Below are 69,887 nucleotides of genomic sequence, written 5' to 3'. Positions count from 1 at the left end.
CCTGCCACTCCCATTGTCCCCTGACACACAGGGGCCAGTTGCCATCTGAGCTGGTGTGACAGCGCTGCCAAGGCTCCCTGGTGGGGACCCAGCTCTCGAGTCAGCCTCTGCTCTGAAAGGCTCTGTGAAATCACTCCGACGTTAGGCACTTCCTAATAAAGCTGTCACAGACACCCCCATTATCTCCCGGCTCAGCCCCCTGCCCTCTGTTTAACCAGATAATCTGCTTTTTAAAAATACCTTTTCCTCTGGCTCAGTGGAAGCTCAGGTCTGTCCCAGTTCCTTGTCACCGAGGCGCATTGAGGAATTATCAACACGCAGAGCTTTTTTTTTTTTTTTTTTTTTTTTTTTTTTCCCCTTTGTCATTGTGTGATACTGAAAAGTCTATTTTGTGGCTAATTATGCTGGCATCTGCGTGCCTCCCTCGGCGTGCATCTGAGCCTGTCCCTGCTGCAGAGGAACAGCCTGTGCGGGGAGGCTTCTCTTCCATTAGACATGCAGAGATCAGACCTGAAATTTGTCCCAGCCCTGTGCACAATGCTGATGCTCCGGTACTTACGCATCCTTTTGTTCTCGACCCTGGGAAATTCCCACTTCTCTCCCACAGCCCGGGGGATGAGCGGGTTTTCTTTCCAGCAGCAAGGTCTGCCACCAGACGGTGGCTGTGGGATGTGTCAGGGTTTGAGAACGTCCTGGGATCGGGTGCAAATGTCACTGTGGGGTCATGGTCATCCTGTCCTTCCTGCCCAGGTGGCCTTGGGACTCTGGGCAGAGCCAGTGTGGCCCCACTCCGGTCACCCAGGGCTCAAGTGGGGCAGTGCCACTGCGGATGTCCCTGCAGATGTCACTCACCGCAAGGACCATGGGGTGAATCCCCTTCCTCGCGGTGCCCAGCCCATGGTGATTGTAGCCCCAGGCACTGGGGACAAGCAGCACAAAGGTTGTTCCCACCTTGTGGAGCAGCACTAGGCTCTCTGCCCGGCTGTGAAGTGCCAGGATGCTCCTCACTGTAAGGTGTGCCCTTCATCCCCTGCCCAGCCAGCACAGGGGAGGGCAGCATCTCCCTGGGCTGTCCTCAAGGCTGGCACTTCTCTGTGCTGGTCCTTGGGGTGGCCTTTCCTTGCCTGGCCTGGCTCTACACGAAATGGGCAGGGTGGGAAGGGTTCACCTGTGCTTTCAGTCTTGAATTTTGCTGAGAGTAGGGGAGTGGCAGGAGAAGCCACCCTGAGCCACTCCATTCCAGGCTGTGCTGGTGGTGCTGGTCAGGCTTGGTGTGACACCTGGTCATCATCTGGAAACCACCCAAAACCCACTTGGCCATGAATGGGCAGGCTGCAGAGCCCAGCTGCCACTGCTGATGCTTTGGGGAACTGGTGTAAAGCATTGCACCGTGCTCTGGGGGTCAGCAAAATGACACACCAGCCTGGAGAGGAGGCTGATTTATATTCCAGGCTACCATATCCCGGGAGGATGATGTCTCTAATCCTGCTCACTTTGCTGAGACAGAGCACCTGTAACACCCACAGCCCTGGCAGAGCTGGAGGCAGCTCCAGCTGTAATTACCCGAGTCCTCACCAATGTGTCTGGGGTTAAATTGCTGCTTTGGAGAGCTACAGGAGCAACACTGCGGATTTGTGTCAGATAAGAAGTGTGACATTGTTTTGCAGAATAAAAAAAGAGGCTTATCAGGGATGTACCAGCCCAAGTGTTTGTTCAGCTCTCTGAGCAGCTGACTCTGGGAGTGGCCAGGCTGGGAGGGCTGGATGCTGGATGCCTGCACTGGTCCCAGCACTGCTCTGTTGGGTGTATTCCTGGTTTGCAGGACAGGTATCTGCCAATAAAGGCAGGAGCTTCTCTTTGAAATGGAGAATGTAAACCCCCTCCCCCCAAATTATTATAGTTTTGAAATTAAGGGGCTCTCAGGCAAAGATATGGGAATTAGGAATAACAGTTCTTTACTAGGAAAATTAAAATAGAAATGCAGTATTACACAGAACAATCCCAACCCTGCCAGAGTCAGAATCCAAGCTGACACCCGTCAGTCAGTCAGGGTGTTGGCACAGTCCCATTCAATGGTGGCTGCATCCTCCTGCAGGGGCAGATGTGGTTCAGCTGGAGCAGTGCTCCTGGAGAAGGTGCAGTTTCCTCTGAAGCTGCAGGGATGATGTGGAAAGGTCTGGTTTTCCTCTGGAATCCAGTGGAAAGAAGGTTCCTTGGTGTCCAAAATGTCAGTTTTTATCTGGGTAGGAAAGGCTTGGCTCCTCCCCTGGCTGGAGCATCTCCCAGTGGGATGATGGAATTTTATCAGTCATGCCCTGGGACTCAATAGCTATTAACAGGAGATATCTCCTGGAGGGAGGATGGGCTGTGGGAAGATAAAGATGATTGCCCAGCTGGTTTAAAGATGGCCCATGAGCAGATAATGTGTGCCAGGAGATCAGGGGCACTGCCCCACCCGGCTGCAGCAGGTGGGGACAGAATTCACATTTCTGGTCACATCCTGCATTGCAACCCAAGACAGTGGAACAGAGAGGCTGGGCCAAGCAGTGTGAGCTGGCCTGACCAGCTGCTCTTTGCACAGTGCTGGCAGCTCTCTGGTGGCTGGGACAGGACCACAGCACCCATGGCCCACAGCTGGAAATGCCTCCAAGGCACTGCCCCCCTCTCAAGGGGTGGCCATGGGGCCATGCCCCTGAAATCCAGGAGCAAACTGGTGAGGAATCATGGAGAGGCACATGGTGGATCCTCCTAGAGCAGCATTAGAGGGTGGAAAGAAGGAAATTAAAGACAGCAGTGCAGAGAGGAAGATCATCTGAAGCTGGGAACCCTCAGATGTGCTTCCAATGCCCCTGCACGGGGACAGGGCCTGGGAACAGAGAACAATGAGCTCTCACCAGGGGATGGTATTGCTGCTAAAAGGGAGGAAATGAGTTTTTCCACTTGCATTAAGGCAAGACAGGCTGGTGTGAAGGCAGATGTTCCATGCACACAGAAATGCACCGAGCGCTGCTGCGTCCTCATGTCTCATCACAGTGGATACAGCAGAAAGGGAAATCATGAAAATGATAATGGGTGGAGAGCAATTTCCACATGAGAAGAGAGGAGAAAGGAGCTATTTAGTTTGAGGAGGGATGAATGAAGGGGTGAGATGGATGGAATAATGAGTGGGACAGGGGAGATGCATCCACCAGCCATCCTCAACACAGCAAGAGGCACCTGGGGAGCTGAAAGGGCCCTTCTTGAAAATGGAGGCAGGAAAGAGGTTTCTTGGGGTTCAAGTGATCTGTCTGTGGAATCTGGGGCAGAAGGGTTCAGGTGGGATCCAAGGCAGCAGGAAAGAGGACAGAGTTTCATCTCCTTTCTGCCTGCAGGGTCTCCACATCTCTCCACCTTCCCACCAGCACTGAGCAAGGCAGGATCTGCTCTGCTCTTCCCCAAAGGAGAGATGCCCAGTGTGGTGTTTCCCCCTGGTGTCACACCAAGCAGATAGTGGCTGTGGCCACTCACAGGCACAAAGACTTTGGTGGTGGCCACAGGGCCCTGGCACACTGCAGACAAGTCAGGCAGGTGTGGAATGCAGCAGCTCCCAGCCAGTGCTGAGCACCAAATGCTCCTGAAATGGCACTCAGGCACAGTGGGCACATCCATGGGGGTTGGATGCCCATGTCCCAGCTGTGCTGCACCCCAGGGCAGTGAATGCAAGGTGGGGTGAGCTCAAAGACAGCTCCCTGCTGAGCCCTGGCCCCTCAGTGTGACTCAGGTATGACTGGGGAAGGGGCTCTGGAGATTGGGAAACCCTGCCTGAGATGTAGTTGGGCACTTCAAGTAAAGGGGGTGGGTGAGGGGGAGCCAGCTGTGGGGGAGCAGCATTGCACTGAGGCTCAGAGGTGCATGTGATGTGGAAATTGATATTCAGAGTGTCCCTGTGGGATTTAGGAACAGTCAGAAGGGAGTTACCCATCCAGAGTGAAAGGGGAAGCAAAGCAGCATTAACACTTTTGTCTTTGTTGTTGCTTTTCCCTTTCTGCAGGGTCAGACAGCAACGATGGATGAGGAGCTGCTCTGCCCTGTCCTGTGAGAGGGGAGCTGCCAGCTCCCTGTGCCTCTGCCTGGGCACTGCTCTGCCAGGCTGTGCTGGGAGCTGCTGGAGCCAGGGCAAGCCCTGTCCCCCTGGCCCTGTGCACAGTGACAGGGTGCTTGCTCCCACTGAGCTGCATTAGGATCATTTTGGGCATTTTTCCAAAGGGCTCTGCTTCCCAAAGTGTTTCCATCCCAGTCAGTGTCCCCTGCTGGGGATCACCTGTGTCCCACCTCACCCTGTCTGGGCCAGATGGAGCAGGTGGGGAAGGAAAAGAGCTCAGGGCTCCTCACTGCACCTGCATGGCATCCCTGGAGGTTTTCTGAGCCACAGCACTGCCTTGTCTCACCTCAGTGCAGAGGATCTGCCCTGCCCCTGCAATGGTGCTGGCACAGAATCTGGAGTGAGCTGTGGAGAAGCCTGAGTGCTGCTGCCTTCAGAGCTGTGTCCTCCCAGCATGAGGTGGGTGGGTCAGAGTTCAGCTTTGCTGCCAGGTCTGGAAATAGCACCTTTAAATCAACACCTGGGACCAGTCCAGAATGGTACTGGCTTATTTTCCCCTTTCCTTTTTTTTTTTTTTTTCTCTTTCTCTCCTTCAGCATTCCCCACAAATCAAGAAGTCATAAAAAGTCTCTGGAAGGGTTAAAAAATGTGTAGATGTGGTGCATAGGGCCATGGGTTAGTGGTGGATCTGGCAGTGCTGGGTTAACAGCTGGACTTGATGACCTTAGAGGGCTTTCCCAACCCCAGTAATTCTATTTTTTGTGACTGTAGTTGGTTTTGGGGTGAATTGGGTGATTTTTGCTGTTTCAGCATGCAGCATGGGCCTGAGGAAAGAGGATGCATAGGCAGGGATGTGGCTGAGTTTTAAAAGCCATGGATTTTGCAGGTGCCCTGCAGAGGAAGCAGAGCACACAGCCAGAAGTTGCACACAGCAGTTGTTGCAAGGGGATTCACCACATCACCATTGCATGATCAGGGACACACTGCATTTCCAGCTCAGCCTGCAGCAGGTCACCCCCTCACCTGAGGGGATTTATCACTGGTGACCCCCAGATGCTCCTCTGGACCCACAGAGGCTGGGGCTCAGCCAGTGTGCAGGACTCCTGCCCCAGGGTCGGGGGGAGGCAGATCCCAGTGTCCAGCACATCCCTGTGCTTTCCACAGGGAGGGCTCTGACAGGGTAATTGCAATATTGTCATGACATGAAGCAGATCAAAGACTTAGTGCAGGGGAGGTGGCAATGGTGGTGAGAATGACATGCAGTTTGCATTTAGAAAGCACTTAAAAGGCAATTATCCAGTGCTGGGAGTCCTGGCCAGAGAGTGTGGCTCATGTATTTTAATGTGGATTTCAAAGAGATGAAGATTGGTGCCCAGCAGGAGGGCTGGCAGTGCAGCAGCTGCAGGCCAGGCTCCACTGCAGTGCCCTGGCAGAAGCTGCAGGCACAGGCAGCTGCCCTGAGCCCTGCCCCGAGGCTCTGCTGCAGCCAGATCTCCCTCCTCTTCCTCTCCTGCAGGTGAGCAGACAAGAGGTGGAGAAGGAGAAGGAGAAGGGGAAGGAGAAGGAGAAGGAGAAGGAGAAGGAGAAGGAGAAGGAGAAGGAGAAGGAGAAGGAGAAGGAGAAGGAGAAGGAGAAGGAGAAGGAGAAGGAGAAGGAGAAGGAGAAGGAGAAGGAGAAGGAGAAGGAGAAGGAGAAGGAGAAGGAGAAGGAGAAGAAGGAGGGAATCTTAGCATTGTCCCAGGCATCACTGTTTTGGAACAGCTCTTTGTTCATGGAGAGGGAGATGGTATTGTCTGTGCAGGGCCAGGAGACTTCCATGATCCTTGTGGGCCCCTCTCACCTCAGGATATTCTATTCTATTCTATTCTATTCTATTCTATTCTATTCTATTCTATTCTATTCTATTCTATTCTATTCTATTCTATTCTATTCTATTCTATTCTATTCTATTCTATTCTATTCTATTCTATTCTATTCTATTCTATTCTATTCTATTCTATTCTATTCTATTCTATTCTATTCCATTCCATTCCATTCCATTCCATTCGGGCTCTGGTTGCTTTCCTGCCCTGACACAGGGGCTCAGGACCCCCGTTGTGCCAGCCACTGACCCTGTTGCTGATGGGGAGGGTCTGTCTCAGCCTCTCCTGTTTGCTAATCCCAAAGCAGCTGCAGCTTTGATGCTGATCTCATAAAAAGGAGGAAAACAGAGTTTTTGCACAGGCAGACAGTGGCAGAGCATGGGGAGTTGCCCAGAGAAGCTGTAGCCACACTCCTGGCAGTGCCCAAGGCTGGATGGGGCTTGGAGCAACCTGGGATAGAGGAAGGTGTCCCCCAAGTTCAGGACCTGGCACTTGGCTTTGCTGAACCTTGTGCAATTGGCCTTGGCCCATCAATGCAGTGAGTCCTGATCCCTCTGCAGGTTCCTCCTGCCCTGCAGCACATCCACACTCCCACCCAGCCTGCTGCTGGCTGTGAAGTCATTGAGGTGCACTCAGTCTGCTCATCCAAATGAAGATGTGAGACAGGACTGGACCCAGTGCTGAGCCCTGGGGAGCTCCCAGCTGCACAGGACTGTGATAAATGATGGAAGGTGGCTCTGTGAGCACTCCCACCAGTCCCTCAGACCCCATCTGACCCCACAGACACACCTGTGTCTCTCTGGTGTGGTTTGCTGACCATTAACCCTTTCATTATGGGGGTGTCATTCTGTCCCCTGTCTTCCTGCTCAGGGGGACCAGGCTTAGACAGAGCAAGCAGATAAAGCAGTAATGAATAAATTATCACTTGTAATTATTATAGAACTCCAGAATGAACACCCAGAACTTCCCAACAATGTTGGGAATGGAAGGGACCTAAAAGCCCATCCAGTTCCATCCCCTGCCATGTGCAGAGACACCTTCCACTATCCCAAAATCTATCCAGCCTGGCCTTGGACACTTCCAGGGATCCAGGGGCAGCCACAGCTGCTCTGGGCAACCTTTGCCAGGGCCTCACCACCCTCACAGGGAAGGATTTCTTCAGATTATCTAATCCAATCCTTCCCTCTCTGTTTAAACCCAGTTAAACTCCTCCATTGCTGGGTGGAGCACAAGGGACCCAAGCTGGAGACCTGACACCTTCCAGGGAGCTCCAGCAAAGCTTCCAGCTGCTGGGCTGCCCCAGGGGTGGGCAAACCTGCCAGTGGGTGAGAGTTGGAACCCTGAAGGCTGGGAGTGCTGAACTTCCTGTGCTTTCTGGCACTGACCCTCAAAAGGACACTGCTTTTGACCTGAGGCCTTGGAGAAGTTTTCCAGATTTGGGTGGTGGAGTTGGAGTCACTGGTGTGTAGTTGAATAGAAATGTGCAATATCACATGGTGAAGGGTTTGGAATTTGAGGTTTTTAGAATATAGTAATAGGAATGGGACAAGATGGAGGATTTTGGGTGTTGCCTCCTTTCTGTCTTTTTCTTCTTCCTCCTCCATGCTTTCAGGCATTAGTTTCTGGTTGGACAGTCAGTGCTGCACTGAGGGTCACAGGAGTTTGGTTATTGGGTCAAAAGTATAAATAATTTAGGTGTTAATTCTCTATTGGACTGCTTAGCTTTAAAAGACCTTGTAGCACCTGGATTCATCTCCATTTTGCTCACTTTTAGCTGGTAGCTAGAAGTGTTGCAGAACTCTCTGTACTTTAAATAAGATTTAATAAACAACCAAGTCTGAACACGAGAAAATTAATCTCCTTTGTGTTTTCAGTTCTGACTCTGAGTGAAGACAGAAGACAATGAAGACAAGCCCCTAACTAAGTGCAGCTAACCCAGTTACAGGTGAGTGCTGAGCTGCACTGCAGCACCTGTGGCAAAGGGCAGGGGCAGGGCAGGTGGCATCACACCCCAGGTAGGTGTGTCCTGCTTTGGAGGAAAGGTATCTGCCAATAAAGGCAGGAGCTTCTCTTTGAAATGGAGAATGTAAACCCCCTCCCCCCAGATTATTATAAATTTGAAATTAAGGGGCTCTCAGGCAAAGAGAATTAGGAATAACAGTTCTTCACTAGGAAAATTAAAATAGAAATACAGTATTACACAGAACAATCCCAACCCCTGCCAGAGTCAGAATCCAAGCTGACACCCGTCAGTCAGTCAGGGTGTTGGCACAGTCCCATTCAATGGTGGCTGCATCCTCCTGCAGGGGCAGATGTGGTTCAGCTGAAGCAGTGCTCCTGGAGAAGGTGCAGTTTCCTCTGAAGCTCCAGGGATGATGTGGAAAGGTCTGGCTTTCCTCTGGAATCCAGTGGAAAGAAGGTGCCTTGGTGTCCAAAATGTCAGTTTTTATCTGGGTAGGAAAGGCTTGGCTGCTCCCCTGGCTGGAGCATCTCCCAGTGGGATGATGGAATTTTATCAGTCATGCCCTGGGCCTTCAGCCTTGATCATGTTATGGATGGTCTGCTGTGCAGGACTCAGCTTCCTGGTCAAGCAGGGAGATAAGATTTTTACTTGGCTGGTTGGAGCCTGGTACAGCACACTCAAGTGTGCCTCAGCTCTGGAGGGAACATCTTTAATGGGATTTTGGCCCCACAAAACCAGCCTGCCAGGTGTAACCCACCTTCCCAGCCCAAGACACCTGCAATAGTGCCAAGACAGCCTGGTGTCTTCTGGAGCTTGGGAAAAGCAGAGAAGCCAAAAATTCTACTCTTCCTAAGGCCTGATCCTAACTCCAGAGTGTTCTTTTGAGTTTGTTTTCCACACCTGACCCTCCAGGGACCTTGTTGGGACACAATCTGTCTGTCCAAGCCTTGCAGAAGGGTGAGCTGCTGCACGGGCTCTGTGCTCCAGGCTCACATCTCCCCACGGGGCTCAGCCACCTGCACAGGCTGGGGGACAGTCTGGGGAGCAAAAAGGAGGGGGTGGGATCCTCTTGGGCACAGGGAGGTGTGGCACTCCTGCCCCACAGCACAGCTGAGTTTGCTGGTCACCTGTGCCTGCAGTGTTTATTCTCCTGACCTCCTTCTCTGGCTCCTGGTTGTGGGAGGATGCTGGAGCTCCCTGGCATGGGCAGAAAGCTCCAAGCAGCTTTCTCACTGGAAGTAGTAAGTTGTGGTAAAAAAACAAAGGTGTCAAGGCCTTATTTTTGACACTGTGTGGTTCTGCAGCATTTGATTTCTCTGGTAGCACTCAGCTGACTGAGGCTAATTATGGGAGTGTGGCTCAGAAACCCGAGGCATGTGGGAACACCATGGGAAAAAACGAAACATATAAAAGACATGCTTTAATCAAAGAGGACAGGAAGAAAGGGAAATCTCAGAAGAGCTGGTGACTGATGTGTGGCTGGAGAACAGGCAGCTGAGAGAGAGGCAGAGGCACTGAGCAAGGGCTGGTTGCAGAACTAACGCTGGGCACAGCAATTAGAATTTGCCAGGCAGGACTCACCCTGTCCAGAGCGACACCTTTGAAGGGTGAGCAGTGTGGAACCTTCATAAACCCCTGAAAGTACTTGAGAGCAGCAGAGTGACCCGTGGCAGGGATGAGAGCAGATCTGAGGGCAGGGTGAAGCCAGCACAGCCGCTGAGTGCTGCTCTGATAAGCTGAGAGCAAAGCACCTGCACCTGGGAGGGGCAGCAAATGCAGCAGCCTGCAAGCACCAGCAGATGCACAGGCAGGATAAAGATGAGATTGCCCATGCTATTAGCTCAGGTGTGTTCTTCAAAGCAGGGGAGGAAAGAGCTGCTGCACAAGGTAAATGGACTCTAAAGATCCAGGTCAAGGCAACTTGCTTTACTCTGAGATATTTGAGAGGAAACAGAAAATATCTCTACAAAAAGAGCAGCCTCTGAGAGGGGTGAAGAGACTTGTCTGTGCTCTGTGTGAGCATCACCTGAGTGTGCCACTGACCAGATAAGAACCTGTTTCTGCTAACATCAGCACCTGAGTGCTGTAGCTGGAGGACCAAAGGAATGAGATGTGCTAGGGAATGTCCTCCTGCACAGCCAGATGACAGAAACACAGGGCATGGAGCCTGTGCAAAGCTTTCAGTGGCTGGGCTGGGATAAGAGACCCTCAGGGCATGACACAGTCAGAAGAGCCACTCACAGCAGAGCTGCCTTCAAAGGGAGCCTATTGCCTGAATCAGGCACCTCAGGACCCTGGGCACACTGCTGGGAAGGAGAATTGTTATATTGCTATAGAATTGCTGAGGAGTATTTGCCATGAGAGCTTAGAAAGAAGATACGGAGCCAGGGGTGCTGCCCTGGTGGGCTGAGCTGCCTAAGCTGGAGAAAATCTTGCCTAGTAGTAGAACAAAGCCTTGGGTGGCTCTTGGTGCCCTGTGGGACCTGGCACAGCACAGCCCCTGTGCCAGGAATGCTGGCAGGACTGAGGAGCTCTGCTGCTCATCCCCAGGATGGGCACTGGAGAGGAGAAACAGCCACGGGGAAGCTGGAGTGACTGAATCAACCCTGCTTGGAGCTCTGTTTACTTTGCCTTATGGAGATCCAAAGATAGAATGGGGGGAAAAAAAATGTATGTGTTTAAAAATTAGAGACAGCTTGCTGTCAGTCAGAGCAAGAGGAAGATGGCTGGGGAGTGTCTGTCCTGCCTATTCTGGGCATTCATCTCAGGCCTTGCAATATCTGGAGTTTGATGACATCCTCATCTGAAGCCACTTGACTTCAATTTAGCCCCAATTCCCCAAACCAGGGGAGAAATAAGCTTCCCCCATGCTGCAGGCCAGGAAAATCTCAGGATGTTTGAGAACAAGGCAAGGGGAAAAGTGCTGCCAGAATCTGGCAATGTGACCCCTGTTCCTTGGCTGTCCTCAGCTGAGCAGGCACAACACAACAAACACAACAAATACAACACAACACAACAAAACACAGCAAAAGCTCTGGCAGCCTCTCCAGGGGCAAGGCTGGGATCTCATCCTGCAGCTGTGAGTGAGCATGGGGCAGGCTGAGCAGGGAGGAGCTGTGGGGTGGTAAATTCTGGCAGATTCTCCTGGTGCTCTGGGAGTGCCTGAGCTTTGGAGCAGCCAGCAGCATCCTGCTGGGCTGAGCAGGGAGGTTCCACAGGAGATGGGTGCTTCTCCTCTGGGACAGGAGCATCCCAGGAGTGTTTGACCCAGCTCCACAGCTCTGACAGTGCCCAGCTTTGGTGCACACACATTGCTTATGCACTCAAGGCACATCCTGACCACAAAACCAGAGTGTCTGCCCCTACCCACAGCCCTTCTGTGCCCAGTGTGTGTGCACAGAGCTCACTGACCCTGCACCCACCACTGCAGGGAGGTTCCACAAGTGATGGGTGCTTCTCCTCTGGGACACCTGGTGCTTCCACGAGCAAACAAAGCCCCAGCTCCAGGCCAAAGGCTGGGCTTTGTCTACACCTGAGCCCTCTCTGTGTGAAATCCATGTGTCCTCCCTGACCCTTTCCCACTTTCTCTTAAAGCTCAGGTTGTATTCTGGACAATTTCCAAGTGAATCTGTTAATTATTTCCTGAGACAGAATTAATTGAATACACTTTTTAAAGGAATTTCAATTTGTTTTATCATCTTCTTCTGACCCTTGAACTGATGAAAGGCTTTTCACTGACCCCTCACACCCCACAGGGAGTTAAATCTCAGTGACATGAGGTGGAGGGGTGGATGTTTGAAGAAATTAGGCTGCAATTCTGAAAGGTTACCCAAGGTAACCTGGTTATTTATAACTTTCTGCAATAGCCAGGGCTGGGTGAATAGCTCCAGAACTTCCTAAATATTTCTGCATCCATTATCCCACATGAAGAAATGCTCCTGGGCAGGAGGCTGGCTCCACACTGTGTACACAGAGACCTAGAATATAAATATAGGGTAATAAATAGGCCCAGCTGGTGGCATGGTCCATGCTACAGCTGAACTTTGTCACTGGACAGAGCAAATATTAAACCTGAAGCTGTAGCTGGGGATCCCAGGATGTGTAACCAAAATAGAGGAGAAAATCTTGTCCTTTACCATGGCCAGCCCCACCTTTGCACACTGATGGCCTCTTCCCAAATTCCCTAAAGTGGCAGACAGCACAGACAGAGCTCTGGGAAAGCACAGCCCAGGTGAGCAGGACTGGGCACCACCCTGTGGGACCTCCCTGTGCTCAGGGAAACCCTGCCTGGCCTCTGAAGTGCCTCTGGGTGCTCCCATAGGTTTTGCTCTCGTTCCCCCATTACTCATCCCATTTTAAATGCAGCTTTGTTTGGTTGTTTTTACAGCATCAAAATTATTTTTGGACAGCATCTCATTGTCAGCTTTCAAAGGGATTATGTCTGGGTCTGCCCAGCTCTGTAATTAAGTCTCTTTGAGATTTCCACTTGCAGCAGGAGCAATGTGCTTGAAGTGAAGCTGACAGTTTCAACAGCAGCAGAGCACTCACTGGGCTGTGCAAGGGCTGCCTGAGATGGGGCTGGAGGTGTTTTCTGCCTGGTTTGTGTCTTTGCCCCTTAGCACCAGTGAATTGGGATCAAACAGAGACCTTTAGCTCGGGATGGCAGTGGCTGGGAATGCCACAGGGTGACTCTTGCTGCAGTGTACTTCCAAAGCAAGGCTGCAGGACCCTGCAGGTGAGGTTGTCCTGCTTCCCTTCCCATCTCATGGCAGGGTCTGCCTCGATTATTTTGGTGGAGAAACCACAAGGAGAAAAAACCATGAAGTGCCCCGTTTGATCCAGAGGAGAATTTGTATCCCACAGCACAAATATCAGGGGTTTGGGTGTCCTGGAGAGCCCTTGCCCTTTGAGAATCCTGGTGGTGCAGGCAGGGTGAGCTTGAGCTGGGAGAAAAGCAACCCCTGAGCACCCCAGTCTAGGGGAAGGTGTCCCTGGGATGAGCTGTGAGGTCCCTCCCAAGCCCAACTATTGTGGGATTGTCTGTGAGCAGCTCTGTGAGCAGAGGAGGCAGTGGTGGGTGGCAGGGTGGGGATGGAGGTGCCACAGCCATCTGGCAGGCACAAAGCTGCTCAGCTGCCCATGTGGCATAAAGCCCCAGAGACAGGGCAGAACAAACCATGCACAGGAAAGGAAAGAGCAAGGACAGAAGGGAGTGAAGAAAATGAATAAATTGGGAGGAAAGATGCACGAGCTGGGTCCAGAGACACAGGAGGGATGCCCAGGGCAGGGTGATGCCAGGGTCCTGTTGGGAGGGGTGTGAGCTGGTTGCTGACTCAGCTGTCCTGCAGGGACCCCGCGTTTCCCCAAAGCCTGAGCGTTTCAAACCACCTGCCCAGCCCACAAAGCCATTCCCTTCGGCAACATCCGAGCTGCTGGGCTCTGGAGACTGGGGTTAAACACATGCCTGGGCTTGTGGCAGCCTCTGTTTTATCAGCTCCGGCTGATTTCTGTTTGTTTGCTCTTCTCTGGAGAGCTCCGGGGCTGTCCCTGTGTCCCTTTCTTTTCCAAGTGCATGTGCACTGAGTGGGGGTTGCCTGCCTTCCTCCACAGCTGCTGTCTCTCCCAGTTCCACGGGCAGCCTGGTCATTCTGAGGTGCTTGCACAGCTCCTGGAGGGCTGTGGTTACAGCAGCAGAACCTTCTCTGACCACCCAGAGCACAGCCAGGGCCATGCCAAGGCTGGAAACCGGTGGGCAAAGAAAAGGTGTGGAGCACTGAGGTGTGCTTGTGGCTCCTGTGCCGCTTTAGCACCTAATTCGTGGCTTTTGTTTGCTGAAGTGCCTTTGATGTGGTTGGACTTGGCCGTGTTGCACCTCTGCTTTGTCAGCCAGCAAAGCATCTTTGGGCTGTGGGCAGAGAATTGCAGGGGCTGTCACAGCCCTGCCTGGGTGTCAGGGCTGGAGAGCTGGCTGGAGCTGCTGTGAGAGGCTTGAGACCCTCTGCAGAGCGCCCCACACCCTCTGCAGAGCACCCCAGAGCCTCTGCAGAGCACCCCACACCCTCTGCAGAGCACCCCAAACCTTCTGCAGAGCACCCCAAACCTTCTGCAGAGCACCCCAAATCCTCGGCAGAGCGCCCCAAATCCTCTGTAGAGCACCCCACACCCTCTGCAGAGCACCCCACACCCTCTGCAGAGCACCCCAAACCCTCTGCAGAGCACCCCACACCCTCTGCAGAGCACCCCAAACCTTCTGCAGAGCACCCCAAACCCTCTGCTGGGAACCTGTGTGGCCCCAGCCCTGCTGGAGCTGTGGGGAATCCCTCCAGCAGTGTCCCCATTTGGGATGGGGATGGTCTCTGAGGTCATTGCAGCACTGTGTGTGTTCCCCAGGCCTCTCTTCAGGCACAGAAGCATTTTCCTCCATCTGGAGATGTCTGGGGATCCCCAGGACTCAATACCAGACACCTTTCCAGGGTGTACCCCATTCCCTCACCATCCCTCAGCCTTGGGCCTGGGGCTGTTGGGGCCATTTCACTTGGTTGGAACTTGTGACTGCTCATCCCCATCTCCTCCCAGGACCAGGCTGCCCTGCCAAAGCACAAGTTAACATCTAGTTTTGGGCAGCAGGAACGTGGTGGGACCCAGCTCAGCCCTGCTGTGCAGCCCTGGTCCCCAACAGCTCCAAAGCCACTGTTAGACAGCAGAGACTCAGTTCCACTTCAGCAAGACACAGAACAGGCAAGAAGGCAAGTGCAACCCTGGCACTCCTGGATAAAAGCACATTAATGCTGTTAATATCCAGCAATCAGAATTTCTTAGAGAACAGTGCTGCATCCCCTTCCCTCCTGCTCATCCCCTGCTTGTTTAATGAAAATCAGAGACAGCCCTTAAAGAGCTGCTTAGCATTTCAATACATTTAATATCCTCACTGATAAGGGAACGATGGATATTACCAAAAGACCTTTCTTAAACTCTCCCCTTCTGCAGCAGGTTCTACTGGCTTGTGTTTGTCTCAATTCCAGCTCCAAACTGTTTCTTTCAATGGGGAAAAATTATGATAAGATTATTTTTTTAATATGAAGGATATTAATACACAGCATTTGTGATAATGACAAGGAGGAGAGGCATGGCCAGCCTTGACCTGAATTAATTGGGTGCTGATTGCTCAGCTGCCCCGTGGTTCCCACAGTTGTACCTCATCACCAGTGATGCCAAGGGCTGTCCCTCTTGGCTGGCACTCATGGCACAGCCTGGCCACCTGCTTGGGATAATGAGGAGGGAGATTTTCAGCTGTGGCAGCTCATGGAAGATCCTGGCTGGATTACCCTGGGTAAGAGGCAATGATGGGAATACTGAGCCCCAGGAGGACTGGGCAAGCAGGAAAGGGTCTTGGATGAAAAAGGGTCTTGGCACATGGGGAAAAGAACAACCCCAAGGCACTGGAGAGGGAAAAATGCTGCCAGTCTGCCCAGGAGGCAGGGAGGAGGTGATGTGGTCCCTGCAACCCTGAGCTGAGCAGTCTGTGCCAGCCCTGACACAGCACAAGGAGTTGCAGTGATTTAGCAGCCAGATTGCTCCAGGTGGGTTGTTGTGTGGATGGAGATAGCTTGTCAGCATGTTTATGTGGCAGATGTCACTGCAGAGGGCTGTCCATGGGCAGCCAGTGGGGCACACTGCAGCTCCCTGAGAAGTCCTGCTGGCAGCTCAGGCTCCAAATGCAAACTTTGCTGGGGGATGCCACAGCCCCTGGAAGTGTGGAAGTGTAGATCCATCCCACCTGGTGTGGAGATAGGAATTCCCTTGGTGACACAGTGACAGTGGAAAGGTCTGGCTTTCCTCTGGAATCCAGTGGAAAGAAGGTTCCTTGGTGTCCCAAATCTCAGTTTTTATCTGGGTAGGAAAGGCTTGGCTCCTCCCCTGGCTGGAGCATCTCCCATGGGATGATGGAATTTTATCAGTCATGCCCTGGGACTCAGTGGCCATTAACAGGAGATATCTCCTGGAGGGAGGATGGGCTGTGGGAAGATAAAGATGATTGCCCAGCTGGTTTAAAGATGGCCCATGAGCAGATAATGTGTGCCAGGAGATCAGGGTCACTGCCCCACCCGGCTGCAGCAGGTGGGGACAGAATTCACATTTCTGGTCACATCCTGTATTGCAACCCAAGACAACACCATCCCCTCTCCCAGGGTACCTGAGGGGCCTCCCCTTCCCTGGGAGGGATTTTGGGGTGTTTCTGGAGTGGCTCCTGCAAAGCTGCTGCACAGTGGGTAGCAGTGCTCAGCCAGCACAGGGGGCTGCTCCAGTTCTCTGCCATCCTGGAGCCCAGCAAAGCCAAAACCTGTGGGACATGCACTAGCTGGTACTCTGGGCACCTCTGCAAGACCCAGAGGACCCACAGTGGTGTCACACAGGGGCTGGGATGGCACCAGGGCACTGGAGAGCCCGTGTAGGCAGCTGGGCTGTGCTGGTCTGCGGGGTTAGGGGCACAGCACTGGGATGGAATCACTCAGTGCTGGGAGACCAAAGCTGGCTTCTGCCTCCCCAGAGATTTTTCCAGAGTATCACAGAATCATTGAATTGTTTGTGTTGGAAGGGACCTTCTTGTTCCACCCCATATCCAACCAACCAGTTTGCTTCAAGCCCTGTCCAGCCTGGCCTTGAACACTCAGGGATCCAGGAGCAGCCACAGCTTTTCTGAGCATCCTGTGCCAGGGCTGCCCACCCTCACAGGGAAGAATTCCTTCCCAATATTCCATCCATCCCTGCCCTGTATGAGTGTGAAGCCATTTCCCCTTATCCTGTCACTCCATCCCTTGTCCCAAGTCCTTCTCCTGGAGCCCCTTTAGCTCCTGGAAGGGGCTCTAAGGTCTCCCCAGAGCCTTTTCCTCTCCAGGTGGACACCAGAGCTGGAGGGAGCTCTGCAGGGTGTTCCACAAGAGCCAACAGATGATGGTGGAGTGTAGCAGTGTCCCTCTGGAATGCCTGTCTCTGCTTGGGAACTGGGGACACAGAGCTGAGGGATCCAGCTCTGAGCTGTGACAAGCCCTTTCAGCAAATGGAAGTGTCTGGGTCAGACTAGCAATGTGATAGCTGGCTGAAAATTTGCTTTCCCACCAGCTGCAGGGGTGCAGCTCCTGTGGCATCATCTGAGCCTTCCTGGTGGCTTGCTGTGATTTTGGAGACCAGAATCCCTGACCCCTGTGCTCCAAGATCTGCTGCAAAGGTCACTGTGTAGCTGCACCCCCATCCAACAGCACTGCTCAGGCTCTGCCAGCTGCCTTGGAGTGTCTGGTGTCCTCCTGAGCCCCAGCTGTGCCCCTGCCTCAGCCTCCCTGCCAGCCCATCCTGTGATAGCTCTGATGACAGGATCTCTCCAGCCCTGACTGACAGCTCCCCAGGCAGCCAGGGGGAAGATCCTGGAGGGACCCGGGGCTCTGTGCTGTTCCCAGGTCCTGGTGATGAGTGCTGCAGACATTTCCCTGCAGGTACAGTGCTCAGCCCTGCTGAATGAGGAATTGTTGCTGCTGCGTGCTGGGAGCTGGGCAGGGAGCTCCTCTCACCCCTGCAGGCAGAGAGCTGCTGGAGGCACTGTGGGGTGCCCCAGCACGGGGTTCAGCATCTCCAGGGAGCACAGGGTGGAATGGAGGGTGTGCTGCACCCCCTCTCCCTCCCTGTCCCCTCTGAGCGTTTTCCAAGGGATGGCCTGACAGACGAGAGAGTGAATAAGTCACTGCACGTGGTGTAGATGGGAGTCAGCATCTGTGGTAAGCACGGGCAGGTATTAGTGATTGTTCAGCATTTAGATGGGGAAGCAGCAGTGGCTGTAGGGGGTCTGTTGACAGCTGTCGAGTGTTTAATGCTGAGCAAGGCGCTCACCTGGCTCGGTGATCCTGGTGGCTCCGAGCAGGAGGGATGCAGAGGCTGTGGGAAGGATGCTCTGTGCTCCCCAGGCCCCTGTGACAGGACACCCTTGCCCAGTGCCCAGCCTTTCTGCCTTGGCACAGCTGCTGTGTCCTCCCAAACCGCTCTGGGACGGGCTGACCCTCTGCCAGGTGACAAGGTGGCACTAAACAGGGCGCTGTGAGCCCTGGCTGTGCCGTCCCTGCTCCCAGTGCCACAGCTCAGTTGTGAGCAGGATGAGTGGAGTGGAAAGCATCGCGATGGGGGTGTCCTGCCTCCTTGCAAGGGTTTTTTTTCTGTTTTTGCACACCAGGAGGGACAGGTAACCCCATCCCCTCCACAGCTGACCCTGACCGAGCGCAGAGCTCCGGCAGGGCTCCAAGTTTCTCCGTGTCCGCAGAGCAGCGGGGCGGGCTGGGGGGCACAGGGTGCTGGGGGCACAGGGTGCTGGGGGGCACAGGGTGCTGGGGGCACAGGGTGCTGGGGGGCACAGGGTGCTGGGGGCACAGGGTGCTGGGGGGCACAGGGTGCTGGGGGCACAGGGTGCTGGGGGGCACAGGGTGCTGGGGGCACAGAGGGCTGGGGGGCACAGGGTGCTGGGGGCACAGAGGGCTGGGGGCACAGAGGGCTGGGGGGCACAGGGTGCTGGGGGCACAGAGGCTGGGGGCACAGGGTGCTGGGGGCACAGAGGGCTGGGGGGCACAGAGGGCTGGGGGGCACAGGGTGCTGGGGGGCACAGGGTGCTGGGGGCACAGAGGGCTGGGGGCACAGAGTGCTGGGGGGCACAGAGTGCTGGGGGCACAGAGGGGAGGGGGGCACAGAGTGCAGCGGGGCACAGGGTGCAGCACAGGGTGCTGGGGGGCACAGGGTGCTGGGGACACAGGGTGCCGGAGGCACAGAGGGATGGGGGCACAGGGTGCTGGGGGACAGGATGCTGGGGGACACACGGTGCAGCACAGAGTGCTGGGGGCACAGAATGCTGGGGGGCACAGTGTGCTGGGGGGCACAGGGAGCAGCACAGGGTGCTGGGGGCACAGGGTGCTGAGTGGCATAAGGTGCAGCGGAGCACAGGGTGCAGTGGAGCGGGCTGGGTGACACAGGATGCTGGGTGGCACAGGGTGCTGGGGGGCACAGGGTGCAGTGGAGCACAGGGTGCTGGGGGGCACAGGGTGCTGGGGGGCACAGGGTGCAGCGGAGCACAGGGTGCTGGGGGGCACAGGTAGCAGCGTGGCACAGGGTGCTGGTGGCACAGGGTGCAGCGGGCACGGCTGGAGCCGGCCGTGGCTGGGGGACAGGGGCAGCGGGAGCCCGATGCCGCCGGCTCTGGGTACAGCGTGTGAGCGCGGAGAGGGGGGCTCGCTGCAGAGCCCACCCAGCCCATTGGCTTGCGGGCGGTGACGGGCGGGCTGTCCCTCCCTGCTCGCAGCCCGTGTGTGCGAGCAATGTGCGCTAAGTGCCTCTGCGCTCGCCGGCCGCTGCCGGAGCTCTGGGCACAGCCAGCCAGCTCGCAGACGTGCCGGGACAACCCAGGTGGCCCCGTCCTGCGGCTGGTGGCCCCCGCCGGACCATGGCATGGGCACAGCGGGGTCTGACATCCTCGCTCTCCATCGTCATCAGCTTGGCTGCCTGCCTGTCGGCCACCACCAGCGAAGGTAGGGAGCGGGTGGCCCCGGAGTGACGGGGCAGTGCTGGGGGCACCCTTGGGGTGGCTGTGGTGCTCGGATGTGTCTGCACGGGCTCTGCCCTGCCGGCCTTTGCTCCTCCGTGCTCCCAGGGGAGCGCAGCTCCAGGTTCCTGCCTGCCTGAGTTTGCTAATCCTGGAGCTTTTGCACCAGAGGCAAAACTTCGGAGCTAGCCAGGAGAACCTGGCTCTGCAGCAGTAGCGGCAGCTCTGCCTCCCTCCGCTGCCCTGCTGTGCTGCAGCACGCAGGGGTGGCTGCAGAGGGGACAGGGACACCGGCAGCGGCTCAGCCGTGCTCCCCATCCCCGGAGCCTGCTCGGTGGCCGGGCAGCGGGGCTGCGATGGAGCCGGTGGGTGGGCGCAGCAAGGTGTGCAGGGCATCGGGGCGGCTGGGAAGGGCACTCAGCTGGGAAACTCCTCGTGAGGGAAAGGGCTGGAAACTTCTGAAGTAGGAAGCAGGGCTGCAGCTGAGGATGCTCTCCGGACACGTTGGTGTCAGCCGCGCCAGGCCTGTTCTCTCCAGCCGCCCTGCCCAGCTGCCCTCATCCCCGGTCCGTGTCCCTACCCCGGTGCCTCAGGCCGCTCTCTGTTTTGGCAGTGCTGCTCCTGCTCCTGCCACCCGGCCTCGCCCGTGTCCCTGCGTGCTGGCAGCGGCAGCGCGGCTGCTTCCCGGGGCTGCTGATCTCCATCGCCAGCCCCGCCGCTCCCGCTGCCGCTCCCCAGCGTGTCCTTGGCACGGCAGCAGCATCCTTCCTCCCTTCTGCTGTGCTTCGGAGCCATGGCCAGCACAGCCCAGCCTCTGCGGCGAGCCCCGGGCCGGTGTCCCTGCCCCATGCAGGCCGTGGCATCGCTCCCTTCTCGCTCCTGCGTCTCTGCCATCCTTCCACCCGCTGAGGCCCAAGGGCTGCACCCTGCCGGGCTGTGTCCCTGTGCTTACAGCCATCGTCCAACACGCACCAGCATCTCCCTCGCTTCTCTTCCCAATTCCCAGCTATTTGCTGTCCTAGCCCTGTTTTCTGCCCAGTGCCTATTTCCCGGCCCTCTTCCTGCTCCTTTCCCATCTGCTGTGCTGCCCGTGCAGCAATGGGATGCGTTGGGGTCTCAGGGCTGGGGATGGGCTCTGAGGGTGCAGAATGGGGCCCCAGCACCCCGACACCCCCAGCCCTAGCTCGGTCTTTGCTCTGGGGTGCAGTAGCTGCCCTTTGCCCCGTGCCTTGGGCAGGGTGTGGTGCAGCCCCACAAAGCCAAGCAGCCCTGCCTGGGCTTGGTGCACCTGGGCATTGAGGAGCGAGGCCCTTGCTGTCCTCTGCAGAGGAGATCCCTGGGTGCTGGGTTGGGTTTCATGGCGTCTGCACTGACAGCCCGCCTGTTGCCAGCTGGGAGACACCTGGTTTCCTGCTTTTCAGAAAAGAAAGCTGTCCTCCATCACAGCCTCGGTGGGGACTCGGGGCAAACCAAGCGGGCGGATCTCGACTAGACCAGACAGGAGAGGCACCAAGGAAGGAGGTGTGGGAGCTGCAGAGAGCTGCTGGTGCTCATGGCGCTGCGGGTCCTGGGGCTCTGCTGTGCCCTGGCACGGGGCACTCGGTGCCAGCCCGTCCCCAGCACCAGCGGTGGCACTGGGATGTGCCCAGTGTGCTGGGATGGGCTGGGAGCAGCACCCACGCTGGGATGGGCTGTGGTGCCAGTCCCTGAGCACCCTGGCACGGGATGGGATTGGGAATGTGGGACACGGTGCAGAGCACAGCCTGGCCCTGGTGCGTGCCACCTTCCCGTTGTGCCTTCCCGTTGTGTCACCCTCCCATTTTGCCACCCTCCCGTTTGCCACCTTCCCGTTGTGCCACGCTCCCGTTTGCCACCTTCCCGTTGTGTCATCCTCCCGTTGTGCCACCTTCTCGTTGTGTCACCTTCCCGTTGTGCCACGCTCCCGTTTGCCACCTTCCCGTTGTGCCACCTTCCCGTTGTGCCATCCTCCCATTTTGCCACCTTCCCGTTGTGTCACCTTCCCGTTGTGCCACGTTCCTGTTGTGCCACGTTCCTGTTGTGCCACCCTCCCGTTGTGCCACCCTCCCATTGTGTCACCTTCCCAATGTGCCACCCTCCGGTTGTGCCACCCTCCGGTTGTGCCACCCTCCCGTTGTGTCACCCTCTCGTTGTGCCACCTTCCCGTTGTGTGACCTTCCCGTTGTGTCACCTTCTCATTGTGCCACACTCCCGTTGTGTCACCTTCCCGTTGTGCCTTCCTGTTGTGCCACCCTCCCGTTGTGTCACCCTCCCGCTGTGTCACCCTCCCGCTGTGCCACCCTCCCGTTTGCCAGCCTTGGCTGCCCGTTCCCAGAGCACTGGTGCCCGCGGGCACGGTGTCGGGGTGTGCCCACGGCCTCTCTGTGCCCTGCGTTCCCAGAGCTGCTTTGGGAACTGCAAGGCAGAAATTCCACCCGCAAAGCAAATTTCAGGCCAGGGTGTGCTGCGCTTATTAACCAAAAAAACAACTTCAACCCCTGGGTTTTTTTTTTCTTTCCACGAGCTCGCAGTGCCTTTCTCTTTCCTGAAATATTTGTTCCAAGAAGTTTTAAGCTTATATTTTTTATTCCTTTCAGTTTTGTGTGCAGGCGTGCCCGAGAAATAGGAGGAAAAGGGAATCGCCATTCCATGGGAAATCTCCCATTTCAGCGCAGCAGCCATTGCCAAATGCACTGAAAACCAAAACTCAGATTTTTAAATTTTTTTTTTTTTAAGAGGGGTAAAAATTTGCAGGATGTGGACGATTTTTTATTTGGAACATTGAAAACAGAATTATCTGAAATTATTAAATTGCTTTAGAGCAGGGAGGTAGAAAAGTTATCTTCAATAATATGAAGTAAGAGAGACTAAAAATATTTACACTATTGCAGACCGGGTTGCATAGGTGAAAATATTGAAGCGGATATTTTATATTTTATACATATTTTATATATATTTCATATATAAAAATATATTTTATATAAATTTTATATATATATAAAATATATATTTTATATTTTATTTTTTATTTTTATTTTTTATTTTTAATTTTATTTTAGATTTATTTTAGATTTTAGATTTTAGATTTATTTTAGATTTTAGATTTATTTTTTTATTTTAGATTTTATGTTTTATATTTTTTAGATTTTATATTTTATATATTTTATATTATCGCACAAATTGAAGTTAAATAATAAAATACAAAATATCTTTGTTAAATTGAAAGAAAATCAGACGAGCAGAAATTACCGCATTTGGAGCTCGGGTGGGGGTAACAAAATTGTATTTTCTGTCAAAAATGGCACTGCAAACGCTGCTGCCGGGGGTCTGCTCCCTCCCAGTGATGCCCTCGGTCCATGAGGTGGGTGAGCTTCCTCCCCATCACAGCGTTGTCCCCACGGGTGAGCTTGGAGGGATCCACGTGGGGACCTGGTGAAGCAGGGAAGGGAAATTTGGGGGCATTTCCCCCACATTTAGGGGGGTGATGGGGATGGGGTGATGTCCAGGGCAGGATGCAGGATGCTCATCTTTTCCTCTTGCACGGTTGGTGGGTTTGTTCCTCCACTCAGCAGCGATGGGGTGCAGGAAAACACCGGAATCCTTGGGCAAACCAGCTGCTGGCTGAAACGGGGGCACAGGAAGGGTCCCCCCGCTAATCTCTCGTTGTAATCTCATTAATTGCCCCTCTGCTGAAGCAGAAAAAAAAAAGGTAAAAACTAATCTGCGTTTTTATTCAATGCTCCTTTCCTACTTCTGTGCAGCAGTGCCGAAGTCGGGGCTGCGGGAGGAGCGCTGGGAGGGAGAGGAAATCGCCTTTTCCCATTTCAAAAGGCTCTGGGGGTGTGTGTTCCTCCTAAGGACAGGGAACAAGAGCGTTTCAGCTTGTGCCCTTTTGGTGATGGGGAATGGAGAAGCGTTGGTTTAAAACAGGGAGCTGATTTAGGCTACATTAGTGAAAAAAATAATAAATTGGGGGGGTGTTTAATTTTTTTGATTGCTCCCCAAATGCTGATATAAAGCAAATATTTGCATGATTTTAGCTAGGCTCATGGGGATGTGTTTCTGGTGCCATCTTCGTTTTCATCCCTCTTGTGTTAATAGCTTGTAAAACTTCCGGAAAATCAACCTCCAAAATTTGCAGGAAAATAACACACCTGTGCACAAAACACACCTACTTTGGCAGGGTTTTCATTCTCCTTGAATTCTCGTTTCCTGAAATTGCAAGGGGTTGTTTCTAGTGACAATAAATGAGCACCCATTTTGGTGATGGTGGAAACATCTGACGAAACCGAATTTAAGCACAACTGAAAAACCCGACGGGTTTTGCGGGGAGGAAAAGATTCCTTTTTTTTTCTTGGTTTTTTTTTTTTTTTTTTTTCTTTTTGATTGCTGAAAGATAGTTAGAAAAATATTTTATTAAAAAAATTTAAAGAAAAACCCAAACAACAAAACAAAACAAAAATTAAAAAAAAAACCCAGTAGTGAACCCCAGTCCCAAAGGATGCTCAGGAAGGGTGGAAGCTCATCCCAGACATCCCTGGCAGGACTTGGGGAGCACAGATTTTGTGGAGCCATCCTGACACCTCTGCTCTTTGTTCTGTGTTTTGCCTGTCCCTGCTGGCCTCACTGGCAGCCTTTGGTGCTGCCTTTATCTCCAGGGGCACATCCATTCATATGATAACTCTATTCATACCCTGACAGTTTTTGATAGTTCATTCTTCTAACCCAGCCTGTTTGCCTGGCCAGCACTCAAAATGATTCCTCTGTCACAGAGATGATTAACCCCTTCAGCCTTGCCAGTCCCAAAGGGAGAGCTTTGATAATGGACTTGTTTTACCTAAAAATGAAATAAAACCCGTCCGTCCGTCCTGCCCGTGTCTATGCGCGATCCTCGGTGCCATCAACAACTGTGGATTGTTTTTAAACAATTAAAGGATCTAATTCCTTAATGGATCAGATCCAGGCACACCAATAAAGCCTAATGAAGTGTTTTTGGCCCAGGGATAGTGTCCACAAAAGTATTTGTCATTTATCTGAAGATACTGGCAAAGGCAGTGCTGTTCTTAATAATCCCTTCCAAGAGCTCATCAGCCCCAGCCTTTAAAAATTTTTCCCTAATAAAATTTTCCCTGGCTTCACCTTCCAGCCATTTGTTCTTGTTAGGCTTTTCCTGCAGGATTACAGAGCCCATATTTTTCGGCTGTGCAAGTGGTGAATCCAGCCTGTGCACCTTGCAGCCCTCGTGGCAGATTTGGCTCTGCAGGTTCGCTTCTGTGATTTTTCTTTACCTCCAGCTGTGGTTATCATGGTCGTGCCTGTGGTATCTCCTGCTCTGTGTTGAGTTTCTCATTTTTAAACTGCTTATTTAACCACATTAGTGAGTGGCAGCAGTGCTGGCTGCAGCTGGATAAATGAGTTCTATCCCAGCTCCATCCCAGCATCAAGTTCCTGGGTCTTTCCTTGGATGAAATACCTTCTGTGTTATGCACCTTCCATGCAATTATTAAGGACTTCTGTGATATTTAATTACCAGTGGTATGAGATATTCAGCCTGTCCCCTCAAACATGGTTAGTATTGGTATTTTTGTCTGTGAAAATGTTCAGTTTTAGAAAGCTATTTTTAAGAGAGCAAAGGCAAAAGCCTTTAAAAGAAATTACCTTGCTTTAAAAATGTCACCAGGGTACAAACAGCTCAGCACAGTTTAGGGTGGCCAACTGGTGTGAGAGCAAAGATGTCCTCAGAGAAATTAGGGAAAAAGCATATGACAGCCTGAAAAATTGTCATGCAAAGCCCCTCCAGATAATCCAGATAAGCAACACATTTATAAACCCATGTTTCCCTAGTGAGGATTGCAGAGGATAACAGTCCAAGCTTTGCCAGCAGGGTGGGGATGGCAGAGTGGCATTTTCAGGGTGTGCAAGGTTTGCCTTGGCTCTGATACAGGCACAGATCTCCAGTGCCAGTGAGTCACTGTGGGTGACATGGGATGTGGCAGTGTGGGGTAAGAAACCTCCCAAATCCTAAACAGGCAGGAGATAACAGAATGGGCATGCAGCTTCTGTGGGGATTGAGACACTCTGGGAAAAGGACTTGGGACAGTGTTAGCAGCTTACCTGGCTTGGGCTTCAGTGTCCAAAAAACGCAGCAGAGGTTGGAAACCTGGGTGACTAAAGGTGAAAATGCATTTGTGTCTGTTTTATTATACCCAAACAGATGTGGGAAAAAAGAAGAGGGAGTCAGGACTAGTGTGAGGACACCGGGACAAACCCCTCCCGTTTCTTGGAGTCTGTACCACAGACTGCAAGCAGAAGACATTTATTTTGTGTTAGGAAAGGTTTGTGTGATTTTTAAAGGCTGTCATGGGTTGCATTGCTGGTACATGGGGTGTTTAGGCTGTCCCTGGACTGCAGGAAATCCCCAGGTGGGTGCAGGTGCATTACCTGCTCCTCCAGCCCCTGGCTGTGGCCAGAGCTCAGGGATGCCAGGGGCTGCCCTTGGGTGCTGTGGGAGGTGAAGGGATCTGTTCTCCCAGGGCTTTAGCCAGGTGAGGTACCAAGGGGTGGCTGTGCCAGGCGTGGCTCCTCTCTGCTGGTGGACAGGGCTGTGTCCTTGTGCCATCCATCCCTCAGCCTGGGGACATTGTGGGGACATGGTGGGACTCCCAGATGGCCAAATCCAGACCTGGGGCACCAGCTGTGCCTCCCCCAGGGGCCACAGGGACCCCAGGGCACCTTCCCCAGCCCCACTGCAGTCCTTCCTCTGCTCACACTGGATGTTTCCATGGAATTTCTTGAATTCCTGACCTTTCTTGCCCCCCATCCCCAGAGCCCTCCCACCTCCTGCTCTGGCTCCTGCCCTGAATTCCAATGAGCCCAGTCCCCCCTAGAGCCTGAAACAGTTCCTTTCCCACTGGCTGTGGGACCAGGGCATGGCAGTGAGGGCTCACCCTGCCTCTGACCCTGCCCAGCCCTGCACACTCATCCTTGAGCCCTGGCACAGCCCAGGGGGTCTGACTGCAGTGAGTGCTGCAGTGCTGGGCTGAGCACCTGTGCTGGGGATGGTGCACACCTGTACTGGGACATACACCTGTACTGAGACATGCACCTGTACTGGGACATGCACCTATACTGGGACATACACCTGTACTGGGACATACACCTGTACTGAGACATACACCTGTACTGAGACATACACCTGTACTGAGACATGCACCTGTACTGGGACATGCACCTGTACTGGGACATACACCTGTACTGGGACATGCACCTATACTGGGACATACACCTGTACTGACACATACACCTGTACTGGGACATGCACCTGTACTGGGGATGGTGCACACCTGTACTGGGAATGGGTGCACACCAGTACTGGGACATACACCTATACTGGGACATACACCTGTACTGGGACATGCACCTGTGCTGGGGATGGTGCACACCAGTACTGGGAGTCTCAAAACGACCATTTTACATCTCTATTATCTCACCTGTAGTTTTGAGAGGGAACATCTTTTTGTTGTTTGGCTTTTGATGTGCTTTTTTTTTTTTTTTTCCTGGGAAGAAAAACCTGCCCTATAATTTCAAGGTTTTTAGCCTTAGAAATACTTTATTCAGGGTGTTTTGTTTTGTTTTGTTTTGTTTCATTTTTTTGCATTATTTCACAACAGCTCATTCCTACCACAGGTTATGCTCTTGTGCTGCACATTATCTTACCTGATATAATGCAGGGGCTGGAAGGATCAGGTTGATAATTTTATTTTTAAAACCTGAACTGAGGCTTTTTGTTAGCACTGATTGAACAAACAAGCTTTCTTCCTACATCAAAGTATTTCCTGCTCTGGGTATAGTGAAAAGGGGTGACCCTCTGGGCAGTCCTTGTGGGCATTGCCGCTCCTGATGCATTACAAAATGATATAAAATTAAATACAGAAAGTTCACAGCAACAATCTGGAGGTCTGAGAAGAAATCCTGAAATGGGAATTAGGGCACAGCCAAAAAGCAGCACTGCTTTCGTTTGAAAACGTTTCTTTTTAGCTTGGTTTTTTTGCTTTTTTTGTTTTTGGTTTTTTTTTTTTTCCCCTTTGGTCAGTTGGTATTTTTCTTCTCTGATTTTTTTTTTTTCCTTTTTTTTTTTGGTTTTATTTGGTTTTGTTTTGTTTTCCAGCCCGATTCTGGCGTTTCCAGAAGCGTGGAAATCCAAAATTCCTGCCGGATTTGATATTTCCTGGGTGTACCTTCAGTGCTTTTCTGCACTCCTCCTTTGGGGTGCCTGGGGGTGCCCAGGGCAGCCCCATCCCTGTTTTGCAGCCCTGTGGATGAGCAGCTGGACAAATCAAATCCTGGTCTGGCAGAGCATCACCCACCGCTGACCTGGATCCATGGGAACATCCCTGCATGGAAAGGGGAGAGCTGAGCTGCTCTCCAGGCATTCCCTCCTCCCTCTGACCCCACCCGGGCAATAAACGCCCATTTTTCATTCCTTAAAGGTAAATTCTGTCCCGGGGATCAGGAGGCTGGAAGTGAAGCTTCCCATCCTGTCCTCACCGTGCTGCAGTGCCAGCAAGGCACGATCTGTGTGTCAGCTCTGCCTCCCGAGCTGGGAAGGTCAAGCTGCCTGTCCAGCCAGCCCTTGGATTAAGTGATGGGCACAAATAGCTGATCCGCCCCGGCCCCACTGCCCCTTCCAAGTTCTGCCCCAGATGATGGGAAATTAATGAAACTGGCTCTTGTTCCCCTCTTGCTGCCCCTCTTCCTGCTGTGGATAACCCTCCCTGCCGTTCCCCCGTGCAGAGGGGCTGTGCAGACCTGCCTGGAGCTGTGGAAGAGCTGCTGCTCTTCGGGTAGCAGGGAGCAGCCCAACTGTGCCGGGAAGGGTTTAATTATCCATGCAAAAGGCGTTGCATGGGGGCGAGCCTTGCTGTGAATCTTGGGAGGGCTTTGAAGTTGTGATGGAGAGGAGTGAAGCCCAAGGGAACAGGGCTGCTCCCACTGACCCTTCCTCCCCACGCCTGTGCTACAAAGCCCCTGCCTCAGAGGGAGATGGAGGAGTAATTAGAGGAAGGACCACAGCGGGTTAACAATTAGTGAGGGTGCTCAGAGCCCTCTGTGGTCCCCCACTGCTCTTCCAGAGGCTGGGACTCTGCATCCACCAGTGTGTCACCCCCAGGCCTGCTCCATGGACCTGGGCTGGGCTGAGCATGCACAGGCTCCCCGGAATGCCACGAGCCCATTCCTGAGCCCGGGGGCTTGGATGTGCTCCCACATCTGTTTGTAGGGATGCAGTGCATCCCTGCAGGAGCTGTGGCCACCAGTGCACGTGTTGGGAAGGGTGAGAAGCACTCACTCTTTATAGATGATATAGATATATAGATATAGATATAGATATAGATATAGATATAGATATAGATATATAGAGATATAGATACAGATATATAGATATATAGATATATAGATATATAGATATAGATATAGATATAGATATAGATATAGATATAGATATAGATATAGATATAGATATATACATAGATATATACATAGATATATACATAGATATGAGATATATATAAAATTATATAGATATAGATATAGATATAGATATAGATATAGATATAGATATAGATATAGATATAGATATAGATATATACATAGATATATACATAGATATGAGATATATATAAAATTATATAGATATAGATTTATAGATATAGATGTATAGATAAATATATATGATACAGATACATATCAATATAAATAAATAAATAAATAAGATTGAGATCTACAGATATAGATAGAGATATATGACAAGAGATACAGGGTCCCCAGAAAAATGCACATCCTCTGGATGCTAGTCCCAGCCTCAGCTCCCTCACTCATCCCAAGCAGGGTTTAGAATTTGGCCATGGAAATGGATACAGCTACATATATAGAGATACAGGTATAAATACAATACACACATATTTCATGTCCTAGTCTGTCTCTGCAATGTGCCCAGCATCTCACAGTGCAGCAGGAGGCTCTGCCCGCCGTGGGGCTGTGCCTGCAGACCCCAGTGGTGCTGGGAAACGACCTGCTCGCTCCTAGGTGCTCACATTGAAGGGGCAATCAGGCTTGACAGCTCCTCCACCAGGGTGAGAATTCCCCCCGACACCTCCTGGTGTTTTGGCTCAATACGCCGAGGCAAGGCCAAGGCACAGAATAGGGGAAGGACAAAATGGTGCTAAGGGAAACAAAATGGAGCTCAGGCTTTGAGACTGATACGTGCAGACAGTCCATGGCATCAAAGAGAATCGCCAGGCACGTTTTCTGAAAAAAGTGTTCCAGCTGAAAGGAGTCCTTTGTGGTGGTCCTGCTCACCCTGCAGCGGGCTCTGAGCATCACCCCGGAGGAGCAGCACAGGCAGCAGCTCACCTGCACTGCACCTGTCACACGGGGTGTGGCACCTTCCCCGTGGGGCTGGGCTGCCACCAGCTGCGTCTGGGGACACTGCTGGTGTCCCCACATCGGGGTGGGTGGCACTGCTGCTGGACGGGCACTGGGACCCACGGGGGTACGAGCTGTGCCATGAGTTAACAGAGCTCTCAGGCACACAAAGCCTTTGTGTCTGTGCTGTGTGGGCTGCTTGGCTGGAGTGAGGGGATAAAAGGAACTTCTCCCTCTTCCTGCAAGGAGGAATCTGACCATGGGTGGGATGCAAAGTGATGTAGGGTGTCTGGGTGTTGGAGTCAGAGTCAGGGGTGTCTCTGAATGCTTCAGGGATTGAATTAAAGCCTTTGGATGGATTCAAGTATATTAAGCCACTCACACATAGAGATTTAAGTAGAAGTAAGTTAGTAAGTTTTAGGGTGAGTTCTAATGCTTTTAGTAAGTGAAAGGGTTTAGATTGCAGAGTAGCAGAGCGAGTTCTAGTGAAGGTTGAAACATACTGGGAACCAAAGCAACCAAAAGGAGCAGAGTCCTTCAGGTTGTGACAACATCTCTGTGAGCCTGGGTGATGAGCCCATGGTCAGGGGGGTGGGATGGGGTGTAGCAAGCTGGCTGCAGGTCCCACACCCCGTTGGGGTGCCCCACACTGAGTGCTCTCAGCACCACTGCTCATAGTGCCATGGTCCTGCTGGCTCCTCCTGCTGCCTGCAGAGCCTTGCTGAGCATCCCAGCGTGGGAAAGAGGGTGCAGAGCCCCTGCTGGGGGGGAGCCAGGGGCTGTGGGGGCTGTCCCCTCCCTGCAGCCTGCCTGCTGAGGGTCACTGCCACTGTGCTCCTGCACTGGCAACAGGGAAACTCCCAAGCCTGGGCTCCTGCTGGGTGAATTACCCAGGGAAAATAGGCAGAAAATCTTCAGATTAACAATAACAAATAAAAATGGATTTGAGATCTCCGAGGTAATTACTGCGTGCTGAGGGCAAGGGGCCTCTTTAGCAGTGGGAGCAGGGAGTGGAGGGGCTTGGCCTGCTGTTGGGCCAATGGAACCACACAAGAAACCCTGGAAATTCTTTCAAATTGTTCTGCTAACATTAATAAATGCCTCAAAAGCTCCTAATCTGCTCTGTCAGGAGCATGACGTCCGGGTGTTTCACAGCCAGCTCACGTCCCCGCTCCTCTCTCCCTCCCTCTCCTTCCCTGCCTGGTAATAGTAAATGAAAGTGGCACCCCTTCCTGGGGCTGCAGGGACCAGCCTCACGCTGAGCCCAGGCTCTGCCAGCCTGGAGCTGCTGTCCTGATATGCCCTGCCCTGCGAACAAGGAAACTGTGACAAGCTGCTGCTGGCCACCAGCCCACGGTCCCTCCTGAGCCCAGGGACCAGCCCTGGTGGCAGAGGGATGCTGTGACAAGGTGCCTCCAGGTCCAGCCTGGTGCTGCTCGAGGGTGAAACCTCCTGAAGCATTGACCTCAATGGGTGGCTTCAGGAGAAAGGGAAGGGGGAGAGCTGGAGGCACTGGGGGTCCCTGTGGGGGTCTTGAGGCATCAGGGCCCTGGTGCCCCCTGCACTCATTCCCAGGGGTCAGGGCACCTTGTTGGCAGCTCCCACACGCCTCCATCCCTCTGGAATCTGCACCACGGGGCTGGAAGGAGCACTTGGCTCGGGGTTATCAGGCAGGGCAGGGCTGTGGGCTCTGCTGTGGGCTCAGATGGCTCAGTGCCATGGCATCCTGCTTTCCTCAGGAAGCTTCTGAGCACGTTGAAGGCATCCCCACCTCTCCCCCCAGCAATCTGCTCCCCTCTGCTGCAGTGTTTGCCTCTGTCTCCTCTTTAAGCCGGGCTCCTGGTGGTGGCAGGGATTTGGAGGGGCTGGCTTTGATGGGTTTCTCCAGTGGGGTGTCAGCCAGGAGCACGGGGAGTCTTTGTGCTGGAGCTGGCACTGCACTGTGCAATTACAGCAGCTGCTGGAGTGCAGACTGCAGACCTGTGATGCTGGGAGGGGGCTGAGCCTAAAGGGCTTCCAGAGGAGAAGTGTCCAGCTGAGCAAGGATGCTCCAGTTGCACCAGTCCTTGCCCACACTGGGACTGGTGGGAGTTTGTTTCCTTGCTTTGCCTTCCCTCCAAGCTGCTGTTTGCAGCCTCCTCTCCTCCCAAAGGTCACACTGCTCTCAGTGCTGGGGCCAGGATCACCTCTACCTGAACCAGCAGCTCTGGGAGCATCACTGTTGCCATCCCTGCCTCACATCCAGCCAGGCAGTCCCTGGTGAAGGATTGATGGGTGAGGGGCATTTTCAAGGCATGTGAGGAGGGTGCTTCCTGGTTCCTCACCCCTTGGGGATGGGGACAAAGCTTTCTAACTCAGCTTTCTGCTCCTGTGTTTTCAGTGAACCTGCTGGACACGTCAACAATCCTGGGAGACTGGGGCTGGATGACTTACCCCTCCCATGGGGTGAGTATGAAGTGGCTGCTGGCACAGGGAAGGGTCACTGTGGGTCACTGTGGCAGGGTCAGGGGGTGGCTGGGGAATGGACATCTCAGCCCCAAGTCAGTGGTGAGGCAAACAGACCATGTCACTTGGGAGAATGCCAGCCTGGCAGAGGGATACAGCTGGTTTGGAAATGCCATTTAACCCTCTATGTCCCCTGGAAGGGCCCAGCTGTCACCAGGTCCTGAACTTTGATGGGACTCAGTTACTGGGACACACTAAGAATGTCTGAGTCCTCACTGCACTGGGTGAGCATTGGGAGAACAGCCCCAAAGGAGCAGGAAGCTCCCAACCACCTGTAATCCAAGGAATTTCTGTGGGAACTGGGCAAGAGGGGCAGGGCAGCCTCCCCTGTGGATCACACCTGTGGGAGTGGGGGTGCAAACTCAGAGCCCTGTGATGTGTCCAGGAGAATGGGGGGGATCCCCATTTTTGCAGTCATTATCCCACAGACCCATGTGAGCCTGTCAGCTCCACTGCCTGCATCCTTTTCACTGCCTGCATCCTTCCCTCTGCCTGGATCCTTCCCTCTGCCTGCATCCTTCCCTCTGCCTGCATCCTTCCCTCTGCCTGGATCCTTTTCACTGCCTGGATCCTTCCCTCTGCCTGCATCCTTCCCTCTGCCTGGATCTTTCCCACTGCCTGCATCCTTTTCACTGCCTGCATCCTTTTCACTGCCTGGATCCTTCCCTCTGCCTGCATCCTTCCCACTGCCTGGATCCTTTTCACTGCCTGGATCCTTTTCACTGCCTGCATCCTTCCCTCTGCCTGCATCCTTCCCTCTGCCTGGATCCTTCCCACTGCCTGCATCCTTCCCACTGCCTGGATCCTTCCCTCTGCCTGCATCCTTCCCTCTGCCTGGATCCTTTTCACTGCCTGGATCTTTCCCACTGCCTGGATCCTTCCCACTGCCTGCATCCTTTTCACTGCCTGCATCCTTCCCACTGCCTGCATCCTTCCCACTGCCTGGATCCTTCCCTCTGCCTGCATCCTTCCCTCTGCCTGGATCCTTTTCACTGCCTGGATCTTTCCCACTGCCTGGATCCTTCCCACTGCCTGCATCCTTTTCACTGCCTGCATCCTTTTCACTGCCTGCATCCTTCCCACTGCCTGGATCTTTCCCTCTGCCTGGATCCTTCCCACTGCCTGGATCTTTCCCTCTGCCTGGATCCTTCCCACTGCCTGGATCTTTCCCACTGCCTGCATCCTTCCCACACCCTCCCTTCACCTGCATTTCCATGCCCAGGTTTTCCCAACACAGTAGCTTTCTGGAAATACTGAGTTTCAGATGTCAGGGTGACCTGGCTGGAAGGATTTTGCTCATTCATTTAGTGAACAGAAACAATCCCATAAATACCCACAGGACCAACTGCAAGGCACAGTGGGGCTTTCTGCAGGCACAAAACGTGCAAAATTGGGGTGCCTACCTGGCTTTTGCTGCTGTGTTGATTTTTCATGTCCATTCTTTTTATCCTCTCTCTGAACTAAATGGTCCTAATCTTTTCAATTCCACCTCCCACAGAAATCTTCCCAGGCCTCTAATAATTTTCATTGATCTGTTGCTTGAGACTTTCAGTCCCTGCACTGCTTGAGCAGGAGTGATCAGAACAGTGAATTCATAATAATAGCAATGATCAGATTTCTATCAGACTTTATCAAATATGTAAATATATTAAATCGTTAACTCAGCTCTAATTTTAGCAGTTAGTTGTTGCAATGATGAGTATCTTGGGAATGTAGGAGATTGAGAGGTACAAGGTCAGAGGGGACTGTGGAACTAATGTGATGTGATCTCCTGCATAAATACAGGCCTTCAGACCTGTCAATTAATTCAGCTCTCAGAGCAGCTCAGCTTTGAGGAAAAAACATCCTTGGCTGCAAAACTGCTGGTGCTGGTAAATCCTCAGGTCCTGTGGCGATGCTGTTAACAGGCCCCTGTTAAAAAGTCATCCCTGGAGCTTTGCCTGGCTCCAGCCTCCACCAGGGACCTTCCTGTGCCTCTGCCTGGGTGAGGCAGATGCTGTCCTCCTCCTCTGCCCTTGGCTGTCACTAATCAGCTGTCACCTCATCCCAGCCCTGCTGCCACCTCCTGCCCTCCTGGAGGAGCTGACACGGAGTCAGGGAGCAGGGCTCCCTCTGCTCCCCTGCAAGGGAGGGTGTTCCTGGGCTGTTTCCATTGTCCACATCCAGTGCTCTGTCCTTAATCCCTCCCTGGGCAGTTTCTCCCCATGGTCAGCCCTTCTGCTGCTCCCTGTGGGTGCCCCCAGCCCTGCTCCCTGGCAGGGATGCAGGTGGGATCCCTGGCATCACTGGGTGCTTGGCTGGGGATGGGTCCTTGGGTGAGCCTTGCCCTCCCAAAGCACACAAAAGGGATGAGCCTCATTCTCACCACAGCAGGCACAAATCCAGGCATGAACCCAGAGCCCAAACCCATCTGGAGTGTCAGTGTGACTCTCAGCTGACCACAGGGACTGGGAGTCTCAGGGTTTTCTACAGCAGATGCCCAGCAGTCCTTCACCAACAGCTCTTGAACACTAATCCAGCTGAATTCTCCATATTCTACATCCATATTCTCCATCCATATTCTCCATATATTCTCTATTGGTGATGCTTATTAAAAATATATAATAAAACAATAAAAAATCTATGCAATAAAATAATATATAATGCATTAAATAAATCAGTAAACAATTTTTAAAGAGTAAATAATAAGTATAATAAAGAATAAAATGAAATTATAATACTGGATGCCAAAAAAGTGAAAGAAAACCAAAAAGGCAACATTAGGTAACACCCAACCCCAGAGCCACCTCTTGGCCATGCTGCTGAGTCCTGGCCCTGTGGTGGGGTCACTCCACTGTGCACCTACCCTGTGCTTTTGCCCAAATTGTGGCCCTGTTACCAACAGGATGACAGGTGTGTACCTGTGTGGAAACTGTCCTGAACACCCTCAGCTTTGCATATCTTTTTTTCCAGCTGGGTGTTTCAATAGCTCCTCTAAACACTTGTCTGGACCATGGTTTTTCCTCCATGGGCCACTGTATCCCATAATGCAGAAAGCACATCTCCTTCTTTACCTCCCTCTGCTCCTGCAGCTCCAGCCCCTTTCTGAGCAGTGAATTTGCCCTGGGGTGTGTTTGCTGTCCCAGGAGGTGGATGGGGTGTCTCAGGGAGCTGGGGTGCAGCTCTTGCTACCTGGTTTGCTCTGGGCAGGTTTTCAGGCACAGCTGGGGTGGCTCTGGTGTGATCCCTGCTCTGAGGAAGGAGCTCCCTTTGCTTTGGGTGTGCCTGGGGCTGTCCCTGCCCACTGCTGTGGCTTTGGGAATCTTGGACTGGGGTTGTGTAGAGGCACTGTGCCAGATTTCCATTGAGGAAATTTATTTTTGCTGCCATTTCTTTAACTGAGACGCTCTAGATGGAAGATTGGTGTCAGTGCCCCCCATCCCTGCTGCCTGCCCCACCCCTGGGCAGACACAGCAGCATCCTCCTGCCAAGGGGCAGCACTGCTGAAATCATGTTTGTTCTGCTTTACCCACACCTCCATTCCCCCCAGGGCAGCACATGGTGACAGGCAGTAGGAGCTGGCCCTGCCTGGGTGTTCTCATGGCACTGAGCAGCACAGAGCTCAGCCTGAGAGCTTCAGGAGGTGTGTGCAGGCTCACTGCCAGGTCCTGTCCCACCTGGGCAAAGGCAGCAGCCTCAGAGGCTCCTTCCTCTGGCTGGGGGATGCCAGAGCTGCCTGCACAGCCAGGATGGGTACAGCTTGCAAAATCCCCAATTTCCATCTCACCTGTGGGCAAGGTGAGCTTGCCTCACCTGGAGGTCACTCTGGGCTGGCCATGAGGAGCAGAGGGTCAGCAGTGCTGTGAGCCCTGGGGACTGTCAGGCCATCAGGGAGCCGTGCCTGGCCAGTTTTGACATTTTCTCTTGCCAGACAATTAACAAAAGGGTAATTGCCTGTAATTGCTGCTCAGGGGTTTAATTGCATCCCCCCTCAGCTCCAGCCCAGAGACACGTGCAGGAAGCAGAGGGGTCACCAGAGCATCCCTGTCCTGCAGGCTCCTCTCAATTAGAACTTCAAAGGGCTCCCAGGAGCTCTGCAGCTCGCTCCTTTCCCAGAACAATTCCCTTTGCATTGAAAATTAAACTCTGTGGTCAATCCCTTTCCTTGCTTGTATCCCAGTCCTCCCCAGCACAACACCCCAGTGCCCTTCTGTCCCTTCTCCTTGCTCAGCACCTGACCTGCTGGATCAGAGGGAGCCCCTCTGCAAATTGCCTTTCTACTGGCTAATTAAAACACTGATGAGATAAGTCAACACATTATTAATAATTATTGTATCATCTGCTTTGATTTACAAAGTCAAACAGGAAATTGTTCTGCTCAGACAGGGGGTATCTAAGGAGCTTGGATGATGCCTTATAAGAGGTAATTAGGATGGGAGCCCCTGGAGAGCTGGAGGAAGGCCCCCCCATGCTGCCCATGACCCCCCATCCACCCCCACCAGCACCTTCTGTGCTGGCCCCACAGTTTCCCCCTTGCTGCAGGGGCTGGGGTCAGCCCAGACCAATGCCTGGGCATTGCCCCCCAACATCTGTCAGGGAATGTGCTGAGCTGGAGCACCCACAAGGGTCCTGTTCATCCCCAGCAATCCCCCTGGCATGCTCCATGCTGGCTTTGCTGGTGGGAAGCAGGATAAACCCTCAGAGGGGTTTGGAGCTCTCCATCCCTGCCCCTTTGCTCCTCAGGGATGTGTCCTGAGACTCCTGGGCACCTCCCTTCGTGTTCATCTCTCCTTCTCAGAGCACCAAGGTATATTTGGGCTCTCCCATGTGCTTGGCCATGTCTCTGCTCTCCCTCAGTTTGATGTCCTTGTTGTATTTCTTGGGTTTTTCTGCCTGGATCCAGGCAAGTTACAGCTCAAGCTGTGGTGAAATTAATTTTCTTTGAAAAAAAAAAAATAAATGTGTAGGAACAGAACATTGGAAAATAAAGATTTAGACTGGTAATTGAGATAAAAGCTCATCTCCTAGTGCTTGTTCAGTAAATGCTGGGTTATTGCTAATTCCCCAGATGCTGGTCACTACCAGGAGTTAATCACCTGCAGTGAAGCTCAGGGTAGTTAACTGCCTGACAAATCCCTCCTTAGCCCCAGCAGTGACTGATTTCATGGGGATTATCTCCATTAAGGCCTCCCATCTAATGATTTATAGCTGCAATAACAGCCCTCTCTTTTTTTCCTCTCCCAGTGACAATGGTGTGAGGAGGTGCCATGGCAGGCTGGCAAGGAAAGTGCTGGATGTCTCAGTGGCCACAAAAGCTCTGCTGTGCCAGGCAGACCTGGCATCCCTCCTGGCAGCTGTGCCAGGGCTGGGGACCCTCATTCCTTCGCTCTGCAGGGATGTGGGAGGCTGAGCTGCTGCCCCAGGGGACACAGTCCCTCCTCTGTCCCTCCTCCTCCTCCTCTGCTGGCCCTGGGAGACTTCTAAAACTTTAGTCAGCTGCCCATATATCTTGTGTTTGCATCTCTTGCCTTTCATAATCTGGCAGTTTTTTTTTTTTTTTTTTTTTATAACTGGTGTTGACTTTAATTTAAACTATTAGGCAAACTCCTGAATGCAGATGCAATCATGTCACCCCCCGTGCGTGCGCTCACCACGTTAATTATGATGTCCTCATTTCCATCTCACTGGGGGATCTTATCACACTGGTGGGGCTGAGCTGAGCTGTGCTTCAGAAAACCACTTCAGCCCGTGAGCTGAGAGCCAGCAGTGCCTGTGTTCTGGAGCCAGTGGTACCCAGTGTCACAGACATCCCTTCCTGCCCACAGGGCCTGGAAAACAGAAACAGTGAGACAGAAAAACCCCTCCAGTCGTGGGGATTCCTGAAGCAGGTCCTTCCATCCCCCTTCTGCTACCTAAAAGAGCCCACAGGAAGGTTGGAGAGGGACTTTTTGGGAGTGATTGAATAAGAGATAATGGCTTTAAGCTGAAGGAAGGCATATTTGGATTGGATATTGGGAAAATTCTTCCCTGTGAGGGTGATGAGGCCCTGGCACAGGGAAGCTGTGGCTGCCCCACCCCTGGCAGTGCCCCAGGCCAGGTTGGATGGGGCTTGGAGCAGCCTGGGACAGTGGAAATTGTCCCTGCCCATGGCAGGGGTTGGAACAGGATGGTCACTTCCAGCCCAGACCATTCTTGGGTTCTGAGATCCCAAAGTCCCTGCAGCTCCTGGGACCTGGCAGGGCCTGAGCTCTGTGACACACTGGGAAGGTCAATCTGAGCAGGAGCTCAGGTACCTGCCTGCCCCATGCTGAGAGCTTTCCCTGCAGGCCAGGTGTGGAATTTTGGGCTGGTCCCAGACTGGGATCCCCAGGGACCCTGGGACAGAGCTGACAGTGCAGCTGCTGTGCAGAAAAGCACCAAATTTGGAAGAGGGATGGTGCAAGTTCAAACTCACCAAATTCACCCTGGGGCTGGATGTGTGGCTGATCCTGACTGCTGCTGGTGCTTGGAGCTGGGATTTGTCTCCTGCTCTGTCAGTGGGGAGGATCCTTCCAGCTCTGGCACTGCCACAGGTGAGTGGGGACATGGCAGCACTGACCTCCAGATTTGGGAGAGAAGTGGATGAGCTGGTGGCAGAACCTGGTGGAGAGCCCTGAGCACACAGGCAGTGCTGAGGGGAGCTGGGGGACATCCTGGGGGACATCTGGGGACATCCCTGTGCATCTGGGGGACATCCAGGGGACATCCCTGGGCACCCTGGGGGACATCCTGGGGACATCCCTATGCATCTGAGGGACATCTTGGGGACATCTGGGGACATCCCTGTGCATCCTGGGGACATCCTGAGGGACATCCCTGTGCATCTGAGGGACACCCTGGGGACATCCCTGTGCATGCAGGGGACGTCCCTTTGCATCCTGGGGACATCCTGGGGACATCCTGGGGACATCCCTATGCATCTGGGGGACATCCTGGAGAACATCCCTGTCACCCCACAGCTCTGCCCTCGCCCCCTGCCTCTCCTCCCGTGCACAGCTCTGCTTCACTTCCCCTGGAAGCTCAGCAGGGCACAGGCAGGAAGCAGCTGTTGTGTTAATTTGTGCTCAATTAATTTCGACAGCGACTTCCACCCCTCGGAAGCGCCAGGGCACAGAGGGTGTGGGAGTGAGGAGCTGCTCAGCTCTGCTCTGCTCTGCTCTGCTCTGCTCTCTGTGTCTCTGGGGGGCTGCACACCCTTCCAGCCCCCTGGGAAAAAAGTGGATGAGCTGGAGCCAGAGCATTTTGGGGCTCACAATAACTGGTGGAGAGCCCAGAGCACACAGGCAATACTGAGGGGAGCTGGGGGACATCTGGGGACATCCCTGTTCATCTGGGGACATCCAGGGGACATCCTTGGGCACCCTGGGGACATCCCTGTGCACCCTGGGGACATCCCTGTGCATCCTGAGGACATCCCTGTACATCCTGGGGAGCCACACTGGCATCACCTTGCAGGGAAGAAGGGACCTCTGAGCCCCCATGGGTCCACATTTCTTGCTGACAGTCCTGTGCTCAGTATGTGCTTCCCTTTCACCCTCTGGAATACACCCTGAAACTCCTTCTCCAGATGGAAAGTGCCCAGTTTAGTTTGTACATGGGCAGTGCATGAGCCAGTGGAGGTCCATGTGGTTCCTGCTGCTGCTGGAGATGTCAGGCTGGGCACCAAGAAAAGGGACTCACAGACATGACCTGTGCCACAATGGGATGGGAACATCTGGGGTGACCTGTTTTCTTTGTATCACTGTGGGATTTGGAACATTTGGGGTGACCTGTTTTCTCTGTCCCACAGTGGGGTTGGAAACAGCTGGAGTGACCTGTTTCCTCTGTCCCACAGTGGGGTTGGGAACATCTGGAGTGACCTGTTTCCTCTGTCCCACAGTGGGGTTGGGAACATCTGGAGTCACCTGTTTTCCCTACATCTGGGGTGACCTGTTTCCTCTGTCCCACAGTGGGATTCCATCAATGAAATGGATGAGTTTTTCAGCCCCATCCACACCTACCAGGTGTGCAACGTCATGAGCCCCAACCAGAACAACTGGCTGCGCACCAACTGGGTGCAGCGGGACGGCGCGCGGCGCGTCTACGCCGAGATCAAATTCACCCTGCGGGACTGCAACAGCATGCCAGGCGTGCTGGGCACCTGCAAGGAGACCTTCAACCTCTACTACATGGAGTCAGACCGGGACCTGGGCAGCAGCACGCGGGAGAGCCAGTTCCTGAAGATCGACACCATCGCGGCGGACGAGAGCTTCACCAGCGCGGACCTGGGCGTGCGGCGGCTGAAGCTCAACACGGAGGTGCGGGGCGTGGGGCCCCTGAGCAAGAGGGGGTTCTACCTGGCCTTCCAGGACATTGGGGCCTGCATTGCCATCGTCTCCGTGCGCGTGTACTACAAGAAGTGCCCGGCCACCGTGAGGAACCTGGCGTCCTTCTCCGAGGCGGTGACCGGCGCCGACTCCTCCTCGCTGGTGGAAGTGCGGGGAGAGTGCGTGGGCCATTCTGAGGAGAGGGACACCCCCAAAATGTACTGCAGCGCCGAGGGGGAGTGGCTGGTGCCCATTGGGAAGTGTGTGTGCAGTGCTGGCTACGAAGAGCAGCGCGATTCCTGCATGGGTGAGTCGCTGCTTGCCTGCAGTGCCTGCAAGGGGCTCTTTGGGGAAGGGCTGAAATTGGGACAGCCGGTCTCTGTGGAGGCCCAGAGCTGTCCTTGCCTTCACTGGCTGGCTTCATGCTTCCAAAATGTGGGGCTGGTTCCACTGGCAAACTGCCCTGTGAGTTCCTGTGGCTCTGACAGGTCCTGTGCACAGGGCATGGATTTGGGATGGGGGCTGGCTGGCACCAGGACAGGGGCTGCTCTGGCTCCACCTTTCTGTGCCATGGCCCAGAGATGCCAGCTCAGTGCCCCCAGCAGCTCTGATTTTTGGTGTGCTCCAGCAAGGCACTGCTTGGCCTCTCCAAATCACCCACAGCTGGGAGGGATTTAGAAGGGAGGAAAGCAAAAAGGAAAACGGCTTTCATGGAACAAGGTCATTGTGTCCATCCCTCACCTCCCAGGGCTGCTGCAGAGCCCCTCCTCATCTGGGGGTGTGGGGAGCCCTCCCAGGGGCCCCCAGTGCCACTGGGCAGCTTGGAGCTGCCAACTGAACAAACTGTGATAAGGAAATGGGGTGACCAGCAGCAGGCACAGGATGTGTGTGTACAGAGCACGGGCTCCCCAGGAGAACCCTCCACACACATTTGTTTGCTCTCTGTTCCTTCATGGGACGTGTCGAGGGGGAGAGCACAAATACGAGTTTGTTTGAGTTTTGTGGTGACATCAAGTGGAGCATTTGTCTTAGGGAGACTTTGCTCAAGGTTAGGATGTCCAGCACCAGGCTGGGATGGATCCAGGGGCTGCTGGGACCAGGCTGGCTCCTGCAGGTCTCCAGCTGCAGAGTGGGAAGGACGGGCAGAGTAAATGCTTTTATCTGAAACTCCTCCTGTCTCTGACAGTCAATCTGAAAGTTGTCCTGGGATAGATCTAATAACTCAGAAAAGGCCTTGCATCATGTTAAAGAGTGGGTGCAGGCTGTATGTGGGGCCAGGCCAGGAGGGGCACTGGCACGTGTCTCCTGGCTGGCTGTGCCAGCCCCACCACTACAGGGAACCTGCAGGCTGGCTCAGACAGACCAAACAGCCCTTCCTGTATTCCAGCAATCCTGTACTGCACAGGACTCTGCACTGTGCTCCTGTCCTCTGCCCCAGGACACCCCCAGCCCAAGGGCAGCAGGCTGAGCAGGGCTGTGGCATTGCTGCTGGGCTCATTTTCCTGTGATTCCTTGGAGAGGTGCTCTCTCCTGGCACAGCTCCTTCTCTGCCCTCCTGTGTGTTTCTGGTGGGATTGCTCCTGCCCCAGGCGTGGCACAGGGGGAAGTGTCCCCAGGTGGCCCCACAGGTGGACTCACACTCAGCAATGCTCTCTGGTAAAACTCTCCAAGCCTCGTGGAATCAGAAACAGGACACAAACATCACTGGATTCCTCAGTGTTGTCTCACCCTCCTGCCTTCCCTGCTCTGTTTCTCTGGCTCCAGCACAGTTTGATGACCTGACAGGGGCAGCACCTCCTCTCCTGCCTCTCCTCTGGTGGGGCAGCAGGACATTCATTCACACAGGAGGGCAAACAGATGCAAATCTCTGATCTTGTGCCTGATTGGGGCAGAGTTCATTTTCCAGGCTGAGAAGTGCCTTTTGGGGATGATTCATAAGCCCACTGGATCTGTTGGAGTTGGAAATTAGCCGCTTTAATTGTCAGGCAGACAAAAGCAGGATTCCAGTGGCTGTTGCCCCAGCAATTTTTCATTCTCGGTCACAGGGATGAGATGATATAAATCACTCCTTGTGGCCCTAATAATCTTTCTATAAATATCAGGGAAATTCTTTTTTTTTTTTTGCTTGGGGAGAGGAGGTGTGGAGGGGGAGAAATTAGAGAAGATACTTTGCCTCTATGGCAGTGTTTAAAATATGATTCCAAATTAATTTCCTTCTGCCTTTCACAGCCGGACGCCTTATTTGTCAAAGCTAAAGATATTTGAACAGTGGAGGTTTCTCCCCCTCCTCTTTAACATTCATTTTTCTAAGGGCCTGCCAGAGTGATGGAAGACAGCTGAGGAAACCAGAACACAGCCAGAGCTGTTCCCAGCCCTGCAGAGGAGGAGTAAGGCAGTGCCACAGCCCTGGGAAGGAAGGGGTGAGGTGGGATGTGCTGGAAGATGTGTAGGAACATCAGGAACTTCTTTGCCTCTTATCCCCATTGCAAAGCTGTAGAATCCCAGACTGGTTTGGGTTGAAAGGGATCTTCAAGCTTATCCTGTTCCACCCTCTGCCATGGGCAGGGACACTTGACCAGTTCTCCTTCTCCTGTCCAGCCTGGCCTTGGACACTTCAGGGATGGGGCTTTGCTGTCATCCATCATGTTGGATCCTTTTTGGCCCTTTTTTGGGGCAGGGGGGTGGTGGCTGGGGTCTGACTCATCCCAGCAGGATCCACACCTTTAGCCTTGCTCTGGTGTGCTGCTGTTTGCCATAAGGATGTGAGGGGCAGTTCCATGGGACTGAGGGGGGCAGATCTCAGCCCAGGGGCGCTGGGATCAGGATCATCTGAGGATGCCAGCTGGTATCTACTGTGTCACAGCCCCCACACCAGACATTTGTCCCCATATCTGTGCCTGACTCCTCTCCAGAGAACCCCCTTCTGCAGCTGGGCACGTGCTACAGTACCTAACTGGGCAGAGAAATGGGATTGCAGCTGGAATTCCTACATCTGTTGATGGTATCCTGGGTTCTGCCCACTCCTAACATTCCCAGCCTTTAGTCCCACAGCACCTTGTGCCACAGCCACCCCAAAGATAAAACCCCTCGTGGCACAGCACACCCCACTTGTTTTCCCCTCTGTTCTCAAGGTTCTGAAGGACTTTTCTTCCCTCACCCACAGCCTCTGACTGCTCTTTCCTCCTTGAAATGCAACAGTCCACACATGACACATTAGCATCTCTTACACACAGCAAATAGCAACTGCTCTGCCTAAACAGCAGAATAAGCAAGAGCAGGAGGGAAAGGGATCTGCCCCAGCAATTTATCAGATAAGGAGACAATCAGCATAATTCACCTTATTGATATGCAGCTGCTGTGCAGGACAAATAGAGACCCATTTCAATAAGGTCAGTGCAATTAGGGGGATGTGAGAAAGGGGAGAGTTGTGCTTCTGTGGGCAGGGAAGGGCACCTAATCCACCTCCCCAAAGGCTGAGAGCTGGGACAGGAGCACCCTGTCCTGTGTGTGGAAGGATGGACACAGGGGCTCAGGCAGGTGGGGACAGTGGCTCCTCAACCACAGCCCTCCTGCCAGCCCCACTCAGTCCCCCTTGCAGGCTCCTGAGCCACCAAGACCTTGGGTTTTGATGGTGGTGCTTGGTGGGCAGACCTTGGTTTTGGACATGTAAAAGTCCTTGCATCAGGGCTCCCCTTTTGAGTCAAGTCTGATTAATTTCTAGGGGTGCATCTCTCACCAGCTATCAGTGAGCAAAACTTGAAGCTGGGCTGGAATCTGTTCAGCTGGTTGTACACAGAGAGGGAGCTGGTTTGGAGCAGCAGTGCCATGGATCATGGTGCTGCTCTGTGGGAGCTGACACAAACCCATCCAGCATCCAGCAGAATCTCCCAGGAAAGGCTTTTGTTTTTGGCAGAAATGCCCCTCCCAAAGAGTGTTGTTGAGTATCCCTGGCTTTCAAGAGCTGTTCAGACATTTCTGTCTGAAGTTTGGGAACCCCTGATCCTCTGGGTGTTCTGGTTGCTCTCCCTCTGCTGCTCTTGGCACCTTCAGGTTGGCTGCTCTCTTTAGATGGAAAAGGGTGATGAGGGAGCAGGAACTGAGCAATTCCTAATTCCAGGAGCCCATTTGTACAGGATGGGTGTTTGTAGCTGAGTGAGAACAGGTCTGCTGTGTGTGGCCCTGGTTAGACTTTACCCAGCTCTACTTCAGCAAGAAAATGCTGGAATTTTTTTTTGGGCAAGAGAAGAGAGGGACACTGCCACTGTGGGACCCTTTCCCCTCCAGCCCCCAAAGTGAAGGAGAGGTGGGAATAGACAAAGGAGTGCTGAGCTCTCTCGTGCCTCCTGTGGGACACAGCTGGTGGAAAGGGATCTGGAGAGTCTGGTTAGCAATCTGGAAGCCAGTTAATTTTTTCCAGTTGGTGGGATTCATGCTGATGAACCAATCAGCAGATTTAATGTACCTTAAACCTTCCTCGTGGGCAACTTTAATCGAGCAATTAAAGCACCACAGCATTGCTAATTAAGAGGAGAAAATACCCAGCTTGGTAATTATGTGCTTGTGAATACAGCTTTGCATCCATGGAGGTTTAGGAAGAAAGTCCCACAGCTGGTGGGGCAAGGGGGGAGCCAGGGCTGTGTGAGAGGAGGGGAGACCCCATCCAGCTGCACCCATGAGCTGTGCTGGGGGCAGAGCCTGGCACAGGGCAGGGAAACCCTGCACTCACCTGGGCAAAAACATCCCAGCTGAAGCCACTGGATGAGACCTGGAGCAGCCAGGTCTAGTGGAACGTGTCCCTGCCATGAATGAAATGGGCTGTAAGGTCCCTTCCTTCAGGGGTGTCCCATTCAGCCCCACCCCTTCCTCCAGGCTGTGTTTTCTGGGTTTGGTTTTGGCTTGATGAAATCTTTGGGGTTTTTTCCAGAAGATTTCAATACTTCTGTCTAAAACTCTTTGACAAGACTGAGTTTGGGAAACAGCTTTTTTCTAATTCTGGCTCTAGGCTGCCTGTTTCCATCCCACTCCAACAAGCTGTAGCATTCCCCTGGATCAGCTTTCCAAAAAGCCTTTGCTCTGAGCTTGCCAGGCTGTCTCACCTACACAAGTCTGCACAGCATCACCTCCACTCCCACAGAGGGATGTCTGTGCCAGGCAGCAGAGCAGCACTTGTACCAAACTGGGATTTGGGTGTTTCCTTTTATTTTTTCGTTGTTTTTTTTTTAGGTGTGGGGAAGTGCAAAAGGGAGTTGAGTGGGTGTCCAGCAGTACTGAAATCAGACTGAATGGGGATGTGATCAGCCTGGTCTAATGGGAGGAGCTGGATGATCTTTGAGGTCCCTTCCAAACCAAACCAAACCAAACCAAACCAAACCAAACCAAACCAAACCAAACCAAACCAAACCAAACCAAACCAACTGTTCTGGGATTCTGGAATTCTCAGGCTGGAGGTGTGACTCTGAGTGAATCTGTGACTCTAAGTGAAACTGTGACTCTAAGACCTGCTGATTTTTCTGTGGCAGCATCATGCAGATTTTTGGGATGCAGCCAGTACAACTTTGGTTCCAGTTTTCCCAGCACTGCAAGTGGAATTACTCCACTTGGGAGGGAGTATACAAATCCAACTTGTTCTGGTGGCAGTGAAATCTGGGTGTCACCAGGAGGGATCAGGGTGTCCTTTGCTGTGTGTGCCATTTGCTGGGAGCCCCAGGAACAGGGTCCTGTTGGTTTTGCAAAGCCTTCATGGGTAAAAAACTCCTTCATGGGTAAAAAACTCCTCCTGCTCCCCCCTCTGAAAGACTCAGGGGTACAGTGGGGTGTGAGGTGGGTTAATTGTGGGAAGAAGGGCCAAGAGGTGAGGAAGTGATGTGAGGAGGAGTGTGGGTGGTAGGAGACAGGTTCAGGGGTGTGTGGTGGTGTGCTGGGTTGTGTTGGGGGTGGGAAGAGCTGTGAGCTGTGCAGAAGGGCTGCAGGGTGGGAGTGGGGCTGAGGACAGGCTGGTGAGCTGCTCAGGGGCCAGAGGTGAGCAGGGCTGAGGCAGGGCAGCACAAGCAGCACAGGGAGGGTGTGTGAGTGCCAGCAGGGCTGTGGGGTGAGGCATGACCTCAGGAGCAGATTAATGAGAGCAGCAGCCCAGAGCCTGGGCTGACCCGGGGTTGCAGGGAAAGGGGAGCACAGCCCTGCTAAAACAGGAGATTTTTGGGCAGTGAGGCAAATGCCTCATTTCAAGACGTGCCTGAGAACAGCCTGCTTGTGTTTCAGTGTCTGTGTCAGATGGGAGCTGAGATTTGAGGCATCATGCTGGAGCTGGATTGAAAGGAGGAGGATTTTCTGTGCTGGCTTGTGCAGCCTGGGGGCTCTGGGACTGGTGCCTGTCTCTGGCTGTCACAGTGGCTGTGACACCTTTATTTCCATCTCTATCTCCTCCCAGCACGGCCAAAGGGAGTGTGACTGCTCTTCTGCTGCCTGCAGATGCCCAGGTCTGTTGAAGGGTCAGGAGGGGAGCACCACTGTCACAGAGCTGCCCCATGTCACCCCAGCCATGCCTCACCCTGCCCAGACCTCCTGGGCTGAGCACAGAGCCAGGAAAGAGTGACATGGGGGCAGTTCTGGCATTTGCAGCCCCACTGGAGCTGCCCTTGGTGGTCCCACCTGCAGATCCTGCTCCCAGGCAGCCTGGAGAGGGACAGGAGCAGCTCCTTCCCTGCTGGTGTTTCCTTGACAGGTCCATCCATCATCCCTGAGCCCTGCCAGCTTGTTAGCAGATGTTGTCCTGTCCCCAGAGGATGGAGAGGGAGTGAAACAAATGGACCAAACTCCTGGTGGCTGGCAGATCCCTCCAGTTCACTGTTCCTGAGACAAACATGAGACAAACCCTGCTCCAGGCTCCTTTGGGTGTGAGAGTGGGGCTGGAAAACAGGGAAGGTGTCACAGTGCAGGGTGAAGCCCCATGGGACAGAGCCTGGGGTGATCACTGGGGGTGACACAGGGCCAGAGGTGTGCTCTGGCCAGGTGCAGGGCTGGGTTCTGTAGGCTCTGCTGGTGGCACTGGGGTCAGTGTGGGTGTGCAGGTGTTGAGCTGAGTGCAGGTGTTGAGCTGCTCCTGTCCCAGGTGCACTGCAGAACCCCTGTGTGTGTGTGAGACCCAGCTGCAGGGACAGGCAGCCAGGGCTGGCACTGGGGACACAGCAGCACAGAGAGGCAGGGCCTGAGATCCTCAGGCTTAGAGCAAGGGTGTCAATCACAAAAATAACGGGGATAAAAGAAACCCTCACCTCCCCAGGGCTCCAGGCAGGTGGCTGTAGCTGACTGCCGTGAGGACAGCAGAACAAACCACCCTGCAGCTCTCTGCTGGGTTTGGGAGGTTTCTGTGTGTGCCACAGGAGCCCAGTGTGTTTAGACCTGGTGCATTTGATTGAATTTTTCCTGCTGGTCACTTCTCTGCTGTTTGCTGTTCCCAGAGCTGGCCTGGGAGGTCCTGGCCATGCCACTGGTGTGGCATGAGAGAGCTCAATCCCAGAGCAGCCCATGCCTGGCATGCTGTACTGAAGTATTTCACACCATGTGCAGGTTCCAGCTGGTGCCTCTCCCGTGCTGTGGAAGGCTTTGCACTGCTCTGTGTGTCCTGCTCCCCTCTGCAGTGGGCACTGAGACACTCAGGGGTGCCTGACCCCCAGATCAGTGCCTGTCCCAGCCCCAGGTGCTCCCCAGCCCTCCCTGCCTGCCCATGCTGTCCCCATGCCAGGAGCTGGCTCCCCATGGCTCTGCCCTGGTGCACAAATTCACCTGTAATTTGTCATTTAGTGTAATTTTCCCCTTGAGTGCATCTAAAATAATTGTGACTCATTGCTACAGGTAATTAATGGGATTTTTACAGCATTAAATGCTAAGTGATTACAATTGCTCCATGCAAATCTGCTGTGCTGTGTTCCCATCCTTCCTGTTGCCTGTCTCTCTGTACCTGAGGTAGCACTGATTTCTCTGCCCTTAATTAAATAGTGGTGGAGGGAACCACTCCAGTGCCTCTGGTTGCTGCATGGGTGGAGATGATGGTGGCAGCTCCAGGGGACATTAACACAAGTTAGAGGCAGCTGTTCCTGCCCAGCACTGACTGGGGCTGCTCCATTGCTCAGCTCCCATCCCTGCTCATGCAGTGTCTTCATCCCTTCCCACACAGAAAAGCTGGAAAATCTTCTTTCTTCTGGTTTATTTTGGAGTTTGATTGGGTTTTTTTTCCACCAGCTGGCTGCCTCCCAGATTTGTTCCCACCTGAGAACAGGGTGTGTCTGTGCTCATCTCACTCAAAAACCAGACTGGAGGGTGCTTGGCAAGGGTTGAGTCTCTGAATCTCTTGGTATCATCAGGACCAGTCAGCACCAGCCCCAAGCTACTGCAATTTCACATCTGCCTTCCCTTGCATCCCCAAGTTTGGGTGTTTCTGCTCCTTGCCCTGATGTCCTTTGGGAAATGGAGGAGCAGAAATTTAGGAACAAGGTCTAGAACTGTTGGTCTTTGCTGTACCAAGATTTGAGCCCAGCCTGTGCCAGCAGCCTGTGGTACCACCTCTGGCACATGCAGCTGGGTCTGTCCTGACAGTGATCTCAGTCCCCTGCTGTTAACAGGGCATTTGGTGCAAAAGTGCCACAGAAACTGGTGACAGAGCCTGGAGAGGGACCAGCAAGGGCTCCCCACACAGGGATGTGTGACTGGAGCACTGTCTTCAGCTGCCATTGCTGGAGTAGCTCAGTTATGAAAAGCCCCTGTGTCACTGTGCAGTGTGCAGTGTGCTGGCAGCATCAGTCCTGGGAGATCTGTGGCAAGGAAAGGAGTGTTATTAATGCAAAAACAAATCAGCACCTTGAAACAGAACAAACAGCATGGAGGGACCCAGCCCACTGAGGATGCTGGATCACAAGAAAAACCCTTTTACATGCCTGAAAGCAAAGATTGATGCTGTATGCAGATCTGGCCACTGGAGGTAAAGATGAGAAAATGAAGGTATTACTACCTCAGTGGGAAAAAAAGAGATGAGTCAGAGTCTGGAGTAATCATTGAAATACTGGAACTGGTCATAGAAGTACCTCATGGGTACAGGGACCCAGACAGAGCCTGCTTTCCCTTATTTAGAATCTAAGTCTGCAGGAGAGGGCAGATCCTCCCACCCCCAGACAGACACCTGACATGCCACATGTCACTCTTGAGCAAATCGATTTTTTAACGAGAGACGAGCTGTTTGTTTGTGTGACAAATGATCCACCCGAGGGGCTGCAGGGAGAAGGGGGTAGGATGGAGCACAGCAATGCCAGACCTGGCGTGGGATGAGCTCCTGCAGCAGGAGGAGGCAGAGGAACTGAAGGCAGGTTGTATTGTCAGAAAAAAAAACTTTTTTAGAAGGCTGTGTGATTTGGACTGAATGTTCTAGAGAGAGGGCAGGGGATGTGCAGAGCCTTTTTGCTGTACTATGCAACGAGAGAGGCTCTTCTCTATTGTTTTGTGCTTTGTTGCTCTGTGTGGCAGCACCCCAGGGTCCTGCAGAGGGACATGTACCATGTCCCAGATGTGGAGATTTAATTTCTGAGACCTCCCACACAGATGCTTTTGGGAACTTGGGTGAAGCCAGTGTTTGTGGCAACCACTATGAAGTGAGGACTGTGTTGTAGATTTGCCCCATAAATGGCATATTTGAATAGCTGCCAATAGATTTCCAGTGCTGCATTAATTTCCTTGCACTACTCTCTGTCCTGTGGGCAGACAGGGGCTGGGCAGCAGGCACAGGTACAAGAACACCTGGAGCTTTGCAGGCAGCTCCTAGACAGCAGAGACACCCAAGTTTGGTGGTGAATTGGTGGGGAATGGGTGTCAGGATGGCATTAATGCAGCTGGGGGAACAGAATTTTCCACAGAGCCCAGTTTCCAGGTGAACAGCTGGAGGGGACTCACCCAGGTGCAGGTTTCCTGTGCACTACACGAGAACACAGCAGAGCTTTGTGCTGGTGGGATGATCCTCACCCAGGGATCCACATCCCTCTGACCTGTGCCCTTCTCTCTGCAGCCTGCCAGCTGGGATTTTACAAATCAGCCCCTGGGGACCAGCTGTGTGCCAAGTGTCCCCTGCACAGCCACTCGGAGAGCCGGGCAGCTCGCGTGTGCCGCTGTGACAGCAGCTTCTACCGCGCCGTGCAGGACCCTCCCTCGGCCGCCTGCACGCGTGAGCACCCCCTGAGTATCCCCTGAGTATCCCCTGAGCACCCTCTGAGTACCCCCTGAGTATCCCCTGAGCACCCTCTGAGTACCCCCTGAGTACCCCCTGAGTATCCCCTGAGCACCCTCTGAGTATCCTCTGAGTAATCCCTGAGTATCCCCTGAGTATCCCCTGAGTACCCCTTGAGTATGAGTATCCCTTGAGCACCCCCTGAATATCCTCTGAGAATCCCCTGAGTACCCTCTGAGTATCCTCTGAGTACCCCCTGAGTACCCCCTGAGTATCCCCTGAGCACCCCCAGAGTACCCCCAGAGAATCCCCTGAGCACCTATTGGACCTCCTCCCTAAACTCCACCCTAATTCCACCCCTCCTTCTAGTTTATAAACACCCCTGACTTGCCTAACACCTGATTTTGTCCACTTGCCCTCATGGATGGAACTCGCCTCTCCTGTACCATCTTTCCCAGTTTGTTTAGTACAAACTCCCAGTGGGATGATGTAATTTTATCAGTCATGCCCTGGGACTCACTGGCCATGAACAGGAGATATCTCCTGGAGGGAGGATGGGCTGTGGGAAGATAAAGATGATTGCCCAGCTGGTTTAAAGATGGCCCATTAACAGGAGATATCTCCTGGAGGTAGGATGGGCTGTGGGAAAGATAAAGACGATTGCCCCAGCTGGTTTAAAGATGGCCCATTAACAGGAGATATCTCCTGGAGGGAGGATGGGCTGTGGGAAGATAAAGATGATTGCCCAGCTGGTTTAAAGATGGCCCATTAACAGGAGATATCTCCTGGAGGTAGGATGGGCTGTGGGAAGATAAAGATGATTGCCCCAGCTGGTTTAAAGATGGCCCATGAGCAGATAATGTGTGCCAGGAGATCAGGGTCACTGCCCCACCCAGCTGCAATAGATGGTGACAGAATTCACATTTCTGGCCACATCAACCCAACACACTACTTTATAACTCTTACTTCTCACGAGCTATAAAATATTTTCCGCCTATACACCCGCGCTCCACCATTCCCGACACTCAGCAGCAACCCTCCCCGTTCCCTTCCAGGGCCTCCCTCTGCCCCGGTGAACCTGATCTCCAGCGTGAACGGCACCTCGGTGTCCCTGGAGTGGGGCCCGCCGCTGGACAAGGGCGGCCGGGCGGACGTGGTGTACAACGTGCGCTGCCGGCGCTGCGCGGGCGAGGCGGGGCCGTGCCAGGCCTGCGGCAGCAGCATCCGCTTCGTGCCCCAGCAGATGAGCCTGGTGCGGGGCGCGCTCACCGTCACCAACCTGCTGGCCCACACCAACTACTCCTTCTGGGTGGAGGCCGTCAACGGCGTCTCCGACCTCAGCCTGGAGTCCCGCAGAGCCGCGGTGGCCAACATCACCACGAACCAGGCAGGTAGGAGGAGCTGACACACCCTCCAGGCTGGGCTTGGCATGCGGATGTTGCTCCAGATGGGGTCTGAGAGAGGCAGAACCTGCTCTAGTAGGCAAAGACTTGTCGCAGTATCGCTAGGAGTATATAATATAGCTACACGTACAATAACGGCAAAGACTTACTGAGCTGTGAGGCTAAACAAGCATTTTATTGAAAGTCCAAACTATATTTATAGTGTGGTTCACAAGTTTAAACAGGACAGCAGTCTATTGGACAATAGGAGAAAACATGTTCTGTCACGTAGCACGAGAACTGTTTCTCAGTCAGCACCAGGTGCTAATCTCTGTTATTAATTCCTTTCTGTTTTTCCCCAAAGTTATTATCTTGGGAAAAGGCTCAGGCCGGAGCTGAGAAACTGTCTCAGCCTAGGAAAAAGATTTCCCAGCGTGAGAAAGAGAGAAAGAGCTCAGAGCCTGAAAAAGGCCTGGCAAACCCTGCCTGGGCCTTCAGTGGTGTCCACAAGGCTGGTTTGGTGATGGGTTGGGATGGCTGAGAAATGGGACCCCTGTCCTCTCTGCTGCTGGAGCTGGGATGGGCTGGGGACAAGTTTGTGCCCAAGGTAACTCTTGCTTTTCTCTGCTTCTGCTTCATGGTGTCCTTTTCCCTTCTCTGTTCCCTTCATTCAGCTTGCAGCCACCTTTGGAGGCTCCTTTTCTGCAGGAGACAGGGGGCACGGAGAGCACTTGTTTATTGACAGGAACACTAAGTGGAGCCTGAATGTTTCAGGCTGATTCTCCAGCCTTTTGTCCCTTCCCAAAGGGCCAGGCAGCAATTCATACTCTGCTTTTATCTCACACCCATGCCAGGCCTTGGCAAGTGTCAGCAATGTTTGCTGGGAAGAATCTCTCCTGTGCATGTCTCACCTTTGCAAATTCCTCACTGCAAAATGACCTTTCCCCAGGGAATTGCTCTGAGCAGTGCTCTACCCAGGTAGGACAGGACTCTGCTCCATGACACTTTTCCATGGAGCACTCTGTGGGGAGAGAGATCAGAGCAGGGACTGCCCCTCCTTGTCAGTCCTCCCAGTATGGAATGAGCCCACAAGAACTTCCCGTGATGCTGAGCCCCTTCTGCTCTCGTGGCAGGGGCACCAGTGGCAGAAACCTGGCAGCCTTGCTGGATAGCTCATGGCTGGCATGAGAACAGGTCCCTCTGTCACTGATGCCAGCCTGGAGCACTTCTGCAGCATGAGGAAATGGCTCAGTCCTGCTGGCCTGACCCCTCACAATCCCTCCAAGTGCTGATGAGCTGCCTCAGCCTGATGCCTCAGATGGAGATGCTCTCAGGAAGTGCTGAATATTCCTGTTTTAGCCACTCAGCTGTAAAATGGATTCTGAGCAGGTGCTGTGAGAGCAGCGGGGTTGGGAATTTGGTAGTTCAGCTACTGTGCTCCAGCTGCTGCACGTGGCAGAGCCCCTGCTCCAGGAGGCTGAGGGACCCTGACCCTGCATGGGGGGACCTGCTGCTCATCCTTGTCCCCCCAGCCCCAATGGCTGAGCATGGTAAGGCAGATACAGCACAGATTCCCTGGATTGTTTGGAGTGAAGGTATTGCCCATGCTCATGCAGTTTTAACTGATTCCCACCATCCCACCCTGTCCCATCTCCCCAGGGTGCTCTGTGCCAGCAGAATTTTCTGCTTCTCAGAGGAGCTAAAGCTGCTGCCTTTCAGTCCCTGGGTGCCCCACTGCTGCTGCAGCCCCTCTGGCCTCTTTTGGTCACTGTGCTGCTCTGGTGACATCCCTGCACTGCATCCATGGCCGCAGCAGCTCTGTCTTCCCCAGAGCTGCCACATCCCAATTTTCACCTGAGAGTGAAGTTCACAAGTGGGGCCTGGAACCTTCCCATGAGCCAGACCCAGTGGCTGCACATGGCCATCCCAGCACTCACTGCACTCTGGGGAACTTCCAGTGGATATTTTCCCAGCAGGAAAAGGGACTGGTGAGTTTGTTCCTCCAGCTGTGACAGCTACAGTTCAGTGACAGCTACAGGTACAAGAATTGATTCACAGGCTCCCAGCTCAGGACTGGAAGATGACAAATGTCCCAGGGCAGTAGGGTATTCCCAGGATACTCTTAGACTGGTGCTCAGACCCTGACCACCCTTATGATCTCCCCTTTCCCTCTTCCCCTTTACCCCAGGTGGAACAAGAGGGGACAGAGGGATCTCCATGACCTGCAGCCTCACTGGTCCTTCTCCTTTCTGGCTCCAGATCACAGCAAATCCCCAGTGTCCCCTGCTGCCTGTGCTGGGACAGTGCCCTCCTGTTGCATTTGAGCTGCAGGAGAGCAGCAAAAAGGACAATGCAACACAGTTCTTGGTGTAATGGAGAAGCAAAAGAGAGCTTTATTTAACGAAACACTACATATATATAGGGTAGTTCGTGCAAAACAGAAATAGAAAAAAAATAGAAAAAATTAAAAAAAAAAAAAAATTAAAAAAAAGAAAAAAAAGAAAAAAAGAAAAAAATATAAAAGACTCATTGGTCTAAGAAGGCAACACCTCTTTGAAAACATGCCTTCTGCAAAACATCACATCTTCTCCAGGTGTTTAATTATTGTTATAATTTCTTGTCCTTGAACAGTCAGAGAAACCCAAGGCTTCAAGGCTGCTTTTTCCCAGATTCCCAGCAGCATCCAACGACACCCTCCTCTCTCATCCACCCAGAGCTGCTTTACTCCATGGCAAACAGACTGATGCAGCCCAAACAAGGAAAAGCCTGTTTGCAATCCCCATCACTCATCTCCACGTGGGCTCTAATTAAACCAGAAACCTGGTTTAAGCCAGGAGTCCTGCCTGGGGCTCTGTTTCCACCTTTCCCTGCTGCTGTCTCCAGCTGCCCCCCTCAGCAGGCACCTAACCCTCTGTGTCTGGTCCCCAGCCCCGTCACAGGTGGTGGTGGTGCATCAGGAGAGCACGGGCCAGAACAGTGTCACCTTGCTGTGGCAAGAGCCAGACCAGCCCAATGGCATCATCCTGGAGTACGAGATCAAGTACTACGAGAAGGTAACGCTTACTTTAACACTTATTTCTCAGAGAGGCCCCTCTGTCAGCCAGCCTCGCACCAGGTGCTTCTGTGGGAGGCTTTGTGCTGAAGCAGAGAAGGTTTTGTTGCTGATTTTCCCCAGGACAAGGAAATGCAGAGCTACTCGACTCTGAAATCCAAGAGCACCACTGCCACCATCTCTGGGCTCAAGCCTGCAACCCGCTACATCTTCCAGGTGCGGGCTCGCACCTCGGCGGGCTGCGGGAGGTTCAGCCAGACTGTGGAGGTGGAAACGGGGAAGCCAGGTGGGTGTGTGCAGGTGAGGGGTGTGGGAAGGGCGGGGCAGGGTGTAGGAGACTGTACAATGGGACGGTGGTCAGGAGAAACTCAGGCGCTCTCTGTATTCTGGTCTTGAAACTTGTGGTTTGTTGCACAGGGCGTGGGTAGAAAGGGCAGGGCTGGGAGCAGGGCAGAAAGAGAGTGGGGGTAGTGAGAGTTCTGAGAGGTAAGAGAGTGGGAAGAGAGGGAAGGAAGAGAAGGAACTAAGAGAGAGAAGTAAGAAAATGATTTTCCTGTTTGCAATACAATAAATCTTCTTCTATTCTAATCTATTCTAATTTCCTCTAACCAATCTAACACAAGATAGAAATCCTATAGCATTTACATACAGCCTATAAGAATCATTACATTACTATAGTGTGTTATACTTTAAAAACTTATACTTTGGACCCCTTCTGCTAAGCTAGCAGGGTCTTCTCTGACTTTTGGAGCTGCTCTCCAGTAGAAGGAATTGTTCTATCAAGAGGGGATTACTTTCCTGGCCATCCTACTTCTAGTTATTTAGTAACTAAGGTTTGGTATCTCAAAGATGGCTTTCATTTCAATCTCCCTTATGGCTCCCAAATTCTCAAAATCTTTTGCGAGGCAATCCTATTTATAAGGTTTTCCTGATCCATCCTTCCCAACAGCAGGGAGCATGGAGCTGGTGATGCCCTTCTCCGTGGCCACTGTCCCTCTGCCACGCAGGGAGGGGGTCTGGAGGCACATCCCCTGTGGTTTCAGCCTGCAGGGATTGCTTGAGGTTGGAACAAGAGGAAACAGACTCAAGTTAAAACAGAGTTTGGGGTAATAGGAAATATTTCTTCAGTGAAAGAAGTGGCTGCCCAGGACAGTGGTAGAGTCACCATGCCTGGAAGTGCTCAATGAATCTGTTGATGTGGCACTTGGGGACATGTTTAAGTGATGGCCTTGGCCATGCTGGGTTAATGGTTGCACTCTGTGGTCTTAGAGGTCTTTTCCAACCCCAATGATTCCATGATTTTATTCTTATACATTAGAAAGAAGAGGGAGGAAGGATGTAGCAGTTAGGGCAGGGAGGACCTGGAGAGGTCCTGAGGCTCCAGTCTTCTCTCTGTACTGGTTTTCTGTGTCACCATGGCTTTCTCAGATCTCTCCCTGGTTTCCCCACATGCAAATGGTCCCTGTGCACTGGGGGAGCCTCAAAACTGGGAATAGGTAGGACAGTGCTTCATCTTTGAATACCATGCCCCCACTGTCAGCCAAGGCTGTATCTTTGAAGAGCACGGGGTAGGTACATCCTGAGCTGGGCAGTGCATTCCCACCCCAGCTCAGCCCTCCCACCTGCTTTTCCCAGTGTCTCTCCGGTACGACACGATGACCATTGTCTGGATCTGCCTGACTCTCATCACTGGCCTCGTTGCCTTGCTGGTGGTTCTGATCTGCAAGAAGAGGTAAGGGTTTTGTGGAGGCTACTGGGGTTTTCTGGAGGTCTCCATCAGGGACAGGAAGGATGAGAGAACTTGGGCACAACTTTTCTCCTTTCAGTTTGTCCAGAGCATCTGTAGGTCGAGGATTAATAAGTAGCCAAGAGACTTCATTTAAGACTTCAGTTTCCCTGAGGCAGAGCCAGTCTCCAGATCTTCACCTCATGCCAGCAGGCAGAATAGCAATAAATCAGAATATATACTGTAATATATGCAATATCAGTAGCATGAGCAATACCAGTACCAAAACCACTACCAGTACAAGAGCTGACTGGATGGACTGGTGGGTAGGTCAGGAGTGGAGGGATCTTTTCTACAGCAGAGAGATCCAGGGGAGGCTGTGTGCTCTGCATGAGCATGGCTGAGCCAGGCACGTGCTGTTAGCACACATGCTGTTAGCACTGCCAAGCCTTGGGGAGAGCCTGGAGAGTGCTTTGATCCACACCAAAGTGTCAGGCCAGTGAGATGCAGGGGTGAGCTGGTGGATGGCCAAGTGTTTTCTGTGGCAGCCCACAGCCCCAGCACACACTGCCTTCTGCCCTGCTTTTGGAATGTTTGTGGGAGTGAGGGATGGGTGCTTCTTTCTGACCCTTGTCCTCCCGTGACAGGCACTGTGGGTACAGCAAGGCTTTCCAGGACTCTGATGAGGAGAAGATGCATTACCAGAATGGACAAGGTAGGACACCCTCTGGGAGGGACCCCAGCCCCATGGGTGGGCAGAGATGGGCTGTTACCCCCTGACTTCTGTGGTTTCCAGGGGGAAGGGTTTTGCCTCCTTCTGGGAATGTGTCTTAAGAGACTTGAGTGGGTGACCTGATCCCAGGAAATGGGGCTGAAAGGTTTCACAGTGTGCACTGAGAGTGCAGCAGGATCACCCCAGAGAGCAGCAGGCCAGGGCAGGGTAGGATGGAGTGGGACAATCATGTGGAGACCACCTGGGCAGCAGGTCCTGAACTGCTCTGAGCACACTGCTGGTCCAAGAGTGACCCAGTTCTCCTTGTGCTGTGGCTCCTCAGCCTGTGCTACCCTTGCCCATCCTCTGCCCTGCTGCTGGGTGTCCCTGCTCCCAGCAGGGCTGCCTCAGAGTGCTGATCTCCTCTCTCCTCTTCGAAACCTGGCAGTGAAGTTCCCTGAGTCCAAGTTCTACGTGGACCCACACACGTATGAGGACCCCTGTCAGGCTGTGCACGAGTTCACCCGTGAGATAGAGGCCTCCCGCATCAAGATTGAGAAGGTCATTGGGTCTGGTGAGTCCTGGGGCCCTCTTGGCATCGTGTCTGCTCAGGGGAATCCGTGATCTGAGGGTGTGCTGTGCCCCTGGATCAGAGCAGGGTGTCATCTGCTCCTGATCCTTGGGTAGAGTGGGGTCTGGGGAGTGAAATAAACCCTGGTGTTCCTACGTGCACCCATGAAAAAACCCAGGGTGACATGATGCAAATGGAATTGCAAGTGAAATGGTACATTTTCAGAACAAAAGGGAATTTTGCATAGGAATGGGGGATTTTGGGGAAGCACAGCGCAGAGCTGGAGCTTCACCAGCAGCACCCTGAGGGCTTAACCCAGAGGGATGATGAGGGTCATCCTGCCTGCTCTGAGACTCTCAGGTTTGTTCATTAAAAGCAATAAAGCAAGTGCCACTGTAATCACTGCACTTGGCCCACTGCCTGCAGTGACAGCCACCAGAGAGAGGTGGGGTTTGATGTTCCCACTCTTCCTGAACTGGAAACCAGAGCTGAGCAATCCTTTCAGGGGATTGAATCCTGGAGGGGTTGGAGGGGCTTGAAACCCAGACTGAAAAGCAGAGGGGCTGGGGCATGCAGTGGGTGTGCTGACAGACTGGATGATTCGTGGTGTTGGTGGGTGAGTGCAAGCAGCTGAGGAGTTCACGCTCCCATTTCCCTTCTCCACGCTCCCACTTTCCCTTCTCCACACTCCCATTTCCCTTTTCCATGCTCGTATTTCCCTTCTCCACACTCCCACTTTCCCTTCTCCACGCTCCCATTTCCCTTCTCCACACTCCCATTTCCCTTCTCCACACTCCCACTTTCCCTTCTCCACACTCCCATTTCCCTTCTCCACACTCCCATTTCCCTTCTCCACGCTCCCACTTTCCCTTGCCTTGCAGGGGAGTCTGGAGAGGTGTGCTACGGCCGCCTGAAGCTGCCAGGGAAGAGGGAGATCCCTGTGGCCATCAAAGCACTGAAGTCTGGCTACACAGAGAAGCAGAGGAGGGATTTCCTGAGTGAGGCCAGCATCATGGCACAGTTTGACCACCCCAACGTCATCCACCTGGAGGGGGTGGTCACCAGGAGTATGTGGCTGGCAGGGAGGGGGGTGTTTGCTGGGATGCATCTCCCTGTGGGATATGGGGGTCAGGGCTCACTTTGGGCAATCTCCATCCTGCACTGTCCCAGTGGCTCTTCAGATTTGTGAATTTACCTGGAGCAGCCACCTTGCCTTCACTTCCAGGACAAACTTCCCTGTGGCAGTTCCATGTCATGCTCTGCAGCGTGCCCCAGATCTCTGTTGGTTTGGGAGGTGTCCTACTCAAAGGCATTTATTTTAAGGGCTGCCTGTATTGAATCATAATTTGAAGTCTTCCTCCAAAAAGGCACATTCTGATGCAAAGCCTTACACTAATGGCATGCAGATTCCAGCAGGGTAACAAAACTGTCCCAGCCATATCAACAGCACCTGGAGGGAGGGGCTCCAGTCTGGATTGTTGCCACGTCCCCATCCTTGGGCCAGGCCTGCCCAGTGCTGGGTGACACCAGTCTGAGGGGCTGCAGAAGACCCACAGACCTGAATCCATGTCTCTCCCAGTAAAAACCTGGCACTGGGCTTCCTGGAAGAAGGTGACTTCTCTGCTAACTTGACCTCCCTTGTCTTCTGCAGGCAAATTGGTAATGATTGTTACTGAATACATGGAGAACGGCTCGCTAGACACCTTCCTCAGGGTAAGGAGTTTGTGTTTTCATTCACTGCACGTCCCCTGGGGCTGGTTGCTGCTCCTCAGCCTCGCAGCCACTGAAACCCCTGTGTCAGAGAGAGCTGTGGGTGCTGGGCTCTCAGCTCTCCAACAGACCCAGCTCCAGGCATCACGTCTGGCTCCCTGCAGGGACACTGCCTGAGCACATGTCAGAGGGCAGGACGTGGGCAGGGGCACCAGCAGGAGGCACTGGGGTCAGAGGAGGTAACTAAGCCAAAGATGAGAGGCACTGGGGGGGCTGATTTAATGACAGCAGCACCAACAGGAGGGTGCTGAGCACCGCAAACAAACTCTGGGGTGTTTCCTTTGCAGAAACACGACGGGCAATTCACCATCACCCAGCTGGTGGGGATGCTGAGGGGCATTGGGGCTGGCATGAGGTACCTGTCTGACCTGGGCTACGTGCACAGGGACCTGGCAGCCAGAAACATCCTGGTCAACAGCAACCTGGTGTGCAAGGTGTCGGATTTCGGCCTCTCCCGCATCCTGGAGGACGACCCCGACGCTGCATACACCACCACGGTGGGTGGCTCCCATCAGCTCTGCTGGTGCTTGTTGCCCCAGGCCACTGACACGTGGAAAAGTCAGAGAGTCTCAAGCCCAAATAGGGTAGGGCAGGAATGGTGCTGTCAGTTCTTGCTGATATCTGGGCCAGCAGCTCGAACCCAAATTGCTGCTGAGCCTTAATGCCTTGTCCTTCACACAGAGCTGAGCGTGCAGTGGACAAAGTGGGAGGGCAGGGAGTTGTCAAACATCCCCAGCCAGCTGTTCCCATGGGGGTGTGTGGCTTCTGTCTCCACTGGAGTCCTTCCCTAGGCTGTGTGGCTTCAGCCACTCCTCAGCTGTCTTGGAGCCATCAATCCATAGCAGGGTGTTCTGCTCCACCCTCTAGCATTGTGGATGCACACTGGTTTTTCCATTTTCTGCCTCATTCATGGTTGTGGGAAAAGTGGGAATTCATTCTGCAACCTATGGTTTTATTTCATGCAAGACACTTGTTCGTGAAGCCACATGATTTTCTGGCCAACCTGGAAGTTCTGTTTCTTGACATCCTCCTCCATGGGAGGTCATCAGAAGCAAAATTAAATACATTTCCATGAAATACATAGAATATGTTAAATAAAATGAGCTCTCTTTGCTTTCTCTGGCCATGAGAAGAATTAGTGAGCTCCCCTGGAACACATCTGGTGGACAGACTGTTCCTGATGGAGGCCAGTTTGGGGCTGTAGAGGAGTCTGAGCATCATTCCTCAGAAAGACCAAGACTACAGAAGCAGAAAGAGCTTCAGGCTCCTTTGGGGTGGCTGGTGCTGTCCCAGCAGAACTGCAGCTCTGGGGGATGAGTGCACCATGGCCCGTGGCCTTCATGGTCTTTGCTTGGCTTCAGCAAAGTGGAGCAGCTGAGCCAGAAGAGCTCAGTGTGTGTGTGTGTGTGTGTCTGTGCATTCATCTGCTCCTTCTGGCAACTCAAGAAATAGCCTGTCATTCCAGAGAATGTAACTCTGGGCAAGGTTCCTACTGCTTGGTTTCTGGTGCTTTGAGGTACCTTGGTGCAGTGAAGGTTGGATAGAGCATAGTGTGGGTAGAGCTGAACCACAAGGATGTGGTTCAGAGATGTGAACAGTCAGGATCTCTGGTGAGGTCTCAGTCAGGGTATCCTGCAAGTGAGATTTCTTTTGTGTTCAGAAACTTGTGTTCCTCCTGCTCAGGAGATTGTTTCCCCCAAGGAACTCTCCCAAAAGACAGATTGTTCATCCTCAGTCCTTATCAAGGCACATGCCAGAGCAGGCAGGACTCAGCTGAGTAGAGGCAGCTCTCCCTATACAGGTTTCCTTGAATGGTGGTGGCACACCATTCCTGCCCCAGGTGCACACCTGATGTCCCCTACACTGCAACTTCCCTCTTCAGAAGGCTGGCAACCACCTTTCCAGCTTAAAAGCACTCTTAGTGCATATATTGCTGATTTTTGTCAGCATGGTCCTTTAATTGAATGCATCTGCCTTTTCAGTCCTTGCCTGTGCAAGCAGGGAGGGACAGGGAGCACACCCCATCACTCTCCCTGTCTGCTCAGGTCAGGCTCTCTGCTTGCACACACAGTCAGCTCTGTGCTTGTGCAGCCCAGGGCTCATCCTCTTCACTGTGAATTCCTCATCTCTTCAGCACTGGGGGACCAAATTGTGCATGAAGACCTTGTAAAAGAGCACAGTGCTCTCCTTGCAGTGTCCTTCTCGTACACCTCTGGGCTTACCTCGTGCAGATTACCTCCTCAGTCTTTTTTAGGAGATGCCAGGCCAGCTTTTCCCTTGTGCAGCAGCTGTGCAGCTGCAGAGCTGGGGATGCTGAGCCCTGCCTGCTGGTGTTTGCAGGGAGGGAAGATCCCGATCCGCTGGACGGCGCCCGAGGCCATCGCCTACCGCAAGTTCTCCTCGGCCAGCGACGTCTGGAGCTACGGAATTGTCATGTGGGAGGTGCTGGCCTACGGAGAGAGGCCCTACTGGAACATGACCAACCGCGACGTGAGTGCTGCCACGCTGTCCTGGTTTGGACGACAGTTATCTGCCAGTAAAGGCAGAATTTTCTCTTTGAAATAGAGAATGTAAACCCCCTCCTTCCAAATTATTATAATTTTGAAATTAAGGAGCTCTCAGGCAAAGATATGCGAATAGGAATAACAGTTCTTTACTAGGAAAATTAAAATAGCAATGCAGTATTACACAGAACAATCCCAAACCCTGCCAGAGTCAGAATCCAAGCTGACACCCGTCAGTCAGTCAGGGTGTTGGCACAGTCCCATTCAATGGTGGCTGCATCCTCCTGCAGGGGCAGATGTGGTTCAGCTGGAGCAGTGCTCCTGGAGAAGGTGCAGTTTCCTCTGGAGCTCCAGGGATGATGTGGAAAGGTCTGGCTTTCCTCTGGAATCCAGTGGAAAGAAGGTTCCTTGGTGTCCAAATCTCAGTTTTTATCTGGGTAGGAAAGGCTTGGCTGCTCCCCTGGCTGGAGCATCTCCCATGGGATGATGGAATTTTATCAGTCATGCCCTGGGACTCACTGGCCATTAACAGGAGATATCTCCTGGAGGGAGGATGGGCTGTGGGAAGATAAAGATGATTGCCCAGCTGGTTTAAAGATGGCCCATGAGCAGATAATGTGTGCCAGGAGATAAGGAAATTATTACCCCACCAGCTTCAACAGATGGTGACAGAATACACATTTCAGCATTTCAAGACACACAGACCTTCCTGTGAAGAAGGAAGGAACAGGGGTGGGTCTGGGAGCAGCAGTGGGGTGCATCTCCATCCAGCCAGCAGCTGGTGTGTTCCCTGCAGGTGATAAACTCTGTGGAGGAAGGGTACCGCCTGCCTGCCCCCATGGGCTGCCCCAGCAGCCTGCACCAGCTGATGCTGGACTGCTGGCACAAGGAGCGCGGCGAGCGGCCGCGCTTCGCCCACATCGTCGGCATCCTGGACAAGCTGCTCCGCAACCCCGACAGCCTCAAGAGCACGGGCACCACACACAGGTCAGGCTGCTGGGCAGGGGGTGCTGCTGTTGGAAATGGATGTTTGGGTGTGTTTGTTTTGTCTGATTAATCAGAACAAGGGTAAATTTCGCAGCGATTTATTAGTAACAACTATTGTATGTAAATACAGTCATAATGTATTGTTTACATGGATTTAAGTGAATGCAAAATTTAGCAGTGAGTAATTTACTATAATTGAGGTTTGATTAGAATAAAGCATAAGCAAAACTGATCAGGGATACCCTGACCATGGGTACAGGCAGGGCCATTCCTCTCACACCGTACCAAATCTGCCAAGCTAAAATCTCGCTTACATACTGTTCACTAATACATATTAATACAGAATCTTCTGGAAAGCTCCCCCTCATTTCTATTCCTAAAATCTACGCCACTATGTGTTGCTCATGCTGCACCAGTGGTCAGGGTCTCTCCTCCTTCTGGGGGTCCTGTTTCTGATGAAGGCTCTGGGTCTTCCTCAGTGTTCGCTGTTTGACCTTGCAGGTAGCGCAGGCACACTAAACTTAAAGTTATATAATTAAATATATATAAGTTATATAAATTAATATATATATATATTAATAAATAAATATATGTTCCCACAACAGGCCTTAGTCCAGTGGCTTATGCCTGGGATGGTCTCAGTTGGCCCAATTCAAGGTTGAAAGTTTTATTTCTAAATGCAGTTCTTAGACCTATACCCTTACTATCCTCACTCCCACCAAACATCTGGAGAATTATTCCATCTGCTTGGTTTAACCATTTCCTTTATCCTTTTTGCTTTGTAGCAATTAAGTAACATTTTTCTATTGATTATAAAGCAAAGATTTTGCTAATATAGTTACACTTTAATTGGCACGAATCACATATGTAACAGTGGCTTGGTGCTGGTCAGAGCATGTGGGTGCAGCACTGTCACTACACTAGTGTCACTTGTGTGGCACACAAAAGGCACACTGCACTTCAGTGTGGTTGTTACAGGCCCAGGGAAAATCTTAGGATTTTTCCAGTCTGACTTTCTCAGGGTTTTTCCCAAGCTAGAGACCTTTCTCTAAGGTAAACATAAGAAAAAGAATTATAACAAAATATAAGCACCTGTTGGATCTGTGAGAAAACCTGGGACAAGAGGTGTTTCCTTCTCTGACCAATGAATCTTTTGTATTTTGTTTGCATGAACTCTCTTCTTTAAAGCAATGGTTGTCTTCAATAAATTGTTCTTTCTTCTGCATGCACGTATGACTCTGAGCAAAGCATAAATCCACCTCAAACAAAAGATGTTTTTACCAAGCAGAAGGATTTTCACAGACAAACAAAAATGCCATGTTGCAAGAAGAGAAAAGATCTCAGAATTTTCCACTGCAAGAGAACTGAAAAACGACTTCTAGCTTAAATTGTATCACACTAATTTTGGTGATTGGAAAATAGTTGTGGACACTGCTGAAGGCTTAGGCAGATTTTTGCCAGGCCTTTTCTCAGGTTCTGAGTTATTTTTCTCAGGCTGGGAGGATGTTTCTAGGCTGAGACAGTTTCTCAGCTCTGGCCTGTGCCTTTCCCAGGATGATAGCTTTCTTGTAAACAGAAAAGAATTAATAAACAGAGATTAGCACCTGGTGTTGACTGAGGGACAGTCTGATGTTCATGACAGGAGATGTTTTCTCCTCTTGTCCAATGAACTACTGTCCCCTTTGAGGTTTGCAAACCACTCTATAAATATGGTTTGGTTTTTCAATAAAATGCTGCTTTTATTTCTCTTGCTTTAGAAATTTGTTGTTATTATACACCACTCTCAGCGTCCAGTGACAAATAGTAACATCAATATGGTTATGCTGGTAGTTAGGACAGGCTGTAGGTAATGGTAAAGGTGTTGATTGGTTGTTATGCAATAAGATGCACAGCACAGAAAGAAATATAATGCTTTGTAACATAAACAAGGACACACAGCCAGCAGCTCTGGGCCCACCCACAACTGCTGTAACCCGGTCTGTGCAACAAACAGCATCTTCAGAGCCCTTTGAAGTGTCCATCTCTGCCGTTTAACCCCTTGTGTTCTGCCCCCAGGTTCACCCAGCCACGGCTGGACAGGGCTGTGCTGGAGCTGAGCAGCTGCCTGACCGTGGAGGACTGGCTGGACTCCATCCGCCTGGGGCACTACAGGGACAACTTTGCCATGGCTGGCTACTCGTCCCTGGGCATGGTGATGCACATGAACCTCGAGTGAGTAGCAGGGAGCAAACAGCTCTGGCTGCCTGTCCTGCACCAACCCAGCCCATCCTGCCTCAGCTGGCTTCCTCCAGCTGGCCCCTGATGTGTACCCAGAGGTGTCTCTCTAGTGTCTAGAGACTTGGGACAATGTCCAAGGCTGTGCTAAGCTTTGAGAGAAGGTGTGGGGGTTATACTGGGAGGCTGTGAGCTCTGTGGTGGCTCCCCAATGTCACCATAGACCCACAGGAGGTAATTCAGGTTGCCAAGTGCTCCAGGGGTCACCTAACACAAGCTCCTGGTCTCAGCAGGGTCAGGCAGGAGGTTGCTGTCTCCTGGTGCTTCTCATCTTTGTTTTCCCTGCAGAAGGCATCTCTGGACTGCAGTGTGGCTGTGCTATTCTGCACAGCTTCTCTGGGATCTCTGGGAAACAACCATAGCTGGGCATTACCTTGGAGCTGTGTCCTTTTGTGCACTCCTGCTCCCTGCTCAGTGCAGCCAGGAGGGAAACACCCCTGGCAGGTCACTAACACATGGCCAGGGCTGGGTTAAGCAAGGAGAGACAGAGAAGAGCTGTCCCACCACCCTCCTGCTGTAAGGAACTGGATCTCCCACCTGTCCAGGGAGTTCCCAAGGTGGAGCACCCAAGCAGTACCAGAAAAGAAGGCAGCTCTGCCAGCTCCTGCCCTCATCCCTGCTTACATCCCTCATCCCTTGCTGTTAGCAGTAGTGGCAGGGCTGGCAGCAGCAGCCTTGTTCCTTGTCCCAGGGCATGGAGCTGCTGCACAGAGGAGGCACAGAGACACAGACAGAGGGTTGTCATTGCATTGATCAGGGCTGCACATGGGGCCTTTGCTCTGGGATTGAGTGATACTGATCCTTGCTTCTCATGCACATCAGAGAGTCCTTTGAATGGGGAAGGCTCATCATCCATCCTTCTGTCTGACTGGGTTATCTGAGGGCATCTCACTACAACTGAATCCAATTTCACAGCATTGATCTTGTCACCTCCCAGGCTGTCAGGAGTGACGCTGCCCTGCTCCCCAGGCTGTCCCTGTGGCTGTGGCAGCAGGACATGCCCAAGGGAATGGCAGCCTCTCTGTGCCTGGGAGGACACCCATGGACTGCTGGGCAGTGAAAGGAGCCAGGCACAGGTTCCTGGGACTGGCACAGGGGTCTCTGACATGTCCTTGTTCCCAGGGATGTTCGGAGTCTGGGCATCACCATGATGGGCCACCAGAAGAAGATCTTGAACAGCATCCAGGCCATGAGATCCCAGCTGCTGAACACAAACGGCCCCAGGAGGCATCTCTGATCACAGGCTCTGCAGAGCTGCACCAGGCATCCCTCAACACTCACCCTGCAAAGGGGCAGCAGGGTGGTGAGCAGGAACAGGGGCAGCAGGAGCTGGAGCCCTGCCAGCATCTCTGTGATTTCAGCACTGGTATTCCAGGTACCTTGGTGGTCCTGTTGCCTCCTTGCCCCACCTGAAGGGGGGAGCAGCCTTCCAAGGGGTCACATCATGACTCTGCCATTCCCCTGTGCACTGGGTGTCTCCCCACAGCCATGCAGGACAGGAGACAGCTCCTTCACCCAGTGGGATGGTCCAGCTGCTCCTGCAGGTGAGGCACATCAGCAATAACCAGGAGCAGCGGGCTGGGCTTGCTGTGGCACACAGCTCCTTTGGAGCAGGCAGCTGAGGAGCTCCCTGGGTGTCTGAGCTGAGCAGGGACACACTGCACACAGCAGGGACAGCCCTGCTCCCCTCCCAGCCTGCTCCAGCCTCCTGAGCTGCACCAGCCCAGAGGTGACTTCATGGGCACCTCTGCACGAGCAGGAGGGCAGGGGGCAGAGTGCAAGGTGGCAGTGCCAGGAGCAGCTGGCTCTGCCTTCAGACCGTTCTTCCCAGCTCAGAGGAGAGTTGTCCTGGAGACTCAAGGAGCTCTGGAGTGCTGCAGGACACTCTCCACCTCTTTAACCCACCAGCCCTGCTCCTCCACGGATCCAGCACAGCCCTCCAGGCAGCTCAGACATATTTTCTGTGGCCACAAGCTCAGGTTTCTCTGCCAGCAGAATCGTCCTGGTCTCCCCCAGAACAGGGAGGAATGGGAGAGTGTGCTCCCATAGGGACAGAGAAACAATTCTTTGTTCTTGTGTTATCCCAGAGAAGCCCAAGAGCTGTGCCAGGTCACCTGGCAGTATTTCCAGATGCAATCACAGCATCCTGTAGCTGGGGACAGGGGCTCTGGGAACAGATGATGTCACTGCTGGTGACCCCAGTGTCTGGGAGGGTGCTCTGTCCTCCCCAGGAGCATCTCTCTGGGTGAGCTTGCCTGCTGCTGAGCAGTGGCCTCTGGAGATGTGGGCAGCTGGCCCAGAGGCTGAGCTGCAGATGAACTGGGGAGCAGGGCAGGCTGTGAGCTGGGAGCTCCTTTTGCTGTAAATACAGATTTCTATGGGTTTGGGAACTGTGTTACTGAAGTAGGATGTTAAGTACACAAAATGGTCTCAAAGCACAGAAGCCTCAGTCGTGGGGCTGAACTCACTGCAAAAAAAAAAAAAAAAAAAAAAAAAAATCTGCTGGGAGCATGGCTGGGGTGGGGGGTGACAGGGGGGACTGGAGGGGAGCCACACTCCCTGCCAGGTCCAGCCTGGCCCTCAGCACCCTGTCCTGGGCACAGCAACCCAGCATCACTGCAATGCAGGTGTGGTGGGATGCAGCCTGAGCTGCCCCTGCCAGGCCTGCTTGGGCACAGGGGGGTGGGGGGTGGGCTAAAGCCATTTCTCAGCTGCAATAATCCTGGCTGAACCAGCCTGTGCAGGGCTGGCTTGGCTTTCCAGGCAGGGCACTCGTGTCCTGATGGATTCTCTGACTATGGCGGGCACTTTACTTCTTCCTATGGAAGCTTTTTGTAAAGGGGACAGAAGCAATGTGTTGTTTCATTTGTATTGCACCCTGTGTCCTGCACCCAGCCCTGGCACACTCCCCCCCACAGCCAGCAGCACAGGGGCTGGGTGCTGGCCCTGCCCTCTCTTCCCAACATTTGGGACTCTGTCATGCACACACTGGTGAGAGCAGAGGTCAGAGCAGTGCCACACCTGTGTCCTTGGGCTTTGCTGGGCAGCCCCAGCCAGGTGGGCTGCAGGACCTGAGCTGGGAGCTGCCAGATTGCCCCTGTCTGGGTGGTTCATGAGCCAGACCCTGCAGCGTGGGGTCACTGGGCTGCTCCTGGCTCTGGGGATGGTGGGGCAGGGTTTGTCTTTTATGTTCAGAGTGTGCACTTCCTCCTGGACAATAAAAATCCCTCTTTCTGTGACCATCTCCTTGCCTGTTGTTGTCACTGGGCTGCACAGAGCTGTCACCACCTGCAGTGAGGACAGGGGACACCCCAGCTGCTTCAGGGGGCAGCACCAATGTCACCACCTCTCTTGCCCCAGAAAGCCTCCCACGAGTGGAGGATGCTTCCCTGCAAAGCAGGATCACCCATGGCAGGGACAGGGAAGGGCCAAGAGGGTTTTGTAGCTCCTGGGGCAGGGGGGCTGGCAGAGGACTCCCCAAAACCAGCAGGTCATTGCTGTGTAGGAGTGTCTCATGCAAGAACAGGATATCTCGTGTGCCAAGGCTCCTCTGAACCTCAGGGGTGTCTTGCAGGTTTTCCCAGACTCAGCCTTATCTCCTTCTGGAGATACAGATTTTTTTGTTGTTGTTGTTTTTTTAGGAAGAAGAAAAATTAACACCAAAACAAATCAAACCAGTAAAGTCTCAGCCCTCATCCCCCAAAGTCTGAGCTGAAGTATGTTGTAGGTCTGCTTGCAAAACTCTTCCTGCAGTGTTCCAGCTAAGGATTGTTCAGCTGTGTTCAGTGAAGGATTTACCAGCAAATGAGTTGCAGGACTCAAAAAAGCAGTTTTCAGAAGATGCCCTATAAAAGCAAAAAGCATAGAGTGGATGGGCTCTCACCCCAGCCCTGCTCCCATCCCAGATGTGAGGAAAAGCTCTGTGAGCTCTGTGAGCTCTGTGAGCTGTGTCATTAGG

The 69,887-nt window shown here is 53.0% G+C and overlaps 1 protein-coding gene across 2 annotated transcripts; it reads left to right on the top strand.

Moving 5' to 3' along the window:
- Positions 1 to 19,339: 19,339 nt before the first annotated feature.
- Positions 19,340 to 67,849, top strand: EPHA8 (EPH receptor A8). Of its 2 annotated transcripts, XM_056508075.1 has the most exons (17): positions 19,340 to 19,461; positions 32,296 to 32,360; positions 40,388 to 41,051; positions 50,793 to 50,948; positions 52,007 to 52,342; positions 55,262 to 55,386; positions 55,509 to 55,671; positions 57,021 to 57,117; positions 57,759 to 57,826; positions 58,272 to 58,397; positions 59,276 to 59,461; positions 60,046 to 60,107; positions 60,452 to 60,661; positions 62,505 to 62,654; positions 63,465 to 63,655; positions 65,711 to 65,866; positions 67,052 to 67,849. In XM_056508075.1, the coding sequence occupies exons 1-17, from the start codon at positions 19,377 to 19,379 to the stop codon at positions 67,164 to 67,166; spliced, it is 2,955 nt and encodes a 984-aa protein (XP_056364050.1). In that variant the 5' UTR covers positions 19,340 to 19,376; the 3' UTR covers positions 67,167 to 67,849. The 2 variants fall into 2 exon arrangements, with proteins under 2 accessions (XP_056364050.1, XP_056364051.1); XM_056508076.1 differs by lacking the exon at positions 19,340 to 19,461 and having other exon boundaries at positions 32,325 to 32,360; positions 58,221 to 58,397.
- The last annotated feature ends 2,038 nt before the right edge of the window (positions 67,850 to 69,887 follow it).

This window comes from Oenanthe melanoleuca, chromosome 21 (assembly GCF_029582105.1).
Source record: "Oenanthe melanoleuca isolate GR-GAL-2019-014 chromosome 21, OMel1.0, whole genome shotgun sequence".
Classification (NCBI taxonomy): domain Eukaryota; kingdom Metazoa; phylum Chordata; class Aves; order Passeriformes; family Muscicapidae; genus Oenanthe; species Oenanthe melanoleuca.
This window is presented reverse-complemented; position numbering and strand designations above follow the sequence as displayed.

What these genes read in the sequence shown, in the direction of transcription:
- EPHA8 (XM_056508075.1), top strand. Translation starts at nt 19,377, where the DNA reads ATGGCATGGGCACAGCGGGGTCTGACATCCTCGCTCTCCATCGTCATC. An exon ending in GCATTACCAGAATGGACAAG is followed by an intron (nt 57,827 to 58,271) that starts GTAGGACACCCT and finishes GAAACCTGGCAG; the next exon opens with TGAAGTTCCCTGAGTCCAAG. An exon ending in AGCACGGGCACCACACACAG is followed by an intron (nt 63,656 to 65,710) that starts GTCAGGCTGCTG and finishes TTCTGCCCCCAG; the next exon opens with GTTCACCCAGCCACGGCTGG.